Here is a 72,089-nt window from a genome sequence, read left to right as displayed (position 1 = left end):
TGCCTGTCAAAACTCAGATTGGAGCCGACAAATAAAAAAAATAAATAAAAAAAAAAAAACCCCGAAGAAAATAGTTAGTTTTTGTTGGAGCGTTCAAGGAGCAATTTGCTGTGACACTTAAAACTGTCTTTCCATTAGCCAAAGAAATGCCCTTCACTGGAACTTTGAAGATAATTAAACACATAATGGATATCACTGTCATTCTCTGACTTGTTTGCTCATTTGTCTGAGTGTGGCTGCTGCAATTCAGACCCTATTAAAAGGGAATAAATCGCCTGGTTACTAAGTCATTTCACCATCTAGGAAATAGTATGTGTGTGGGTGTGTGCGCGTGTGTGTGTAAGCGTATATCTCGCTATCACGTATTAAGTAGCTCTCTGTATCATGAATAATTGATTCCCTTTCTTCTTCTGCAGTTGCTGTTTGGACAAGTTGCTAAAATGCCCATTTGATTTGACAAGCCTAAACAGAGAGCGAGCCTCTATTATTCATTCTCCGAATTTCTTTTATAAAATCTGTCATCGCAGTTTTGTTGCCGTACCAACATCTGTGCTCCGTGTCCATCAGGATTTACTGTTGCCGGCGTCCCGTGCTCTGTCATCACCTCTCTCGGTTTATGTTTTATGTCTTGCTTCCCGTTTTGTCCCCCTGCCCTCCTGTTTGTGTAGCCTGGCAATCAGTCATTTTCAGTTTCTTCACTTCACTCTGTCTTTTGTCCTCCATCTATAGAATACCGGCGACTGTCAACGTCATTTCTCAGAAGCTAATGGAAGAAATAAATCCTCCGGTCGCTCCACAGGCAAACCGTATTTGCTGTGTCTGTGTCGCGGAGTGAGTAGCGAATGCTTTTGTATATTTTACAAGGGCATTTTTTATGACTCCTCTGCTCATTTGTTTAACATATAACTGACAAGGAGACACTTTGTGCTCAAAGTAATGATCTCAGGGCCAACTTGTAAAACTTTACTACTGCCATTATGTGCACTTAAACAAAGGATGGGGCCACTGCTTGTAGTTTACAGAAGGCGGTTTGATCCGGTTGGGGGAAAAAGCAGCCGGTGAGTCTTCCTAATTGGCTTTCGAAAGCAGAGCCACTATTTGGAAATAATACTTTGCATTCATCGCTCTGTTTAGTCACCGGGCTTAATGCGCTGAGAGAACTCAGATGCAGAGTGGGTTGCTATTAATAAACCTAATTTAGTCCCCCCCCCTCCTCCCCAATATTTGATCATCTGAAAGACGACGTTATAAAAACTGGAAAATTCATGCATGCGCTTGGCTGGAAGGTGAAGTTGGAGCTATTCATATTTGCAGAATAATTATGAACCCGGTTCGTGTCCATATGTAGCAGGGTAAACGTAGCAGCGTCGTTTGAGCGTCTTTAATAAAAACTCATGTCCAGCTTGTTAAACCCATGAATCCTGAAGAAACGGTCCCCTCATATGCAAGTACGGTATGCAATCCTGTGAGAAAGTTTTCTGGTATAAAAAAGTAAAATGAGTTTTGGCATTGGTTTTTCCTTGTGAATTATTGCTAGTAATATATTAGAAATTTAAAGGCGAGTCACTTTTGACAATTCCTTCTTTAATTCATATTTAAAATTAATTTAGTTGAGCTCTAAATATGAAAACGTACCGCCGCCTTTCTTGTGAACTATTCAAACCTTTGCATTTTGCAACGTCCCAATAACATCCCATGCATAAAATAAGATTTTTATGGGACGAATCTCATCAAAAGGCTGTGTTTTTGTTCTACAGTGTGAGCTGGGGACAACCACGCAGATAATATAAGCATTTTTTAGCAAATGAATAATAAAAATAAAGTTTGCGTTTTGTGGAAATGTAATTGTATAAAAGTGACTACATTCAGTTTATCTTAGGAATTATACAAACTGAATTAAGATCGCAAAGAAAGACCTGGGAAACCATCTTTTATCCACAAGTCAAAGTTATCACATGCAAACAATACATTACCAAAGTATTGCTGATTATTACTATTATTATATGTCGGTTTTGCAGTTTGGAATATTTATTTCTATGTACATGGAGCTGAGAAAAGCACAAATCTGGTTTGACTTCCACCAGGTAATGTGATGTTTGCTGTCTCTGTGTCCCACCATTAAATCCATATTAATATCCAGTTCTCTTCTCTGCCCACACCATAACCCCATCCTTCTTTGTTCTTCCTACCAAACGTGTTATCGCAACGATGCAGCCAAACGGCCTTGGGATTTTGTTTTCAAGAATTTGTCACTCCTTCTTTTCATCACTTTCATCTCACCTTCCTCCCTAGCACCCAACCCCCTCTCCTCCCTGCCACATCCCCCTCGCCCCCTCCACTCCCTCCCTGGTTTTGGCCTTCTATGCTTGGACGAACAGCGTGAAGCTGCACTGGCCTCAATGCGGCTCACTGATTATTGTAATTCATACACTTTAATTAGCTGCACAAACCATTAGCCACAATTAGAATATTACAGAACGTTTTGTGGCAGGAGCCAGCCCCGAGATTGGCTTTATCTCCTGAAGGAGAGAGGATGAAAATGGAGAGAGAGAGAGAGAGAGAGAGAGAGAGAGAGAGAGAGAGAGAGTGGCAAGAGGGCAAACTGGATTTAGATTTTAGTGTTTGTGTGTGTTTACATCAGCGTCATTTTCATCCAGTGAGATTTCAAAATAGTGAAACTAGATGTTTTTTTTTTCTCTCTAAATGTCCAACACAGTTAGAATGACCAAAGCTATTTGCATTTGCTAACTGCCTGATTGTTTGCTGTAATTTTAACTCATTCCTCCTGACAGAAATGCTGAGTCATGTTTAAAGAGAAAATGTGGGATTGGGTCATAGGACCGCATCGTCCAAGCACAACAAACGATTCCCATTGGGGAAGTAGAGAACATTTTTGATATCAATTGATAGACAATAAGTTGGACAAAACCTTTGCTGATTCAGATGCGCTAGGACAAGTCCCACAGATCTCTGTGTGAGCAAGACGGCCCTTAAGGTAATAGCAGATGTGACTCATTGGATCGTCATTGGATTCTGACAATGTCGAGTTGTATGGCTGGGACTTTGAAACTGTTACGGCACACCTGACATACCAACTTGATCTCGCAGTAAAGACGGCAAAATGTGTGCATCACCGACATGAGGGCTGACAATACATGGCTGGATGGACCGTAGAGATGAGAAGAAAATACTGTTCAATGATTTTTTATTTTTTTATGAAGCCTATTATGTTGGGGCGACAATGCGCAGGTGATTATGCAGCGGTGTTGATGTATATATCGCAGTGTTAATAATGTTGCAGCCATTTCTTAAGGCTACACTTGAATTCAGACGTAAATTGGATGTGCAAATGCTTTATTTTCCAATCACTCTCTTTATAAATCTGGATCATCATTCCAACTAATCATTTTTTGCGATTGTACAATTGTTCATTCCATATTGCATGCTTCCTTTATGCATTAACATCACATACTTAGGTATATGCCATGCTACGATGGCTGTAAATAATACCACAAGGGTCGGACTGATGGCCATTAGATACAGCGCAGCTAATAAGCTCTGTCATGTGAGAGGCAGCAGCATGGCTCAGTGCCACCTCATTGGCTCTGTGCTGTACGTCTTAAAAAGGGCAGAAATCCTCAGGGATAAAATAACAATACTAATCGGATTTAAAGCAGCACTCCACTTCATTAAAAGTAGATCATGTAAACAAGACGATTGATCTGTAAAAGTGTAACTGCATGGCATTTTTCACTTTCTTTCATTACATTGAGAAAAATAAATAAATAAAGACTTTTTTGTTCTAAAACCTTAAAAGAATGCTCCTTTCACATTGGGTTTTTCATCATTTCAACTGTTGGGTAAGTTACTTTTAAAATGTAATTAGTTATAGTTTGTTTTTTGTTTTTTTAAATCTGTGTTAGTTTTGGGTCTCCTCTTAATGAAGGAGACCCAAAACTTAAAATAGATTATTCAAATATTTAATATATTTATGATTAAAGCTACATTATGTAACTTTTACAAAAAAAAAAAAATCTGTTTTTTACACAAAGCTGTCACTATGTCGTAACGGTGTGAGACATATAACCTGAAAAAAATCAAACCCCTCCTGTTGCCTTCTGCAGAAATGCACCAATTCTGGTCAGAAACAACCGCTGGGAAGAGTTTGAGGAGATTGATTTGTTTCACAGATATCTGTCTCATACTATACTGTCACGGCAGAGAGACAGTTTAAACAAACATGTAAGTAAGAAACTGATTTTTTAATTTTTTTTATAAAAGTTACGTTCTGCAGCTTTAAATAGATGGAATTAAAACAGGAAACACTACACTGATCTAAACTATTCAAATGCCACTTTCTACATACGTATTTGTAGATCAGTGAAACCCAATAGAGGTTTTAAAACCCTTGACATTTTTTGCACATCAAGAGGTTGAAATTGGCTATCAAATGAGTGTAAAATGAAATTATACTCGTCAAGCAATGTAGTGGAAACGAGATAAGTCGAGATATAACTTCAGACCCCTGTGGTTGCACAGATATTGTCTTCCACACAAACGTAAACAGCTGAAGCGGCTTCAATGTAATGCAAAGAATTACATGAATTGCACAACAAAACAGATAAAATGTAAATAAGAAATGTAAAATCAAAGACTATCTTTAGCCACTAACAACTTATCTAAATGCACAAACTAACTAGCCCTCTCACAGTAGAGGGCTAGCTGTGCTTTATTTCCCTCTTCTCATAATTAAATATGAAGCCATATTTGCCACATCAACCTTTAGCTCCATTCATCCAACCAAGCAATTAAAACAATGATCGTATTTAGGATATGTTACAAAATTGGCCTGTTTGAGCTTTATATCGCATTATAATACCATTCCCTCCTCAAAAAAAAAAAAAAAAAAAAAAAAAAAAAAATCTAGATTGTTGATTTGATTCATTCAAGCATACTTGAGAATGAATCTCTAGTGGCAGCCAATCAGAAAGCTGTCCAAACCCAAGACTGTTTGTACCGTCTGCTTTACAAACAAAGCTGATGTTAGCACCTGCTAGCATCAGCGTTGTCATTTAAACTTCTCGATAACTTTCTCCTTGACCCGATTACAGTGTCCTTGACCTTCAACTTTTCATTCGTGTTTCAATGTTTACTCAACAGTGTATATGGCAGAGATACACTTTTTGGGCATTTTCTGAACCAGTCTATCATTTCCTTCAACACACCCCGCACTTTTATTCAGCTAATTAACAGCCGTCATGGTGCTGTTTGTTCACAAATACATTTCTAACCAACCTAAGAGGCCTTTATGCTAGTTTCTGCCCAAGTCCCTCCTGCAAATGAGATCTGGATCTCCATGGGGTTTTACTAAATAAAGGAAAGAAAGGAACATTTCTGATTTCCGAGATGACATTTCTCACAAGTGGACTCTTGATTTCTGCATATTTTGAAGGTAACAGGCTCCACTGGACTTTATTCAGGGGTGCCGGGGGAAAATAAAAAAATTTAGTATGCAGGGTTTTTTTTTTAATTATTATTAGTAAAAACTTTTTTCCTTCCACTTCATAAATATGGGTTATCTGTCCCATGAATTCCAAATGAAAGACTTTGAAGTTTGGGGTTTTAATGTGACAAAATGTGGAAAAAGTGGGCATGAATACTTTTTGCAAGGCGCTGTAGCTCATCGATGATTCTCGCTGATTAATGTTCACCTACAAACCCCCGTCACTGATGCATGCAGCACACATGTTCAGACACATGGGTTAAACATAATTTTAGCAGCAAGGAGCATCCCCACAGCAGGTGTTTCAGGACCTTTGTGGAGACTTTGTACGTGTTTGTCCAGCCTTTGGCACAGTGTCTTCCCCTATCAAAACTGTTGGGTTTTCTATGAGCCGTCAGCAAAAGTGACTCCATCTCGCCCCGTTCTCACATGGCTACATTGCAATTGTCTGCTCCAGTGAAGCCTTTTGCCATGTGGGAAAGGTCTGCTCTTTTCATGGACACACACATGCACACGCACTTACACACATACTTCTGCATCTGGTTGATTCACTTTGGAGCCTACAGACCTCCAACTGCACGATTTATCTTAGCCAGCAAGTCAGAGCATTCAGAGTTGCTGTAAAATCATTTCAGCTTTTCCAGTCAAGAATCTTTTTGTTATTTTTTTTCCCCCCAGAAGACATCAGCATTTTAAGCTTCGTGAATGTTGTTTTTTTTTCTTTTCCTTTTTTGAGATGACAGATTTTTAGAAACAGTTTTAAAGCTATGAAGATGATGTAACATTTAGATTAAATGCTAAATTATTTTCATGCAGTTGAGAATTGTGATAAAAACAACTTTTGTGGACATCCCAATATCCTGTACATGATTTATCTTCACAATATTAAAATGCAGCAATTAGATTTATTGTATTGGTGTCAGCAGAATAGTTTCAGTTTCACCACCTCTTCACTTCAGTTATTTAAGAAAATATTTGCATTGATCAAATTCAACTGTTCAACTTTTTTTGATTGCTTCAAAAAGTCTGTGTTGAACAATATTAAAACTTTAACCTAAGGCACGTCTTCATACATGCAGAAAAATCTACATGTGGAAACTTCAGTGTGGACTTTTATATTTCACCTCACAACTTGAAATTACTACACCACTAGAGATCAGCACAAAAACTGGGGCATCCTGGCTCCATAATATCACTATAGTCTGCAGCTTGGGAACATTACAGTTTTCCAAAACCTGCTAAGATGGAGTAAAAAAGGTGGATCCAACAAAACATTTTTGTTAGCATTGTTCAGTAGTATTAAAGTAGGTAGCTGACTCTGTTTACCTTATTTTCCGCACTATAAGGCGCACCGCATTATAAGGCGCATAGAATAGACGCTACAGTAGAGGCTGGAGTTACGTTATGCATCCACTAGATGGAGCTGCACTAAAGTGAATGTCAACAAAACAGACTCCAGTTGGCGAGGAGAGCCTTCCACGACTGGGCCGGGGCGTGGCCGGACGATGGTCACCTTTCTCCGTTCGCGCACAGCATGTTGGTGGAGAACGTGGTGCTAAATGACCTGCAGACGACCTGATTCTAGATGGTCGGTAGGTAGATAGGTCAATCAAACTTTATTAATAGATTACAAACCAGTGTTCTGACAACTATCCCAGGATGCACTGCACGCTTCTTCTTCTACGGGCGAAAATGAAGTCGGCGGCTGCTTACCGTAGTTGTTAGACCTGTTGTGGCTCAATATTGGTCCATATGTAAGGCGCACCGGATTATAAGATGCACTGTCAGCTTTTGAGGAAATTGAAGGTTTTTAGGTGCGCCTTATAGTGCGGAACATATGGTAATTGCTGTTTTGAAACCTCTCTAGTCAAATGGACATAAAAGTTGAATGATGAATAAACAGACTACAGTGAACATCCTCCTGCCTGCTGCGTTCAAATGTTCCTTCACTAACACTCCAGACCAGGTCAAAGCCACAGCAAATATGTCTAACAATTAACTAAGAAAACAGCTGGTGAGTGGAATCAGATGATTTTTAGCTGATTAGCCCTGACTGGTCTGATTGGAAACTCCAAAATCCAATTCTTTTCAGACCAGTGAAGGTGTTATGCCTAGCCTTTTCAAAATCTCACGTTTAATGTAAGGGTTTAAATTCTTTAGGGAATGCACAGCAAGACTGCTGTTTCAGTGATATTAATCATGCTAACTGCCAATATACGACACTAAAAATGGTTTAACTCCATGATTATTTTGTCTTTGTTTTGAAAGCTTTCCAATAGCATTTGCAGGTCAAAGCTCTGCAAAATAAAACATGGAAATCAGTCGAAAGAAATTCTGATTTGCAAACAAAGTAAATCTGTAAATCCAATTCTGAATAAAGTCTGGACTGATGGGATAAAAACACAAACAAACACGTTTAAATAATTACGGTGCAGCTTTGCAAATTTAGGTATATGTGAGCATAATGAAGACTGCCAGGCAGCAAGAAAGTGCTTCTGATATCGTCCTTTGTACAGAGTATGAATATGCATCAGCGGGCAGTAGTGTGAGATGTCTGAACCCTCAGATGTGTGGCGGTTTGAGGTCAATTTACAGCAGTAGCCCATGAGAAGTTGCAGCAGCCGACAGGTTACAAAGTTCCTTCTCATCAACTTTCCAGCCAAAAAAATTATGCAAAGGACATTTAAAATGGGTGCTTTGCCTTCACCCTGACTATTTATTGTCAGGCTAATTTGAATACCAGAGCTGTATTGCTAAGTTGTGGGTCAAGTTGTAAAAGTGCACTTGAATGGTTTAAATTATTTTCTGAATTTGCTTGGTAACATTTGTTTTCTGACTATTTTTTACTTGCTGAGGCTTTTTATCCATGGATCCTTCACGGCAACAGCCACTGCTTTAACCACCCACCTGGTTTTGTGGCACATTTGATCACAACATTTCTCTGCACCTCCACATTGCCTTGACAGTTCCCCCGTCTTTGAGTTGATATTTTGCTCTGTGCAGCCGGTGAAGCCGCCTAGGGGAGTTTGTGGGGACCTACGTGAAGGCTGTGTACTGCTTCACTGCTTCTTAAACATAATTCGGCCTCCGGTCTTGAGCAAAAACAGTGGTCACTCTAACAACTGCAACACCTCCTCTGGTCTTTGCTGCCCGATGGGCTCAACAAGGCAGGCCGGAGCCTGGGATTGAGCTGCAGAAGGAGCTGGTTATTTCTGGTACGTGTCTAAGAGTCAGAACTGTCATATATGTGTTATTATTTGTGAGATTTAAACTAAGTTGAAATCTTTGCGTCACCTTGAAGTCTCCATCAGCAGACATTAGGGAAATTTCATAGATTGAGCTTCGGTTTTCAACACAATGGTGGGCTTGCCACACATTATCTATGCGGTCGTGTGAAGGGCAGATGCTACTGAAGGGGAGATAATTGGTGGCAAACTGTCTGAAATGTATAATTAGAAAGGACAAGACACTCCCCCTCTTTTCTTTTCTTCCCAGCGTCTTTCCCTTTTCGGTGGGTGATCTGAGTGCCCAAGTGAGCTTTGATCTGGGCTAAGGTTTTCTGAACCCTGTTAGATTGGATCGATTTGCTCCAACACGCATCACTCTTTTGGTTTCTTATCTGGCACAGCGCTGCTGTTTGCAATACATCGGATAGCGTGCAAAGCCGCGGGAGGTGTTGCTCGTCTTAATTCGTGCCTGCAGCTTTTCCGTCTCATGACTCTTTCAAAGGTGTGATGTCTTTGTAGTCTCTGGACTGCGTCATGAGTGATCTTCACTTAGCGTCATTATTATTCCAGAGGCTCACCAGGACATATGTGTTCTGACAAGACGCTCCTTGACTTGTCTGCTTTGCGTTTGTAGCTTTATTCTTTCCACGGTTTCGGGCCACAGCAAATGCAGAACTTCATTCAGTTCACTTGAACGCTAACAATCGTTTATTGGTAATTAAAAATGTCGTCTTGCTCATTGCTTCTCAGTTTTAAACGTGGTGGTGAGTTTGATGTTGGCAGATGTGGGTTTTTTTTGGGGGGTTTTATCAGCTGGGCTCACAAGGGTTTGATGTGAGAGCCTAATGTCATCGGCTGCACCTCCTGTGCCACGCCACATTACCATCTCAGCCTCTCCTCAGTCCAATAACCTGCTGCTTGACTGTAATAAAGGAGGGTTAGGAGAAGTGGAGGTCATTTTGCCTATTACTGGTGGTTACAACAACACATAAGGGACCAGAATAAGGAGACACAAATCCCGCAGTAACCGAGTTTGTTGTAAAATCTTATAGGAATCACTTGGGGCTCACGGCTCCTCGACAGAACGACTGTTTGTGCTGCAATAACCCTGTCACACTGCTGCGTCTCTGTTTTGCATTTTAATTATGTTGGAGAATAATGCTGTAAGAAACGGACGTCTTTGGCCATCCGAAATGTCTGTCTCATTCGCGCCAAAGCTCTCACACACTTTGTATTCTGTGCAACTGTAACCTAAACACGGCTGCGAAGATCGAATAAAATCACAGCGTCATACGCCATGCAGACGATTCGTTCACCTCAAGATGCCGGGTGCTTAAAACTAAAACTAAAATGTATCTTTTGTCTAATTAATGCCACTTGGGGGCACCCATAGAGCATTGAATTCCTAGGCAGCCAGATGATTCTTTAAGATAAAACTAAATAAAATGCGAGATGGCATCATCGCAGCAAAAGTAAAGTTCTCGGTTCAGAGACAGCAGAACAGTTTCAATCTCAAGCATATCAACACAGAATAACATGACAAACTAAGTGAGGAGAACTTGAGGCTGCAAAGACTCCAGGAATCCACAGAACCTGATTATGAAGTGAGAAAAGTTACCCTGGATCTGACTCTCAGCTGAAAATAAAACCATTTCTCTGAATTTGATAGGCGTGCTATCATGTTTGATTATTGTAAAGGTTTTCAAAGTGTAAAAAAATATATATATTTTTTTAAAGGAATGCTACTCCTATTAGCTTTAAGCAAGTGTGACTGAAATGTTGCATACGTGAACTGGTAATAACATTACTTAATGTCATGAAACGTTTGCAGACACTCACCTCAGAGTGCTGATTGCTTGAAGCGGTTCCAACAGGAGTCAGACATATTTTCTGATTAATAGTATTGAAAATAAATTTTTGACCACTTAGAGCCCTCACTCATTTTGCACTGAACCTTCATCCAAAGACCATCAGGTGTATATTAGTACCTTAACACATAGCCAGACAAAAACAGCATACAAATCTCTTCTCTTCTCTTCTGTCATCAGGGTTCAGTTACAGTTTCAGACATAAATCTAAAAAAGGGTGTGACAGTATATTTTTTTACTTTTTATTAGTGTACCAATCAAAAATCGTAGTGATGCTGATTATGAGCAAAGGCTTTACATTTGAGTTCAGTTTATTAAAAATACCTTTCTAGGAATAACCAATGGTTCCAATAAATCTCCAGGTCAATCTTTTTGGATCCTTCACTGTTTCTGGGGGAGCTTTTAGATTTAAATATTAAACTTAATGTCTTGAAGGTAAGTGTCACAGTAATATTTTTGTTACAGTTGTCTTTATTTGTGCATCTCTTGAAAATGCTAACCGAGTCCTAAGCGATTTTTCATTCTTCATCAGCATCAATGAAACGCCGCCTCTCTAAACTGTTAGTTGTACAGTAAGCCGACAGTTTCGGCCCATACATTTATTATGAGCCTCTGAAAAAAGGAACTATTTCACCACCCTCCCCTGCCTCGCTCCCCTCTCTCCATCTGTTCCTGGGATGAGGCAGGGTAAGGAGCCAGGGAGGCCTGCGAGCTGGAACAAGTCTATCTGCAGCAGCAGGCCTGGCCTCGGCAGCCACAGAGGGACTCAAACTGAATGCAAGAGCCCACTTTTCGTCCGTCCAGATGCAGATGACTTCGCTTTTCCTCTGCCTCTCCACCGCACAATAATACCCTTTTGTAGCACAAGGGCAGAATCCAAGCTTTGTCCAGTCAACCTTAATTTATGGCACACATATTTTCCAGACGCACATATTGTTGCGCGAGCTACAAAGGCATAAGCTTTCAAAGAGGTGGAGAGGAAGTGCTGGCAGGAAGATTCTAGCAGTTTCTTTGTTTGAGAAATGGTATAAATCATTCACCAGAACATGCAATTCCCAGATTCAACAGTGCATTGATTTTCAGAACTTCAAAGATGTGACGGGAGTCGGAGGTGATTTCCTCACCCCGCCACCCCCCAAACCACCATCGTCTTATTACATTTCTATAACGCTGTATTTTACCCGAGGGGCCACTGCTGATCATGTTTTGTGTGGCCGTAGGTGTTATGGTGACCTTGATTTATTGAACCTTGTAGAACATAACATTTGATGCAGATTTATGGAGGTTTATTTGAAAGGCTGGGCTGATGATTCCTTATTTCAAAACATGTTTTCATGTCAAACCAGGTATTTACATACACTGTCTTAGAGAAGAATCTTACTTTTTACTGTCTGATATTAAATCAGACACGCTTTCATATTTTCAATGAGTAAGGATTACAAAAATGAATTGAGAAGTTTATTTTTTTAGATACTTTTTTAAAAAACTTTATTGGAAAATCACATAAAATCAGGAAAAACACCCCGAACAGAAGTACGGACCTTGACATGGAACAATTTTCAGATGCTTTAAGATGCCACATTCATCTGTTCCAACAATTGTAACTAAATATGAAAATCCTGGGATTTTTCAGGCATCGTAATGTTTAAGTAGGAGGTGATTACCAACAGATGTGTTTTGGTGTTGAATGTTTGTTTCAGACCCACAACAAAAGTGAAATACCTTGTAAATACTTTTGTCGGAAATCCTTACAGGGTTGGCTAAAAACATCAGTCAACAAGTAAAGGTGCAAAGGGGAATTTCAAAATGGACAGTAAGCCTGAGATCGTTAAAGGCTACCAAAAATGTTTGAATCAGTTGATAATTTAGAGGCACTTCTGCTTATTATTCTACTTTCTATCACCAAAGAATGCAAAACATCCCTTAAAAATTCACTCTCTCATTGTTTTAGCATTTAGAAAATAGGAATAATTTTGATTACGTGACATAAATCGGGAACATTTAGTATCAATTGATGTCGGTGAGAAAAAAAAAAAACTTATCTGGATTTTAATAGTATACTTAAACATCTCAACATAACATTTATGTTATGTTGAGACATGTTATGTCTCAACATAACATAAAAGTTATGTTGAGATAAAAGATTAGAGACTTTTGGCCCAGTAGAATATTGTCTCGCTTCTAAATAATTAAGTTTGACTTCCTACGTAACAAATCAAATATAAAAACAAAACAATAATAAAAGCTGCGCAATAAACAGGAGGGCTCAGTCACAATCTGTTCTGATGAGGCTCGTTTGTCAGAATAAAAGCACATTTAAAAAATAAAAAACTTTTGAACATGTATTATGCATATTCTTCATGAAGCCCACATTTCTGTGTTAAAATGATTTTTTTTTTTCATTGCTATGTTCCAATATTCCGATTGTGAATGTTTGCAATAAGTGTAAGAAGGAAATTATTATAATTAACAGGAATAAAGGCTTGAAAACATCAGTCGCTGTGTAACTAGCACATATAATGTGATAACTTAATGAATTAGATGAGTGAAATAAATGAACATTTCCATAATTTTCTAATTAATTGAATGTGTCTGTACATATTGTTCTGTTTTCTGATTGTTTATTCACCCACAAGATGCCAGGATGTTGATCCCTCTCCCTCAGCTTTTTGCAGTCATGATCCCCATACAACTACATTACATTCAGTAATTACACTAACCTGTATTCAGTACCACTTCTCTCTCAGTATTCATACCCTTCTGGGTCGGTCCATCTTTGCTGGATTCAAATCCTGAGGAAACAGAAACACACCTGTTAGACAACAATACTTAATGTTCATTATGACTCAAACAATGTGGTTTCATTTATTTTTTCCTACTTAAGTTGCATTAGCTATTGTTAATGCAACTTAACAATAGTTAAGTAGCGTTTTTTCTGGGCTCCTCCGATGAGATTTTTGTAAGTTTTCTCCTCCATTACTCAGTAAATCCAGTAAGTTTGCCTTCATTGTGGCTGCAATCAGGTTCTGCTACTTTACACTCTAGCTAATGCATAGCAAAAATATTGAAAAACAGTTTTACAACCATGTATCCATCCATTTTCCATACCAGCTTAATCAACGAAGCATTGATTTGGCGTTTGGCGTTCTGCTTGGCTGTGTTTGAATTAGAGAAAGCGTCTTTCATCCTATAGATTTTAAAACTGACTCTTAATACCGTACCATATGTAATTTGATTGCCAGCTAATCCAAGTTGCTATGGATTTATGAACATGGACAAAAAAAGGGTGGCATGAGTTCCACAACTTGGACGTGGTACATCCACCAGCGCCTCACACAGCCGTCACTACAAAATTTATGTATGCTTTCTTCAACTGCAGGCCTCGAGGGCCCAGTGTCCTGCAACTTTTAGATGTGTCTCTTCTTCGACACACCTGAGTCACATAATCAGGTCATTAGCAGGACTCGGAGGCACACAGAGCTGGTAATCCAGCTTTGTGATTCAGGTGTGTGGGCCCAGGAAGGGACACATCCAATAGTTGCAGGACACTGGCCCTAGAGGTATGGATTTGAAGATCTCGTCAACTCAAGAAGGACAGGTGATCATTAATTATTGGAAAACGTACTTCATCTTTATGTGCGACCACAGGGAATTATAAGCAGCACATACTGTGTTCTTCACGGACTTGCAGCTTAAATGTTTTACAAAATGTGCTTAGTTTCTTCATATTTCAGCCCACTTGCAGTGTTTCTTTAGAAACGTGCACATTATGACAATTTGCAGTCATCATAGCAATACCAAAATTTGAATTCAAATGGACTGCTTGGGTGTAATATTTGGTCAGCTATTATATTCCAAGTTACATGCATGCAAATTGCGTGTTGCAATATACTATATCTGGTCTTTAACCACCCTGAATGGCCACACTTCATAAGTATTTTTAGAGGCTGAGAAACAAAAGCACTTAGAGTGATGTAACACTGTAACGAAGGGTCCAAAGAAAAGAGTCGGGGAAATTTAGGTTTATTGTAGTTGATTGAGCAACAACATTGCAGTTCAACATTTTCGAAATATGTTGCAAACTGAACACCAACATATAGATGGCCGGATAGAAAACAGTGCAGCAGCAGACTTACTGATAAAAGAAGGTTCAGAGGCAAAAAAATATATATATCTACTTACCTGTAGCTTGCAAAAACGTACAATGGTAGTATAAAGGGTGCTGACTACTTTGACCCTTAAGCTTTAATACAATTTAAACAGCCAAAGCACTTAAAGATTTACAAGAAGGACTTTTCATTTCAGAAACCCTCCGTGACACAGTCCCCAAGGTTAGACACATTCCCAGATTTATGTACGAAAGCAGAATGTCATACGGGTTGTTTTTATAAAGGGCAGAGAAGACTAACAAGGTTTACAAGGAGAATTTGGTCTGACAGCCGGAGCACAGACACAGTATTCAACATTAAACACTACCCAAGAGCAGTGCATTAAGTACGTGGGTTGGTTGCGCTGGTGCGTCTCGGCGCAACTCACCGAGTTTCACTTTCAATCACATATTGGCCTTTTGCTGGAAACTTAAAAATCAATGTTAGCCTTCAAACCAAAGTGCATACATTAAATGATTCATGTTGGATCAAATAGCTCTGTCAGAGAGAGCTGTGAAAATATGCTTTTAGCTGAGCAGCAAAAAAAAAAAGAAAAAAAAAAAGAAAACATATTGGCTTACCGTGCCTGTGGAGACCGTTATTCTGAAAGTCACTTGGGGAAAGTTACTTTTCTCTGGCAGACAGCTTCATCCAGATAACCATCTGGAATAGGCTAATACATACTGATGCATACTCAACATAATCCAATTTCACCAAATAACAGTATGAAGTTCCAATAAATTATGTTTGTGGCCACAGGTGTATGTAATTCCGATATTCCTTTGAAACAACTTTGCCAAACTTGGAACCGAAGTCCTTGTCTCACTGTTTCGACTCATTAGTTTGACGAGATAACTGCAGAAACACTTTCCAGACTGGAATTTGAAGAGACAAATAACATGTGAATAACGCCATGAGTTATTATGTCACCTCCATAGTGATCTAATGGCTACCTAGCATTAATAAAGGGAGGGAATTATACTGGAGCAGATGGTGAGGGTACATCAGTGGTTCAGGAGCTATTTATTAAATGCATTATCAATTATTTTCAACATGATGGGCTCAGCTGGCCTCCTTCTGGATCTACTGCACCAAAGAGTTCTCTAACCTCCAGCGTCATTAGGCAAGTCTGAACACAAACCATCACCGACCTGCTGTCAGGATATCAAGGAGGCTATGTGTTGCACTTAAGGTTTTAGCTTTTTTTTTTTTTTTTGTTACGAAAAAAGCCTTTCCAGGAGCAGTTGCCAGGTGACAACCAGGCATCCGTGTATTAAAAAGCTGATTTCCTAGCTGTGATGTTACAGTGTGGGGCTGAGAGATGTGGCCCATTGCACTGGAAGAAGCTAATGTGCTATAAAATGCTCTGAGCACACAGTATCATGGACTCTGAAGCACAAGTTAATAGTAACACATTTCTCAGCTGGCACATATCTGAGCATGACTTCAAAAAGAGAAAAACAAACAAAAGCACCTTCCCACACCCAGCAGCAGCTCACGTTTTGCTGCTCTCACGTGGATTGATGTCGTGGATATCAGTCGGGTTGAAGGTCACAATATTTTCATCTGAGGAGCTTTTTGTTAAACCCATAGTCCTTGATTAGCAAACATGGAAATGCCTCAGCAAATCAGAAAGATGACGTGATTTTGTTGCTTCCTCAGACGATGTCATTTAAATGTCGCATGTTTTGCTTACGGTTACTGTGTCGTCACACGATAACCAGGTGGTGGGATCGTGCTAGTTTTGGGAATCCTGTTTTACAGCTGCAACAGAGAAAATGTTCAGAAGAAATGGGATGATAGGAGAATCTAAACAAAGACAATTATTTGGAAAAAAATTAGAAACATGCAAAGAAATGGTTCAGATCAACTAAACACTACAACACACACGCTCTGATCAAAACAATCCAACGTGTTAAATATTCCCGGTTTGAGCAGACTAGATCCCTCTCAACACACCACACACAGCAGGAATATCTCATCATGCGACTCTCCGAAGAGCCATCACAATAAGTGGGGCGTCCGAAGGGGAAGATCAGGTCAGAAATCTGCATAATTTTAGAACCAGGCTTAAGTTGATAGAATAGGTTTGATTCTCTTTTGTTTATGTTATGTCTTTCTTTCTTTTTTTTTTTATTTCCTATCGTTTTGTCCTGAGAGTCTTCTGCATATTTAATATAAACAGAAGCAGGTTGTGCATCCTCCATTACTGTCTCCTGTGAAACAACATATCCACGTAGCAGAGGTCTCACCTTGAGAATTGTTTTTAAATTCAAGGACTGGTTTCAGCCATAAAACCGTCAACATTATTAAACCTATTTTAGGAGGGCTGAAGCCCCCCTGGAGTGTTCCTAAGCACCAACATAATACTAGTAATTATATACGGAGATACATTTTTTCATTCAAGAAATCATTAAAGATAAATACATTCCATTAAGAACCAAGATTAAGATTTAAGAAAAGTTATTTATACATTTAAATAATTGTTTTTTTTTTATTTATTAAATTGATATTTTGTTTCTTTCCACTGCAGCTCTTAATGGTCAGGTGGGAATAATATCTCATGCCGCAAGTCCCACGAAATTTCTGGTATGTCCTGAATGGTTCTTATGTATAAAATGTGCAAAACCTACAGTTAAGGGTGTTTGTACCAGTATTTTTCAACCAAATGTACAACATTATTTTAAAAGAATGGGGGAAAGCAGCATTGTGAGTGATGTTGGGAGTCTGTATGATTTAGGGTAAGTAAAGGTTTACATGTTGAGAAATTGTTTTTTATTTTTCTCTCTGAACACTTAATATAAATGATATAGGCCAAGTCACATACACAATTTGCAAAAACACCAATTCAACTTGCTTGTTTCTTCAAGAGAAAGCAAAACAACATCAAATTAATATTCTGCACCAAAGTCATTTATTGAAAGTATTTAACACTTATTTCTGTACATGCATATGGCTAAGTATAATAATATCCTTACATAAAACAATGTATTTTTTAACATTTTAGTTATGAATTCAGCACTGCTTGGTGTTGGTCTGCTACCCAAGTAGCTGTTAAAACTCATTTAAGTTCCTGGCTTTACATGAACTAGATTTAAACCACTTCAACGTTTAGTTGAACAGATTCTCTTTTTGCAAGACGTTGCGGTGAACAGATACTTCTGTTATTATACATTCAAGACTGTAGAGATATCCATGCATTGTGGATGTACCACTCTGCGATAAAACTTTAAAACGTAGCTATTCTGGATTTTGAAATAAATCAGCACGCTTCTTCCCTGAACAACAACATCAGAGTTTGGGGACGGTTTCGCTTGCAATTGTGGGACAAAAACAACAGTTATGGAGCAAAAAGGCTGGACTGACAAATGATCAAATAGGGTGATGAATACTGAACACATCTTCTCAGTGATTCCTCCTCCATCCCTCTCTGTCTTCCCTCTCACTCTCTCTTGTTCCCCTCTCCCAGTCATGGCCTGAACTGGAGTTGAACCGAGTCTCCTGGGCTCTTTAGTTGGACAGATCGTTAGTTGCATGACCCATCAGGAAAGACGAAAAGAAGCTAAGGGTTAGCGTGGAGAAAACAAGCAATAAAGGGAGCAACGGCAAGGAGGGGTGGGTGGAGATGTGCCATGCAGTCAGTAGTGCACAGTGTTGGTGGTACTGCATGCCAATTTACTTACCCAGGCACAGAGCAAGCTGTGACCCCCCTGATGCATGCAGACTTCAGCGTAATAAAATTCTCTCAACTCCCTCTGTGTCTCACCTCATTTCTTTCCTGCCCTGCACTTCTTCCAACTCATAAATAAATAGCTGATTGTTTGGGATCGCCAAAGCCTTCACAGCCTTTGTGCATATACACCTGCTTCCACACAGCTTGGTGTAATCATGATCAGATTACTCAAATAGCACAATTATTAGGATTCTTAAGCTAGCATGACACTGAGAGATACCGAATTGATAAATTTGCTACACAGGCATCTTGCAGTCAATCAGATCTGCCTTTAATTTGTACTTCGGCAGGAATACAGCAAAGTGTCTGGCAAAGAGACCGCAGCGTCCACTTAAACTAGAAGGTACCAAACAAGTCCTTGGAGCATAACGGCTTGTGTTGCCTGATGATCTTTTTTTCAGAGACGCTTTTCCAAGCTCCTCAGAGAAAGCTGTATGTCCTCACTGCTGCTGTAATGAGCATGAAAAAGCAAACGTCAAATTAAAAAAAGTCTTTGTGTGTGTGTGTACTTGTTTTGTTGTCCTATTTAGAGCCATTTCTGGCATATTTGGGGCGATGAGGGGGCCAAAGCCCCGTCTTAACACGGCGGACCCACTTCTTTAGGATGAGAAGTTTTAAACTTTAGCTGTGAAATAGGTTTTGGTTAAGATTAGGGTTAGGAATAGACTAGAGGTAGGGGAAATGTCTGGGTTAGGAATGAATGCAGTTACTAAAATGAGTGAAAGATGATACAAAGTTGTAATATGGGTAGAAATACAAACCTGTGCGCGCGCGCGTGTCTGTCAGTCGATGGACCTCTTCAACCAATATTGCTCTCTGTGCTCTCTGCTCTCTCTCTGCTTACAGGGAGAGAGTTGCTGGTTTCAGGGAAAAGAAAACTGTCACCAGACCAACCAAAAACTGACCAGGTTCTAAACTTACATACAAAGTTGCATAAATGTAACTTTATATTGTGCTGATAAATTCAGAAAAACCTCAAGTGCCTTTTTGCATTAATAAACTGAAAGGAACACTTTAAGTAAAACGTAACATCGGATTATCTTATTTTTGCTCTGATTGTACCAGCAAGCGTTTTATGCACCCCTGAATGGCTGGAGGCCCAACAACTCTTTGTCATTTTCTCTAACATTTTATTGAAAGAACTTCAAAACATTAGAAAGGTATGACCAATGGTTTCACCAGCAACATTTTGAAACCATTGAATACCTGAAGACTGGAAACAATCTCAACTAATTTCTCTGTTTTGAAAACTATGGCTCTTGCTGCTTGGAAACAGGTTTGAGGACATTTGAAGCCGACTAAGACAGAGTGGAACCTCAACATATGAGCCAATCAACATCTGAGTATTTTTGAAATACCAGGCGTCGTTCTGTCAATATTTTTGTCTGAAATAGGAGCAGAAACCTGAGTTACGAGTCGAGCTTCTGGATGCCACAGGGGCAGCATCAACTGATGCCGTCTCTTGTTGATCCACACAGAGAAAAGGATGATGTTTATTGAACAGAACCAGGAATTCCAATTGGTGACAGTAAAAACCTTAAGAGAATAATAATTAAAAAAAAAAAACCTAAAAGAAGAAGAAGAAGAAATGTGGGTTGGAGATGTTTTACAAGACTGGAACGGATTAAACTTATTTTAGATATTTTAAATGGAGAAAATTAATTTGAAACTTGAGCAGATTGGCTTGTGAACTTGGTCACGGAACGAATTAAGCTCATGTCTCGAGGTTCCACTGTATTAAACAGGTGTCTCAGGGCTGACCTCTGTTCTATCTTTAAAACGGCCATCGTCGGTAGTGCTCTGTTTTAGATGGATAATGAAAAGAGATTTATGTGTTAAGGTGGAACTGTAGCAGTCACATCGTAAGTGGGCACTCTGAAAATTTCTGAAACAAAAAGTTTCATTGATTTAATTAATAGTGAGGCCAGTGTGACAGACAGGGATCATGTTTCTAACTTCTTTGTAATTTCTCCTCAAGTCAGACTTTCTTTCCCTGCATCATCACAGGTGGCAGAGTCAACGCCGTGTTATTATGTCTACTGTAATTTACAAAGAAAACTTAGTAAAGTGCAGACGTACATCCTCCTCAGTGTCAAGCAACTTCTTTCAATTTAATTGACCAGTTTAAAAACAGAACTGTAATTTTCTTCCAGCTGCGCCCACTTATGACTAAATCTATACACTGCATTACTGACGGCTTTCTTGCACAAGTGAAAAGTAGCGTTCTGATAATTATCAAACTGGAAAAAGACTGCACTGGCATTAGAGCTGTACTCCTGTGTGTAGACATAGAAAGCATTTTGTCATGGTGTTTAATCAGTATTTTTGGTTAATTTTCTATTGCAGATTTGTCTTCTAATCTAATTGAAAATAATAAAAAAATAAAATAAAAAGAAATATGAGCTAGTTATGTAATATCACCATCTTTTTGTCCCCTCTGGAATATAGAGAATTACTTTTTACCTTTTCCAGAGTAAATAAGTGCAGGTTAATGTTAATATTTTCTGATCCCGTTGCTCTTTCCTCTGCCCTTTAGAGGCACAGATCTGGGAAAGGAACCAGCCAACAGAGCGTCATGGTGAATGTTCCAGGAAATGGCTGTGGGCGATGCTTTTCCTCTGATGTGACAGTTCTAGGCTTCAATCTGGGAAAGCCTACTGTTGCCTTTCTTACCATATTAAGTGGAAAGTCATGTTGCTCCTACACTGAGAACTTGAAGTCACGAAGGCATTTTGATGCCTGGTGTGCACCAGTATTCCTCCAAACTGCGTCAAGTGAAACTCTGAAAGATACTTCCGTTACACTGATGCGTGTTATTTAAAGATGGGTTTTGAGATATGTGGTGAAACTGTGTCAAAATTTGTGCACACACTAACTAAAGTTGTCTTTAAATTATTGAAATTGCTGCAGAAAAAATATTTAGCTAGTTGTCATGTGCATGTTCCAGAACACGATTCTTCTGATTTGACAGTGTGGTAAAAAGCTTCATTCCTTCTTTAGCCCAGTTTGTATTTATTTCAACTGGGGCAGTTGTAAAAGAATATTTTAGTAATCGATTATTTTTACGATGAATCGAGTAACCAGAGAATTTCTCCGCTTGCTTCCTTCCGCCTTCTCTGTACAGTAACTCTGCTACCTCTTTCTGACTTCCTTGCATAGTGCCATTTTTTGCCCTACCCCTTTCCCTGGCAGAGCGCTTGGGGAACACAGTCCTCCTCTGTCAGCCCCCCACACCACCATCTTCTGCTTCACAGGTAATTAAATGGATTTCCTGTCTTGTAGTCGGTGAAAGAACATGACCCTGCACTCTGCCAGAGCGTGTCCAAAGGCACTCCAGGGCCGGCTCCCTGCACCATCTGCATCTCAGTGTCCAAGCAGAGCACTGGCCCTAAACAAACACACTCCACCCTGGGGACTGCCAAGCCACGGGCTCTCCAACTAAACACACTCCACAGATACAGTGAGCAGTAATGAACTTGGGGGAAATTGAGCTGTAAGCACCAATACCTAAACTACAGCACAAGAGTGGTGTTTGAAAGAAATAACTGCAGGTTTTGTCCAGGCGACAACAGACAAACAAGACGCATATTTAGGCTTAAAACTAAATGAAGCAGTGTTTGCAAAACCATGTTGGACGGTCGGACATCACCAACATAATTCGATGTTGTGAGACGAAAAACTTAAAGCTGTTAGACGTGTTGATCGACACGATTCTCCTCTAATCTTGCAAGTATGTAGCAATCAAAAAAAAATCTTGAATACCGCAAGGCTATCCAGTGTGACAGATATTGCATATGCAATGAAAAAAACTGTTTGTGTAGAGTGTATAAATAATTTCCCACTAGATACCCAATGGGTGTTAAAGCTTTGGCCTCCCAGATGGTCAAACCAATCCACCAAGTTAAAGGTGGAGATTATGTGGAGGAGCTGGAGATCTGCCTTGGTTTTTCTCCTGTACCTGTCACTGCCAAGATCCAATCCATCCATCTTGATGGCTGGATAGAGAAATATACTAATATGTTTCTTCATGACATGCATTTTCTGTCAGGACCTGTGCAACCGGTAAGTACAAGTCCTGATATAAAATATGCACAAAGTGTTGATTGTGCATGTTTCAATATAGAATATAACTTGATTTTGAAATATCTCGTTTTATTTTTTGATCCCTCAGAAAAAGCAAGAGACTGCTATCAAAGCTGGTGGCTCCCAGGGGCAGCATCTTATTGTCTTGCCTCACGCTGTGAAGTACTCATCCCATTAGTAGGGCCTGAGTTCACTTCCAACATGGGACCAAAGATTATCAGCATGAGCAGATATTTTTCTTTACTCTGCTCTACTTCAAGCATCTTTGAGATAACACTTCAAAGTTATGTCATTAGAATTACCCCTGACAGTCTACTTATATGCATGGGAATGTAGGTGTGTTTTGGAGTCTGTCGAAATGAATGCAGTCATTGAAAAAGCACGACGTGTGTTATGTCGTGTTAAATCACCCCAGGCCACTAGGTGGAGCTGCCGACAAGGAGTAAATGAGAAACGGTAAAAAGAGTGAGAATAATGACGACGTTGAAGAATACGTTTAAGGTACTGTGCGCCTTCGTTTAGTTCGTGTTTCATGTAGTTACGTTAAATTAATGTACCGAGTTATTCAAGAATGTTCCTTATTTTTCGTGGGGTTTTTTTCTTTCTTCCTGCTGAATTAGCATGGCTGCTAACGTCCATCCGCCGCCCTTGTTTTTACCGTGACCAGGAGAACCTGCTCCTTCAACACCTGGATGTCCAATAATTACTTGCTGGTGATTAATACAACAGGGAAAGTTTGGTCTGACGCACAAGAGCCGAAGGACAACGAACTTTCTATGGGCTCTTTGCACCTCAGCTTCCGCGTTCGGGGAAAAGCGGCTCGATTGTTTCCGATCCAATACAAATATCATTTTACACTAGGGCTTGGCCAAAGTTTGTACATCGATCCGAAGCCCCAACAAGTCAGCTGGAGAAAGGTTTTAGATGTTCGCCTCCTTATACATTCACTGATACAAAGGTGAGTTTTACTTAAACTTTGTGGCTAACATTAACGTTAGCTTATGCTAGTAGGCAATATTGTCGGACATTGTTCTTGTAAAATGTGCTATTTTAGTATCTAAACAATCTAACGGACAATGTTTTTACCTAATTTTCAGGTATATTATGTGTGTTTATTGTCGTTAGTGTCACAGACTAATGGGGAGGTTACGGTTCGGACTTTTTACTTCCGAAGCCTGACGGAGCTCAACAAGCCTCATAGCTTAACAGTAGCGCAGCTCTGGTGTCAGAGATCTGGTTCCGCTGACCGTTCAGGTTAAAAGTTGCTGCTTTTAGAAAATATGACCGTGTCTTTTAAGGTCTCTGTGTTATTTCATTTTATTACCTTTGCATGTTTCTTGTGAAGAGCTCAGATAGGACGGTGTTACAGCAGTATGTACAGGCGGATCAGTTGCTCGGCTGTCTGGCTCTGGTCTGCTCTCTGGTTCCCATAAACTCTTTCAGGCTGAATATAGAAGTGATTCCATGGAAATAACTCAGGGAGGCTCCTTTATTTACCATCCGTATCCCCAGTAGTTTTAGGCTGATCCAGAGTGAAGTGAAGGCTGCAAACTTTGTGTTGTGCAGCGTTAGCTTTAACTGGTAGTGGCAAATATTTACAAGCAAAACTTAAAAGCCCATTATATTAGGAAGACCACAACGTTCATAGTATTGCATTTTTTGCATCTGAAATACGACTTAGTCTTTTCTACCAGTCATGGTAACTCAAAGCGGAAACAAGTGAGCCGCATTAGCTCCTGGAGATGTGACGTCAACGCCGTAGGTGCAAAGAGCCCGTTCCTTAAACACAGGTGACACGTTTTCTTCTGCTCTTGCTGTTCTGGAAAAACACTGTTCACACCATTACAATGTCTACTAGTAAATAGCACTGAAAGTTTATTTCTACTCCAGTTAAAACAGAAATGTATCACATAGTTCTTTCTTGTAAAACTAATAAAACAAAATTTTTCCTCATGTTTAGAGAATCCCAAAGACTGGGTTTTCCTTCGCTATACAAGTGAAGTTGAATTAGTTGGGCATCAAGTTTGTCAATAATACATTCATTCTTATGAGTTCTTCAATTAAATTATATGTCAGTTCTCCATGTAACATCTAGCAAATGACTCCATCACAGTACTGCAAAGTGTCATGACAATGACGTCAAATAAAAACTTCCAGAAATCAAAGGTGGCTTTATTTTGTGAAGCTAAAACTTAACTATCTTGTGGAGTAATAACTATAGTAATGATACATTTTGGAAGTATGTAGGTGCCATTCATGACACTTCAGGAAACTTCGCAACATTACAAAACAGTACAAGGAACATGTGTGTTAAGTTTACAGACAGTGCAAGGTGGAGTCATTGGTGTGTACCTTCATGCTGATGAGAAACACCTGTTACCTGTTAAACATCATCTACGTCCAGCTCCAGCCACACCTCATTAGTTCACTAGCTTACTTATTATCAGTGGTAAACTATTTAAATAAAGTCGAGTTTAATTTTGTGTAACATTTGCAAGATCGACACATTTTTCTCTCTCAAGAAAAGATGATCTCTCCACCTCAAGTTTGTCCAAAGAATCAAGAATTCTTTCCTGCAGTCTGTGTCAAACAGACTGGTAATTATTAAACTACAAGTGACTGTTGTGATAGATGTTCGTCTTCCATCAGGTTTGGGTTTGTATTAGTTGTAAGCAACAATGCTCAAAATAATTTTTATTTACACATATACCAAAATGCATTAATATTTTCATGTTGTTTTAACTCCTTAAGATGCCTTTGCATGTGTTTTGATCAGGAAGGTTCAGATGAACTTCAGAAAGTCCCAACAATACTGGAAAGTGTGTACTCCCTTTACCTGATGAACTTATTGAATCAAAGCACTAAAGCCAGGCTTTGAAGCACCTTGCTTGTTTGCGATCAGTGGGTTTCACTGTCCGTACTGTCAGCAGGTGAAATACAAAAAAAAAGAAACGTCCAACATCTGAACAGTTCACTGATCAAAGTGTCAGCTTGCAGTAACCACCCCAAGAGACTGGACGTGGACTTTGCTATTTCCCTGGCCTAATGACCCTGCTATTAACAGGCAATTGAGATGAACCAATAGAAATCAGAGCTCGTGCTCAGAATTCATTAGCTGCAAGAGCGTGACGAGTCACAAGAAGCACAGTAATGCGAAGCAGGGTAGCACTGCTTGGCGTTTTTTTTTTTTTTTTTTGCCCCCCCAACCCCTTCACCATGTCTGGTGAACATAAATCAGACAACGAGATGGTGTCATCGAGACAGAGCACCCCTGGAGTCTTTGTACTAGTCAGAAAAAGAGTATGCAAATGAAGACCTTGACCCAAATCAAATTCCAGAGCCCGTTCGTTAATTGCAAATTACAGACCTCGGCACCCCAATCAACGGCCTTTTAAGGAAATGATTTCAGACTCATTTTGGCAATCCTCAGAAAAATATGAAAGGGCAAGAATAAAATGCAAATGTCCTAGTTATGTGTAGCATACATCAATGTAAATGGAGCCTCTTTTGGAAGATCCAGTTTGTCTGTGCAACAAGTAGAATGAACGAAATTTATTTTTGACAAATCATGATCTTTTTCCAACTTCCCACGATGCTTCTGAGACAAGAGTGAGCTAATCTAAAGGGAAGGTTGCGAAGCTGAAAAAGCTATTGGAAAAGATGGATTATCTTACCTGGGATGGGGGTCGGTCTCTGCATAAAGCAAAGAAGGTGAAACTTCTAGGTGCCTGGTTCAAGAGTGACAATAAGATGTTAGAGATGCACAGATGGCTTTTGGTCTCGTCTTTAGCAATGTGGGCATTGCTTTGCTTGGCTGCACTGAAGAAAGAGCAGAACCAATAAGTACATCTATTGGTCTATGTTCTGACCATTGGCTGCGGTCAACAGATACGACTCATGACAGAAGAACCACATCCCAAGTGCAAGCAGCTGAAACAAGCTTCCCTGGAGAGCCACTCCTGCTCCACATTAATGGAATTGGCTGAGGCGATTCAGAAAGCTGATCAAAATGCCCCTTTGGAGATTTTCTAGCTAAGTCCCAATGGGAGTATTTACCTTTCCCTTCTGACCTGGGGATGCCTTTGGATCCCCTAGAATGATCTACAGAGTGAGCCTGGGAAGAAGCATATCTGCGTTTCCCTCCTGGACCTGGATAAGAGGAAGACAATGACGAAGAACATAAGTGGAAGTGTTCTCGGCTGTGTTTCCAACCAGCTGAAATCTTCTGACCCGTCGTCCTCCTTCGCAGTAAGTCCCCGACGTTTTGTGTAGGCAGTCATGTTATTGGATGAAGAGAGACAATATCATGGCAATCCTCCGTTAGATTTAATATATCATGACAAACTAGGAGACATCACTTTGTTAAATGCAAATCACTGCTGTGTTTCTCCATGTCTCCATCAGTGTTTTGTCAACTGCCCTGCAGGCCCAAAGACAGCAAATCACTCCCAATTCCTCTTTTCCTTTCTTGTTTATTTTTTACACCTCAGCTGTTTTCTAACAAGCAGCAAATAAGGGAATACAATATACACAATTTACACAGTAAATGTAAATGTAAGAAGAGGCAATTTGCTTCTTTTAATTTGGGATGTGGGACTTCAGTGATTGTGGCAGGTATTTTCCTTGTATTATTCTGTATCTATTACCTGTTAGCTTGGTTTAGATCCTCTTAGGTAACAATTAGGACAAAGAGTATTGTGTTGCAAAGCATTCAACCAGTTTTTAGCTGTAATAAACCTCTGAAGCAGTGATACAGAAACAATAAAATGCATCAGTTTCCTTCTGGTTTTCACTGTGCACTACTGGATCCCTCCCAATGATCAGCAGCAATTATAGCCATTAGAATTACGCTTATTTTTGTGACACAATAGGGAATGCCATAGTCTTAACGTAATCTACCGAAACGTATAAGTTGAAGACGTAAGCAGTTCTTTATTGAAGTTCAGAAAGACAAGAAAAATTTTTTTTAATGTAAAATACAATTTCAACAGTCAATTTTAAATACAACATAATCACATAGCAGATAAAAAGGAACACAGTAAGTAAATTTGCCATCTTTATTTATTTATGTATATATATTTGCCACAAGAGACTAAACACAAATCCCTCAATAATATTTTAAAATCGATCTTAATCATATTCACAACTTACAACTACATAAGGAACAATGAAAAAAGTCCTACTTTAAACCAGTTCTAAATACTTTATAAGAAAAAAAAAATTGTCATACACTTTTGAGTTAACAGGACATTGATATATTACTTGTGAAATATATTCTTAATTTTATATATGTGGCCATGAAAAGAAGAAGATTTATTTTGTAATTATTGAGCAAGGAGCAGGTTTTTATAAGGTTTTTCTTTGTCCTGCTCCCTTTCACTCATGTAGATGAGAAGACAATGTTTTTGTACGCTGGTGTTGAAATGTGTTTTGTTGAGTGAATAAACTTATTGATTGATTGATTAATGGAAAGCAGAGGAAGCTATGTGTTCATACAATGAGCATGGAGAATACAACTTCAATCCCATAACTTTAAAAATAACTATTCATTAAAAAATTTAATTCACACATTTATAATGCAACATAGACAGTGAGGTACAATACATTTTTAACTCTTACACTAAATACCTCAATGAAATGGATTTAAATTTGTTTTTGTGTTGTGATACTATTGTGACAAAATTTACAAAACCTTTGCAAGGCATTGTAATCGTTCCCTATTTCCTTTGGCCACCAAACTTTTTTCTATCATCCTCCTGAGCAGAGACCTCACACAAACAGGTTGATTCTGACGCACACACATACACGCACGCACGCACGCACACACACACACACACGCACACACACATCCACTTCTCCACAAATGCTTTTACTTCCCTGTGAACAAATGCCCAACACACACACCAACACATACATTGCTGAAAACCAGGCAGTTGGAAGCTGTGAATGAAGCGATATTGTAACCTCAACCTATGCGGCACTTCCCCACTGTGGGTTCAGCCAATGAATTATCCCCTCCAATAAATCCTGTTTGGAGGATAATCCCTTTCCCATCTTCCGGACAGACACTTTCTGTAATGAAATGGCCCCGGGTCCTTCCCTGTAACCCAGTCCCATACCGGCCCTCTAACTCTGTCTGTCTCAGGGGGGAAAGAAGGGCTTACAGTGTGGCTTCAACCCCACTCAACCCCTGCTCAGCTTCAATGGCTTTGTCACCACCCACCTGCCCCCACAGCTAACCCAGCTTCGTGTCGCTCCTTCCTCCCTTCGTTCCCAATGCAACTTCATTTCCCGCAGAATCCCGAGTACAGTAGAGGCTTTACCTCTACTGCACATCTCTCCTGGTTCAGCAGCTCATCCCTCTAATTCATCCAAGAATTGCTTTCTCCCTCCATTTTTTCCCCCATCCTGTTCTGCCAAAAGAAAAAAAAACTGAATCAAAAACAAGTCTCCTCTTCTTGTCTGATGACGTGAGTGAAGGCAAACCTCAGCAAAAAGTCTTCTGCTGCTGTAATGAGATGTCTCGCTGTGTCATATACTTCGTCTCTATTTCCTAGTAGCCCAGTTTTACTTGTGGATGGCGTGCTCTTGATCAGCAGGGGGTAGCTGTAGTTGGCAGCGTGCAGCAGGGGGAAGGCAGACTAAGCCAGGGCGGAAGATGGAGGTGTAAATGACACTGGTGGAGAGCGGAGAGGAAACTCTCCAGGGCCCGAGACGGATGCAGGATGTGGGGCAGAACTTGTGGGGGAAACTAAGCCAGGGTTTTACTCGGTAATTGGGTTGGGGTGAGCGGCTGGCAAGCTGAGAAAGAAAAGATTTGTAAACAACGCTGCCCACTAGAGCATGGAAGCACTAGTGGAAGTGGTCTTTGTGTAAATTTTTACAGGGTTTATGTCAAACTAGATCACTGAGAAACTGGAACGTCAAAATTGAATGACATGTCTGACAAACATTCTGCAAAATACCTTTTTAATATGACATCCCCGGGCTGCATTTTCATTAAGAAAACCACAAGTGTGTCATGTTTTTTAGTTTATCTGTCCGAGACTCGAGCAAAGAGAACAACGCTACAACAATAACCAGCTGCACCATGATTTCTGGACTACTGAGTTCACCTGAATAGAAGTCATACCCACTAACCCAATCATTTAACTTTTATTAACAAATGTTAACTTCTGATTAAATATGTTTCAGCAATATACACATATATGTACCATAAATGCTTTTTCTGACCAGCACATGTAACGCAGCTGCTTAAAAAGAAAAGAAAATATTGCTATCTTCATCTTCCTCCTCTGCACTACCAAAACCAAAGTCGTCTTTTTCAGTATCGGAACTGAACAGCCTCACACACACTTCCCGAGTCACTTTTGTTGCTGCTCTCAATGTCACTGTTGTTTTGCTCTGGAGTGTGTGCCATCCTTTTCTTCCAGCCTTTCGAAACCTGTTTAAAAAAAACCCCCAAATATTACCCGCATTGCAGTATTCAAAATGTGTGAAGTAGCACCTTATCGTCCAGACGTTATGATGTATGGTTGATTTATTTATTTTTGTTGACAGAGGATATAATGACTTATAATTTACTTGTCCCACAGAGTTTTCTGAGAAGAACTGAAGGAAGTGAAGCTGTTCTACAAGTCCTGGCCCACAGACAAACGGAGTGAGGTATGAGAAAATAAAGTTCTCTAAAAAATAATGATCTCTAAAGCACATGTGCCATATTTCCTGCTGTAGCTGAGCTTGGCTGGGTGCAACATGGTGCCAGAGTTTACTTGGAGATTTTTCCCAATATATCCTTTGGTGGGTGTGTGAGGGGAGGAGGGCAGATGTCCAGGTGTGTGACAGTCCAGGAAAATGATGGAAGGAGCAGTGAGGCAGACGGGAGAAGCTTGGTTTTCTTTTGATGTATCTAAAAAACCTGCCACCATCTAACACGTAACACTGCTTTTGAACCAGTGAAGTGGTTTTTCAAGATGGTTAAGCAAAAGGAAAACACTAAACATGAATAGCAGAAGAATTGCACAAATATCAGGGTTGCTATGTGATTCAAAGACATTACTCTCAGCAAGGTGGCAATATAAAGGTAATGCGAGTAGACGCGTGCACAAGTGAAGCAACGATTCAACATGGCATGCATGACGCACCACAAAAATGCTGTAAGCTGCGTAAGTTGGTCGAAGAAAGCTATGCAGAAAGAGCTGCACATTGAAGTCTGATAGATGTTAACAGACATCTATCAGACATCTAAATGGATGCAGAAAGAAAAACTACATTCATTTCTATTTGTGTGCAGTTTTTTTTTATGTGCATATGATTATCAAAAGACTTGATAAAACTGCTCATCTTGCTTTGGTACATGCTGTCTTCTTCTCCCACCCACACACCCTCTCTAACTCCATCACCTCACCCCTCTCCAATCTTCCCACCCCGCCTGCCTCGCTCGCCCTCCTCACAGTATCTCCTTCGTGGACACCTGGCTGATATGGACGCTTGGAGGCAGGAAGCTTCCCCTGCTTATTATCATCTCTGTCTGGCAGGCAGGAGCCACACCCACAAGCCTAAGTGTGAGTATGCCCTTTTGATTCCTTTCCTCTGCCTCTGGAACACTGTCTATGCATGTGGAATGAGAAAGGTGTGCATAATAATTAAGGGTAATCTCTGAGAAAGTTATGGAGCCTTGAAAGTTGGCTCGAAAAGGGACAGGGAATTTAAATTCAGATATGTGACAAATCCTAAAATTCAAAATTAATTCAAAGTGTAGTATAACTTACATTCACACATTCTATTCCAAAGTTTTAAACGTCATTGTGGAACATTTCCCTTGTTTGTTTAAAGATATTAGTAAGATAACGTGACTCAGCCTCGTCTGGACTGCTGGTCTCCTCCACTCCTGAGCGGTGCATTTACATTCTCTTGCAAGTCATCTGTTGTCTTTGATCATATCTCTGTGGTTTCTAATTCCACCCTCTGTTTAACCCATGTTTCCTGCTAATCACCAGAATCCACACTGTGCACCAATTGTTTAGGCTTTGATATCTACGCTAAAGCCTAACACCTTTCCGTCCTCCTCCCCTCCTGTTGCTTCAATTACCAAGGAATGTTAATCTTTGAGATGCACGAATGTTTCCAATTAATAGGTGTCATTAGTGAAACGGTCGATCTCTTGTGCAGAGAGACATGATAAATGGGCAGGTGGAAGGGCGCATGCAAGTAAAAGTGAACCCTTGTAGCGTGGCATGTGGATGCACGCCAGAGCATGCTGGGTAACATTATTCTGTGTTTACCAAAGCTTGATGTTTAATGTATTTGGCATCCAGAGATCAGAGGTATGTTTGTCAAAATTGGACACAGATTTAGGGAGAGAATTAAATCTGTAGACAATAGTTTCCTTCACCAAATGTTGCTCATACAAATTTAATTTGAGGTAAAAATACAAACAATACCTTTAACACACAAATAATGGGGAAAAAAAGTCATCTTTTGAACAAAACAGGCATGACTCATTTATCCCCCCCTCACTTTTGTCCATTTTTCATTTTGTGAAAAATATTTACAGGTGTGAAACGGAGCTACTGGACTTTTCATTCTTCACTTGTGTTATTTTTTCTCTGGCTGTTTTACAGTATAATATGAAAACAACTCTCATCAGACTTAATCAAACTTGATCAGTCTATGGCCTTGAACTGACCTGTATGCGCAGATGAAGATGTGGTGAAGATGGCATCTTCACCACCATCTTGTTTTCAGAAGCAAAAAAGTCTGACTACAAGTCAATCTATGATGTTTTTTTCCCCCCTATCATTTTTAAAACACTTCAACTTTCAAATCCCATCAAGCTTGATGCTCGTACTAAGGAAAAATCCTTATTTTGTTTATCTCTTTCATGTTTTTATGTACCGCCATCTGTCAAAATCCCTACTGTTGGGGTGATTACCATTAGCGGAGGATGTCAGCTAATGGCAGACAAGAACTCTTCACATTGAGATCAACTTTGGCAAACTTTCAAACATAATGCTGATGTGTAGACATTTGTAGCAAAGTTGATCGTGCACAAAAAAAGTAGAAACGATGTAGGAGCATCGAACTTCTGAGAGCTTATCTTTTGTTGGACAAATAGCATCCCTGTGTTGACTACATGGTGTGGAAAATAGCAAAATGCAGAAAGTGGACAACACAGCAGACAACTGAGGCCATTGAAAGTCTGGTCAGCCTTTAATTCTGCTCACCAGTGTTTATAATACGATCCTCACCTCCTTCTTCTTTTAGATTATATGAATAGCCTTGCCAAAAGATTGATCAGGTGGTCTTACAAAGACACACACTTGGTGTCCTAAAACAGTAGGAGATAGATCCTTGATGCTCAGGATTAATCTTTGTGTGACTTTCCCGACCCATAACTTACCAGGATTGGCTGTTCTCTTTAAGATCAAAAGCAACACCCGTTTCTTCACAAAAGAGAAGACCATCTGTGCTGAGCTCCACAAAACCATTTTTGCATTGCAAGTCACAACTTCACACCTGTAGCTCCATCAAGTCTTTTTTCCCTCTGTTGGGAAACGCCCACAAATACCTGCTGTCAGAAGATCTACTGCCCAGAACCTATAAAAGACGACCAGAACAAACTTACCACTTAGAGCAGACTTGACTCCTTTGACTGTAATTTTGTTCTCAACTTGCAAGGTTTTACATTTGCTACTTCTCATCCAGAAGAAAGGAATATTTTTTTAACATCGCTAGTCACAAGAGTTTTACTTCAACTTTGTCAGCATGAGGGATGAAATTAATACATTGTATATGCTTTAAAAAGTTCCTAAAACATTGTGTCTAGTCTAAAAAATGCAATCTACATCAGTATTGTGACTTTGTCCCAAAATTGTTTAAGTACTTTTTTTTTTACAAAGTCCCCATCAAGTATCAACTATCCACTGAAACATGAAATGTATGTCATGTAGTCTGTCTGGTGATGTGAGCTAGAAGTTTAATCCTGCACCTTTTTCCTTTAGGCCTACTTTTTGCCACATGTATATTTAACAATTACAGCCTGATCTTAATCCACTGTTAACATTTAATTCAGCATGCAAACAGTTTTAGGTTCCTTTATATCGTTTTGAAAATTGATAAAAGTGCAATATTTATCCCATTAGAAATATAAACAGACGTCCACGCTAATTAACGTAGAACCTGCTACAGTTGATTTTCTGAATGATTCAAACAAAGAGCTTTCTTGTAATGAATTAGTTAACAGCTTTTAATCTCTGTGCACATATTACAACTCCTGCACTAAATACTGCAGTGTGTATGGTTTCTGCAGTGTTTCCCAGAATGGTTTGAATGCATTACCGAAAAAGGTATTCTGCTTCTGACCTCTTGTCTGGCTTCACTTGCTTGTAAACTTTGCTGTCATGTGGGGAAATCACAGAAAACGCATCAGTCTCCCTTCCCTGTCAATATCTTTGTACAGAATCTGTAATATGGACATGGTACCTTAAATAATTACGGCAATGAGTCATTATACAGGTTTGCAAGCAAAGCTCAGGAAACTTGTGTAAACAGCAGACCACCATCAAAAGGGGACAGGAGCTGACCCCATTTAGGGATTATTAATATTATTATGATGATTTAGAAACACCATATCCAATCAGATGTTTGTTGTCAACATACTTTTAAAGTTTCCAAAATCATATAAATGCACAAGCAAATATAATTTCTGTCACAATGAAGTATTAAACTCCCATAGTCTCTGACAGAGACGCATTTTCACAGTATGATAATAAATAGATCACTTTTAGATGTGAAGCCCTGATTAAATAATGTAGTTGTTAAAAAATAATGTATACAAGCTAAAACTCTGAATCAGAACAAATGTTTAAAAAAATACCAAAATTAATTAGTAGTTAATATCATTTAATTATATTGGAATGCACAGTGAAATTGCAGAGCCTCCCTGTTGATTTTCATTCATATTAATGATTTACCAATTATTTATCTATTGATATTTATGCATGAGGAAGATTATTCATGAAAGAAATGTCAGAATTAAATAGAAATCTTTTTTTTCCACTTCCATTTGACATGGGGGATGTTTTGACAGTCCCTATCCCGTCTAGAGATACTTAAAGAAAAGAGCAGACGCCTTATGAATATTGACATTCTGTCAGTCTGGAAAATGAGCAATTTATGACTAATTATTTTGCCCCATCAACTATTGACGTTGGAACTGATGACGCCAAAAAGATTGTCCAATACTCAAGAAGGTCTTTCTGCTCAAAACACGACTATACTTTGTTGCGATTTTTATAAAACAGATGGTTCTCCTCACCCACAGAGGGTGTACTTGCAAAAAACAAAAAACGTTCTATTATGTATGTGTTTCTATCTCAGCACCTTTGTGTTAGGAGGGACCCACGGAATACCCTGAAGCAGCCTCATAAATACACATTTTGATCCAGTTAGGCGTCTCATTGCAGTACGAGATGAGGGCATATTGTAATTAATCTCCGATGTGCTATCTGACTGTTAGATCTTTCCTGGCTAATGTTGTCCTGCTGGTCTGATTGGAGGGGGCATCAGATGTTTAGTTTTGAAATGTGTCATGCATGAAGAAGCCATTAGCATCTAAGACCTGTCGGCTGCCCTCTGGCTCACTGTCGCACTTTGCTGCTACGTCTATGAAATCCTTCCTCTCTGTGTTTTCAATATTGAACAATTGAAAATGGACAGAAGTATACAGATGAATAAATACCTAAATGTTCTCTGTTTTTTGGATGAGAATAAGTATTTTCTAAACTCGAAACAGGCTGAGCATGAGTAAAAACATGTCAGCATCCAGAGATGGAAAAAATGCAGCTTGATCAAGCTTAAATTATGAAATGATACCCAAAATATTTTTCCTGTTGGAGAAAGGGTTTATGTATTTAATGTTCAAATGTTTCAAATTAATACAACTTAAGCCATTAGTTGCTAGTATCACTTTCCTTATTAAACATGTAATCTGATATTATGTACATAGCAATAGTCTCTCATTTTTGTATAAAATCCACATGCCTGTGTATGTGTGCATCAGTGGGAATGTGCTTTTTGTTTTCTAGCCAACAAATGAGTTGACCTCGGTCCTCCAAACCAGGAAAAAACTTCCTAAAGTGTTTATTACCTAAGCGTCACTGCCACCCAGGGTAACTGTGGGCCACATTTGTAGTTTCTTTACTCATCTTTCCGTCACCATAGGCTATTAGCTACATAGAATCCCACAGGGACCCACTGTGGGTGTCCATGTGGTAAAATATGATTCAAGCAGAATGATATCTCACCTTTTTAAAAGAAAATTATTTAACAAGAATTGGGCGAGAAGGCCCAATGAGGATAAAAAAGTGAAGCAATTTTTTTTTTTTTTTTTAGAATCGAAGCTAAGAATAATACCTCTCCATTTTACCATCTACATTAAATTCAGAGCTTTAAAAGGACGCTTCGGGGCAAGACCATAATTTCTGTGTGTGGCGCCCACGGTCTACATCTGTGTAATGGTCTCGACTGGCAACTGGTTGGTGGAAGCCTGCACTGGTGTGTATCTGAGAATAGGAGAGAAATAAAGCAGAAGTAAGAGTGAAAAAGCAAATAAAAACAAAAACAAAGTTTCTTTCCAGCATTCATAAAGTGGCTTTCTAGTCCTCCCATGTCCATGATGTGTTTGTTGCTCCTCTCCGATGTGTGTAGCCTTGGGGGAAGCACAAGACAAGGACGGTGCTGGGGCGTCTGCTGATGCTTTGGCAGGGGAGATACATCTTGTAACACAGCATGGTAAATGACAAAATGATATCTCATCAGAGGGCCCCCCATTTATATATGTGTGTGTGTGTGTGTGAGAGAGAGAGAGAGAGAGAGAGCTGCGTCCCCAGATATCACGATGTGTATTGCTCTCATGGAGGAGTGTTGCAGCCTGCTGTCTGTAGAGTAAACTTTGAAACGGAGTGTCGAGCTCCGCTGGTAAAGTGAAGATATTGCAAGATGTTTGCACCGTGGCGACGAACTGTCACACACTTCAGCGTCTGGATAGGTGCTAAAATGTGTTTTAGAACACATTATCACTGTTTATGCCTCTGTTACTGTAAACTTTTACGTGGCCAACGTGTAAAATCAAACTCATCTAACACCGGATATGACATATTTAATTAAATGAACCAGACAGAAAGCATTACTTTTGCATTGTAACTATAAACTTACCATTTTATTGGGACTTTGGATGGTAAACCAACAAGAGACAAAGTAAAATAAAAATCTGAAAGGTATGTTTCCAACACTGTAATTCACTTCATCTTCAAATTGTTTATATCACGCCAATTTATATGAAGTCGTGCACCTAGGCATGCAGAGTGCTTGTACAAACATTTTCCACACAATTGATTGTTCGAAGGCATTTAGGCAATTTCAACATGGTACCATGATAAACCATTATCATCTTGCAATAAGTCGAAATCTCAAAATTAATATCTTCTTGTTGCAGGGATAGAAGCTGACCAGAGAGAGATATTTTGACCAATTTCTTGTGGGAACAGTTTTTTTTTTCAACATGGATGTGAAAGTTTTGTAAGGAAAGACTTCTGACCTAAACCAAGGAAAAGTTCAGATTGTTATGGGTTCTGTGTTTTCCTCTCTCTTTTATCTGCTTGCACACACATATCACTGCTGCTTACATAACCATATCACATAAGACTGGCGACAGTCACACATAAACGAAATGAAACTGATTACACCACCGTTTAGGGAGGGAACAGAATGAGGAGAAGAATAAAAGCTAAACTCGTGCTGCAGTCTTTGCTTCACTTTGTGTCTCCTCTAATGTGAGCTAAGTGAAGCCCAGCGCTGGACAGTGAATGTCACTCTGTACCTGTTCCATTTGTATGAACATTTGATCATTTTTGGCATTAAGGCCTGTTTTATACTTGACCAAACCTCATTATGTCTCAAGGTAATGACACTGAAGGGTTCTGGTCGGGTCCCGGAACTGGTAGAAACAGACCTGGGTGGTGTATAGAAGGAAAAATGAATAAACTACAACAAGAATATGAGCCAACCTTTTTCGTCCTCCATCACCGTTGGTTCAGAAACGCGCCTTGGAAAACATTGTGAAACATTACGATGCTGCCACCCCCAAAAGAGTCGGAGCTGCACAGGTTGGGTGAAACATCACAACGAACCGCAATACAGTGAAGTCTTTGTCTGTAACATGACAGTGAATGCTTTTTCAAGGCCTTGCATGCGATGTGAGATTCCACACCGACAATCTTTTCCAGCATGTGCCGCTGATCACACCGCCCGCCCAACTGTGAGGGTGGTTTTTGTGAAAAGGCCAAAACCACCTTTTTCTGTGACACCTGAAAGCTCCACAGAGCAGCCAGGGCAAAGGTACTTGTGGGGCGGACAAAGCCCAAATAAAGCTTTTAATGCGCAGGCTATTGATCCCCTCACTGAAATAAACTCAGGAGTATTGGCAGGCCCAGAATCCCACTTTGAAGGGACTCCATAATGAAGCTGGTCAATGCTAAGCTGTCCGCAATCAATCCCCCACATAACAGTTAATTACAAGTGAGGCTGCCATCAAAAAGAAGGAGAGAGAGAAGGAGAGCAGCAGGCTGAAGCCAAAGAAAAGGTAGAGCGGAGGGGTGTGGAATGGACTGTAAGGCAAGAGAGAAATTGAGCGGTTAAGAGCAGGAGATATGAAATTAAAAGCAATGCAAGCTGAAGATGCTTGTATACAAGTGATATTTTTCCTCATATAGACTCCTACTTGTTAGACCTTTCACTTCTGACAGTTTCTGTTTTTAATAACACTAAGATGTGCACAGCAACCTGCTGTATGTTAGCCTGATCCCCTTACCACACATTCAGTCACCTGTTAATGAAGTGAGACAAAAATCCTGCTTGTTGCAAGTTTGCCTATATCTTGGGTCATTTGAGTGATAGATGCACGGCATAGGAGAGACACTGAAGAGTCTTGACATCTTACTGAGCAGAAAAGAGATGCAGCTTGCAAGTTGCAAAAAAACATTTTTTTTAAAGAGTAATGTAGCATAAAACTGTGGAACTGGAGTAAATGAGACTTATTTGATGTATTGCTGAGGATTTAGTGGACTGAAGCGGTTAAATTCTAGCTTTTGGCCTTCATTAAAGCAGGTTTTTTATTGTTGTGCTAGGAAATCTTTTGTATATTGTGCCGTATTAAAAACAAGTGCAATTATGCTGTATGCTCCACTTATGCCAAATGTTAGTGTAATCACCTCATAATGCGTTCCGATCAGACAATGTAAACAGTTGATGTATCCATAAGACCAATTGAGAGCTATCTAGGAAACCAGGGGTCCAAACACTGAGAGATCCTCTAATGGCTGCATGTGTTGTGTGGGTCTCCCAGGCTAATGGATTTACTGGAGATGGCGTCAAGTATTTATTACCATGTGTAATTGAATGCAATGATTATCGTTGTTGTGTAATGTGATTTTAATGTGGCAGCAATGGTTATGTATAAGGCCTAATGACTTTGCCTCCAAGGGGGTATGGTTCCCAATTAAAAAAAATCTAAATAAAAATGGGAGCAAAAATGAATCTGAGATTTTAATTCCCCTTCTCAGTCTTTTCTCTCTCTCTCTCTCTTTTTTTTTCTCCTTATTACAAATAAATCTAATCATTTAATCAGCGCGCCACTCATTTAATCAAAGTGTCTCCTCGGTAACGAGCTTGCCCTTTTCAGTCTTTGTTTACATGGGCGGTCATTAAGTCAAAGACCTGTGCACACTCCAGTGTTTGGAGTTTAAAGGTACAAAACTCACATCAAGCCAACTTCATTGATTATAATTAAATATTTAGCATGAACTGAAATTGTTTTTTTTTTGTTTGTTTTTTTTAATGTGATAGTTCATAACATGTAATTGCAACAACCTTAGTGGTATACATTTCAGTTTGACCTTTTTGGAAGCAATGGAAAATTAAATAATCTTAACATTTTTAATATCCCATTCATAACAGATCACAATCACTATCCGGTCTTGGCTGGATTGCAGCAATCCTGGATAACCTTATTCCAATGTAGAGGAAATCATGAGATGGGACGCATGTGAACGGAGCCTTGTGTCAGGCCTCCATGTTTATTTTGTGCATATTTTAGTCCGTCATCCGGGAGTTTCTTTGCCCAAACATAAAAAGCAGAGCAGTACTCCAAGCTATTGTGGGGGCAGATTGGTACAGTGTGGCTCATGTAAGATAAGTGGAAATAAAAAGAAGAGATGACATATGACCGTATTTAATGGCAGCGTCCAAATACTCGGATTCATATTCTTGTGTTTCTGTATGAGAATGATTACAGCTCCCCCACTCTTGTGTGAAACTTATTTTTGATTTCAGAAAATAACTAAGTGTGTCACAGCCACATAACTTATGAGTCGCATTGAAAGCTTGAGGGCAGTTTGACAAGTTTAGAAATGGACAGAAGTATTGATGCTGTTTTGAGAGGAGTTCTATTTATTCCTAATCAAGTCCTTTAAAAAAAGTTTTTATGTGTAACGTGTAGTCGGTAAGGTGTCTGCACATAACTGAGACATTGGGTGAGAAGCGAATAGAAACATTTATAAAGCAAGACGAAGAAAAATATTTCTCTCATGCAGAATTAATGAGCAATGTTCAGAAGTAAGTGAAAAGAGTCAATATAGACTTTCTGAATTTAACACATTTGCTTCCAAATAATTTTCATAATAATTTGTCGACAAACTTGCTTAACATAAGAAAAAGTTTTGAACAATTGTACTTTCCCGAAAAAAGATAATTCATGCTTTAAACTAAGGCTACAATTGCATCTTTGTACCCTGTTTATCTTTTTGTTCTCTTTTCAGGAGTCTTAATTAATGACTTTGTGTGGGGTTGTTTAATCTTTGGGATTCAAGCTGTGAACACGTACGTTTTCACACAGGGATCCCCGTTTCCAAAAGCTCCATATTGTTACATGTTCCACTGTAACACCCATAACGTGTCTCAGACATTTTTCATTCTAAGTCCCATTGCTAAGTCAGTGGTGAAACGAACACAAAGTAGACCTACTCTTTCATATTCCGACCAACACAGGACCACCACTCCCTCACACGACCACTCGGAGACAGAGGAGCGGCCGGTTCACTTCCACTCCTCCGCTGGTCCATTAAAATAAATTACATCAAGACAGCACAAATGCATCTCACTCCCAGCCTTAAGCGTTTTTGACAGTTGCTAAAGTAGACTAGACAAATCAGTTGTGTCCAGTTCCCCACAGAGGACGCTCATTTAAATACATTCATGCAATGCGAGAGTTTGCGAGAACCTAAACCGCTACCTTGCCGGCTTCTGTGATGTGATCTTCTGTGTTATTAAGCACTTAGTTTATCTTCTACAATCCACTGACTCAATCAAAAAACCCTAATAAAAACCTCACGTTGTTAATCAAACGCCATGCGCAGCCATGGCAGCACTACACAGACTCTTACTCTTTCTGCTCACTGTCACCTGATTCTAAAGCTTTTGTTTTACACACAAGCCCACCCACCTGCACACATGTTTATGCATCACGGAGTTTATGCACGGCACAGAGCTGAGCTTTGCCTGACATTATTAGTTTTGCATTTGGGCCCCCTGCCCAGAGTAACAGTATGGATTTTTGCCTTGGTTTCCTATAATTGGATGAGTTAAATTTCTCCATTCATTACATGTGCATCTGACCTCTGGACCTCGGCAGCTCCAGTGTTTTATTAGCACTCTCATCCCCTGATAATAGGGAAGCCTTTCTCTCGCACACATTCCCCGCTCCCCGACAAATTAACTCTTTGTGTTGAGCGTTCACGTGAAAGACAAAAAAGATATGCAAACACGGAAACAAAGTAATTTATTTAATGCTTTTATGTTCTTGTTATTCAGAGGTAAATATTGAGCTCTGCAGAGTAAACAATCCTGTGAATCATGGAAGTTTTATTGTGTTGCTGCCCTTGTTGTCCTCTGACGATGTCGGTTGTAAGAGTGTCATTCACAGCACGTTGCCTTGTTTTCTCACGGTTGTTTTTGAAACATTACTAAACCAAACATCAGTGGCTTTTATTGGGATGTTCTCTACAACCAACACAAACTCTGTTTTGTTGTTTGAAGGTAGATATGTACCCCAATTTCTGTTTTTTCTGGTGAAGAAAAAAGCATCTCCACAGCATGATGCTGCCTCTCAGTGTCTTCTGAAGGAACTTTTACTATATTTGAGTTAGTGAAACGCGCAGCAATTAAAATTTTCCTTCACTCCGATGTGTCTGTGCAAATGGCAATAAATTCTGTTCTACAGCGAGGCTGAACACACGTTTCAGATTCATATAGTCCGATTTGGCCTTGTGCAACTTCGCTGCGATAATTTTGCTTGAGAGAAGATGAAACACGTGAAGGTGGTCAGATATGATCACCGTGGTTCAGTGGGACGCGTGTGAATTACATCTTGAGGTAACTAATCCGTCCGGCTGCAGCGACAGGCTTTGCATGCCTACTCTGGTCATGTATATTTCATAGGAGCATGTATTTTTAACACCGCATCTATACCATATGTGGATATGATGTATGGGTACTGACAACAGTCCTTGACATTATATGCACAATTACTCTTTGGCCCTGCAGTAAATTCTCAGGTTCAGTGGTAGTAAACAAAAAAAAGAGAAAAAAAAAGAGAGAGGAATGTGTCTAAAGGGGCTCGAGTTTGGCACAAGGTCAAAGCCATTGTGGACTTAATCTGTGACTTTATACAAATAGCCCAGACTGAGAATCCATTTGTCAATGAATAATTTACAAAGATAATGTATGCAGCAACAAATGTCCCCACACAGCAGAGCAAGGCGCCGGAATCAGAAGACAAGAAGGCTTTTTTTCCCCTCCTTCTTCTTCTTCTGAAATCCTGGCTTTCACATTCAGATCTTCCCCATCCCTAAGTGACCAGGTGACACCTTCTTGATCACAACCATCTTTCACAGCCAAGAACTTAAAGCCTCATGTGGCAATTTCAACGACCTTTGGAGACAGTAATGTCGTTAGCAACGGTTCTCTGAGGACCCGATGAACAAGTATCCGTCTGGTTGCAGGCTTTTGGATAAGAGTTTCTGACAGCTGCAGAACAATGCTAATGTCCGCTCTTTTGCTGGAGCTAATGTGTAATCAGCTCAGCACTCGGCTGTTAAAACTTTACTACAGTAATGCATGCAAACATGAATTCCATTTATTCCCCCACCAGGTCCCAACAGGCAGGCTTTAAAGCTGCAAACTGTCTTACATCACAAATTACTCTGCTGGCACCTAATGCATTTTATATCACTCATAATCCTGGTGTTCCACACTAATTAGCCGGACTTGCCAGCGTGCATATTTCTGCCATTATTTGGTAGCATCAAACTGTTTTGTTTTTTTTCTCCTTTTCTTTCTTTCTTTTTTTTCATGAGACAAATGTGCGACCACAAACTCCTCACGGGTGGCTGAGATTGCCCCAAACCTACCCTGAGCTTGCAGTTTTTCCCACAGAGCAGGTGAAGCAATTTGAAGGTTTTGGATCACAAAAGCTGTAAAAGAGTTTTCATAAGTAATTAAATTCCTTTCAAGCTGAACCAAGCTAATCAGAATTTCACAAGCCCTCTGTACTTTTGTCATTAAAGCAACGGTGCCTCTAAGGATTGTTATAAATCCGAATAAAGATAATAAATGGAGCTAAAAGTCTCCCTGCTTGCCAAGAATAAAACCACAGGTAGTGCTGTAAATATGTAATGTCCCCCCTATTGTCTGTAAACAATGTTTTGGATTTCTTCCTGGATACATCATAATTAAAGTTAATCCCACAATGAGAGAAGTATTATAAATTGTGCTGTGCAAAAGTATTTTGCACTGGAAAATGCCACCACAAAACTCTTATTTTACTGGGATACATGACGCGAAACTAGTTTTGCACATTTTATTTTTGACAAAAATAAAAAGTACATTTGTAAAAACACATGAAGGTAGGTAGTTTTGATAAAATTACTCATTAACAAACTGTTAATATGTTAACAAATCGCTGCCTCAGTAATACACAAACAGCAACAAATCTGATTGATAAAACAATATTCTGCACCCTGTTGTTTTGAAGGTTCTTTTTGAGAGGCCCCTTGCAGCCTAGATAGCCACATAAAAAGTTACGGCAGGGTGTATTTGGCCAGGAAGCCTCGAGTTTGACGCCTGTGCCTTAGAGGTTTGCTAGTGAGCATTAGCAGAAAACTCCTGGATAAAGCTGTAGAGGGGTTGAAAGCAGGGTTAGATTATAAAACAATATATCAATACATTCACCTAATGGAGTACTGCTTGATCCATCATCTGGAAATGGAAGGAGCATGGAGCAACTGCAGAGCTACCAAAATATCCACCTAAACCGACAGGCTGGGCAAAGACGACATGGATCAGAGACGCAGAGCGCCGTGGTTAAGCTAGAGGATGGATCAGTGTAATGTCCACACATCTCACTTAGGAGTCTAACATCTGGTCATTGTTTAAAGAAATAACCAGATGTTAGATTTAAGAACTACTGCCTCAGGAGGGGATACATGCATTTAAATGCCACATTTTGAGATTTTTTTCCCCCTTGTAAACAAGGTTTTGAAGACAGTATTTTACTATCCAACTAATTCACCGCGATGTGCTTTGTCTTGATCCATCACCAGAAAACTTAGCAAGACTCATAAGTTTGTTTTTGTAATGTAACAAAACGCGAACATTTTCAGTATATGTGAATACTTTTGAAATGTATTTTACGGTTCATAGTTTATTTTATAGATTCCCTGCGAGAGATTGCTTTCATCTCTCTACAGAGCTTACTGTTTCCTGCCAAAATAAACTTTGAAAATGTGCAGAACATCTAGTTTTCTGCATTCCTCACTGATTCTAATCTGAAATAAGTCACTGCTTCAAGAACAGTATTCCCCTACACAGAAAATAGTTTAAAAAACCCCCAAAACATTTAAAAGACATTGCCTGTGAACTTAAAATGGTACCTGTGAAGCTTTGTAGTTTACTCCAACAGAAACTTTAAAGTCAGTTGCTGTAAATCTTATTAGTTCCAGTGGATTACAGTTGTGTCAAATTGTCATAGCATAAATACATCAACACCTCCATAATATTTTTGGCAAAACAAAACTGAGGAATTTATGCTCAGCTCTTTGAGCTTGTGATTCTGTGCAAGCACGTTTGGGTCAGGTTGGGCTAGAAACAAAGCAGTTCTTACAATAATAATGATGATAGTTTTCTCTTTTCCCACTTTGACCATATGCACTGGATTTGGGTAAAGCACATGAGTACAGTTAAAGCACTTAGTTCATATCTTGGATATATTGGATAGCAAACACATTTTTTGTGAGTATTGCTATTCACAGTGACTTTTTCTGACAACAGATTTCCTAAGCTTTCTTCTTTTTTTTTTACTTTTGAGTTTTGAAGCCTCTAAGAGATCAGGCTGAAATCCTTAAAGATTTTCAAAACGCTCCTTGATCAGACGCTCCTCTGACAACTGAGACGACCAACAACCAAGTATAATTATTGGTTCAATTACACCTTGTTTGACTGACAGAAACAAGAAGCTGAAGGATGTAATGGATCTTCACTGAACAAGAAGAAAAAAAAACATGGCTGATGGATTCACTGTGTGAGAAATCAAGAGCTGAATCAGATGCTGACCTTGGAGATGCAGCAGATGTCAGGATGTCTCGCGAATCCTCATTGGCATTCATCTTATACCACCAACAGCACACACGTGATATGTGATGAGAATGGAAAAAACACAATATCGATAACTGAAATATGCCTCGGTGTGTGTGTGTGTGTGTGTGTGTGTGTGTGTGTGTGTGTTTGAATCTGCTTATTTGAATTAATGGCTGCACATGCTACACTGCAGTAAATACAGAAATACTTTGAACTGTTTTCTGGGAGAGATACCCCTAGTGCAAACAAACAGTCTAAAAGCAAGACCATATTTTCAGCCATAAAAATCTCTAATAAAAGTAATATGATTACCTTGTTTGTGTAAACACTCAAGAAGGGTATGAAAAAAAGTCATTTCAGTTGTTGACAGCTACGGAGATACTTCAACTATGTTTTTCAATTAATTTCATTAAAAAGAAATGTTGCTTTATTGTTACTTTCAAGTTAGTTTACTTAATTTTGTTCAGTTATTAGACTCGACATCAAAACCCAAAACTAATTATGTTATCACAGCCTTGCATATCTAGGATACTGACATGCAACTTGCATCTCAGTCGCTCCAGTGTCACCTTTTCATGAAAATATGCCCAAATCTTTATTTTTGGACAGTTAAAAAAAATTTACACTAAATATCAAACTTTGACATGTGTAAGCAGTATTATTTGTTCATTTGTTTAAAGTAAATTATTTTAATTAATTCTAATACTGGCAAGAAAAACCGATGGAGAAAAGTCAAATAAGGCAGGTTTTGATCATATTTACATGCTCTGGTTATAGTAGCCTCAGTTAATCATGTTTTGCTATGCAGGCTCTCCGTCTGCACAGTGGAAGATTCCCTCACCTCTGCATGCCGGGTGCTTGCACATTGATGTCACAGCAAAAAGAAACGGAGTGTGTCCATAGAGGCTGCTGGATGTTTTCCAACTTTCATTCTAAGATGAATGCATAAATAGGGAGATGTCAACACATGTACTTCATAGGCATAACTTGACTTACTGTTTTCCAACAATTATTATTTTTATTTAAGGTTCAATCAGCTTCTCAAATATGCTAATTTAAATGGCAGCGTATAGTAGGAAATGTATATTGTATTTACTTTTTTCTTTTAAAATGCTTGGACTAATTGTGTGTCTGGGTAATAGTGTTTTTTTTACGATTGTGAATAGGACAGTAACTTTACTGAAAGAAGTTTGCAACTTCTTGATTCGTTTTCTACTTTCTCATTCTGCCACAGTCTGACGAATAAGTGAAGGGCAGCTAAGGGCAGAGACCCCTTGTAGGCAACAGCTTACATTTGAGAGAAACTACCCAGTTTCTTTGACAGATCTGAATTTACCTCATGACATATGTGACTCAGAAACAGACCAGAATTGGAACCTAAATGTCTTGACATTTAATTGCCACTTGTAGGTCACTGGCAATCCAAAAATCCTGCAGTAGATCAGCTCATCAGAGCGCTGACAGATTCCCAGCTTCTCTCCCCTCACCAGCTTGTCTCTCTTTCTCCTGGCACCTGATGTCGGTGCGAGGTTGCTGTGCAGGCAGTGATGACCTGGTCAATAATCAGTAATAAAGATGGTGTGCTGAGCATGATTGTAGAATGATTGGTCTGTCGATAGTGTATCGAGCCGACACACCGAGAGCCAGACAGATGCACATTTTGGAAGCAACTGAAAGGCAGCACAGCATGGGCTAAAATATGGTAGCTGTATTAGGACAATAACAACACCAAAGCACTCAAGGGTTGAGCTTATAGACCAGGGGTCTGTACACATTACATTTAGACTATTGGCACAAAAAGCAAAAAGCAGTTGTAGAATAATGGATTTGTGTTTTTGCTACCTTAAGTGCTGGGGAATACACATGTTTATCTTGTGGTTGGTTTGATAGAGAGTGCTGGGAATAATCAATTAACTATTTAGAAATATTTAGTCTGTTTTGATTACAAATGTATCATTCAGCCACTTTCAATACATGATGAAGACATGCTGTGTAAATACAAACTGCAGTTTTCAATTGTTATCAAACATTTGCTATAACTGGATGTGAATCCTTTACATCACTGGAGACATTTTTGGTAAAACGTTCTTTTTATTAAAGGTATTGTAATCCAACTGTATTGGGTATTATTTTTATTAAAGACTTTTTTAAAGACTTGACACAACTTCTCGGTTCGATATAAGTTCCAGACTTTAACTAGGACTATATTGAAACAGAAGGCAAATATGACCCAAAACGATTTTTAACTTTTTTTTTTATCCCACATACTTGACATCCTGTCGGTCGTTGCCTGAAGATGTGTCATTCTCATGTCTGATCCATATTCGACTTCTTTATGGCACTGAACAAACAATTGTAATCTTTTCACCCCCCATACGCATATTTGATCATTTTAAGAGTCTGCGGTCAGATGGTTTTGTCACGTTTTAGCTGTGTTTTACACCATTGACATGAGACATGCATAGTTCTTCACCAGAAGAAGCCAGATGTGATCAATTTGGATGAAAACAATGGCAGAAGTCGAAGGTGTGCCATGACATCCTAAAATTACAAAATGAGTTTGTCAGTGAAACAAATCACAGAAGTTGCAGTCAATGCTCCACTAAAGGCCTACTGCTGCTAGCTGTACTTGCTCCTTATTTGCTTCCTTCTTGTTCTTGTGCTCTTTTTTTCAGCACAGTCTGCATTTTTGGGATTGGTCTGAGTTTCAGCTTATATGTCATGTCCTGTTGAAACACTGACACTATCTGAACCTCTCACCTCAACACATTTGTTTTCATTGATCATTCTCTAGCGAGCGGATCCTCACTCTCTGGTTTTTCTTGTTCTTCTTCCTCTTTGCAATTGCAGATTCAACAGGCCGACATTTTACATGCGCACAAATCGTGTGAACAGTCGGATTGCATCCGAGTATCAGATTGTACAGTGTGCATGATTTGTGAGCTGTGGATCACTGAAACCTGCAACCTAATTGTACAGTTTGAGCTGGAGCTGAATAGAACGACAGCAAATATTGTCCAGTGTTTGCCCAGTATTGTGTGTATCAGGACAATATGTCTAACTTTAAAATATATGTTAAAAAATAGGCCACCAGAATTTTGTAAACTAAAGTCTTTTTCCATGAATAAGAGCTAGACAAGTGTCACTTTGGTTCAGCTCAGACAGTCAGCAGGACAACTTTAATGGCAATCAAACCAAGAACACAGACACCTCATCCTGACAGCAAATTACTATTCAGCTGCCAATAAACTGAGTCACCCTGCCGTCTGGGTTTTACACGTCACTGAGAACGAGAGATGTACATGAACATTAATTCAAACTAATCTTACCTATCCAGTTAAAGCCTTTATAGAAACATAAGCCGTAGAATCAATTTAAATAATTAAAAACGGCTGTTTCCATCATAAGAGTAAATGTAACTTTGTACATGCTCTCATTTCATTGGCAGGCTTCACAAAAGTTAACGTTTTCACATTTGACCACTGTTATCTCCAATCAGCATTCAATCCACATCTAAAACTGACTAACCAAACAGTTAAATATTATATGTTTATCATCAGCTAAGATTTTAAACCACTCGCAAAATCGAACACCAGTGCAATGATTTTATATCATTGCAGAAAATAATTTTTGGTCTTTTTGTGTTCTTATGTGTGAACTACTCTGATAAAATATATAAATATAGGAACATTGCCTGTTTCTATAAAGTGTTGTCATCTTGCATCATCTGACAACATGTTGAAACATTTTTTTGTCTGAAATATCTTCAGAGAAATAAGGCAATAGAAATAGAAATTGTTTTGAAGCAGGTCTTGGGTTTAGTGTGTTACCATGACGTGATCATTAGTCAAGCTTGAACAGAACCACCCCAGTGACACTGAAAACTCATTATTAACATAGCCAAACTTTTCTTTTCTTGCCAGAATAGCAGAAACAAAATAAATTTCAAAAAGTTTTTCAATCACTTAAAAACAAGAATGAGCTAAAGAACTGGGAAGGAACTGAAGGGCAGGTAATAAATGTGCTGTGAGGGTTTGAACCGATGACAATCCACAGGAAGCGAGACTAACCCACTGCATTTCAGATTAGTTTAAAACATGGACTCACCTTATTCCCACCTTAAATTGCTACTCATGGTTTTAAAATGTGTTTCCTGTGTTTAAACCTCAGATTGAAATATCTTACCAGTGTATTAGTCTGATAAAGAAATAATTTGAGCTCAGCCATTCCATTGTAAAATAGTCTACAAGTGGACGACATTCAAAACTCTGACTTCATTTCCTAATCTGGCCTTGCAAGTAAGTTCATCCTAAAAGCAGATTGTGTGATGCTAAAAACAGTCTCTAAAAGCCCTAAAATGCAATCATGGGCTGCTGGGACGACGGGAAAGTGTTTGTCTGTACAAATGGAGGCTGCACATCTTTCTTTGGAGAGAATAATACAGGAATCATTTGCTCTCAGCAAAAATATGGAGATCAGAGTAAAAATGTTCAGACATTGAAGAAGGCAAGGAGCCAGGAATCTGGAATAAATTTACTTGGACAGATGTCTAAAACTGAATTATCCGGACATCAAAACGGGAGACATGGCATCAACCAAATACAGCCATCCAAAAAGATCCAAAAAGACCCTGACATGAGTGAATCATGGAGGTAGATGTGTCATGCTTTGGTGGGTGACCATCGTTGAATCCAGCATTCTTTTTTTTATTTATTATCAGTGGGTACATGAGGAAAAGGTGAGACTATCTGTTAAAGATGAAAGCTGACGCAGAACAATACGACAGTGACCAAAACATAGCAATAAATCCACCAAGAACTGACTGAGAATTAGGAAAAGAAAAGTTTTGCTCTGAATCAAATCTTGATTTTTACTGCAATGCTGTGAGATGACCCTTAAGCACGCTTATCTCTCCATCACATGGGGAACCTTTGAATTGATTAGTCAATTACACCGTCTTTGAATACAAGATTGGCTTTCTTTAAGTGGCACTATGTATCTAAAATCTTATAACCGGTCTTTTTTTCAGGTGTCTATCACATAAAGAAGTCTGCATTAAAAGATTATTTCACAGCATTACCAGATCACCAAATCAAGCTGCTCAATTCAAATGAGAGAGACAAAGCTCGGAGGAATGCGGTCGCTGTCGTTAATGGTACTTAGATGAGCCACAGGGTTGCAAATTTTCCCCACTGCACTTCATATTCCCCAGAGGAAATTGAACATTGTCATGGATGGATTAGCTCTGTAATGGTGAGACACATAGCTTGAGCAGGGGAGACCAGCTAAAAAACGTTGGGCAAATGAAGGAGGGGAAAAGGTATGAAATTCATTTCATACCTCCTCAGGCACACTCACTTCAGGAGTGCCTTCCTTCCCACAATGCTAAGCCAATACATAGGCAACTTTTGAAACGTTTGTAGATTGCATAATGCAGCCTTTAAAATTCATAAAATGGTTTTCATTTTCTGATAAGAACTAAATCTCTTTCCACTCATTAGCTTCAAAATATGTAAGCACATAATTCTCGTTATTGCCAAACATAACTCCTGCAGTTTTTCTGAAAGTCTGCCAGGCTTAATGATCAGACTCACAGAATGGGAAGTGCATTAGTTGTAGTCAGACATGGTCTGATGTTGTTCTTCAAAAAGTTGTTAAAATACATTAAAGTTTGTACTAATGTATTCTCATGTCATGTCCTAAAGTATGAGCTGACAGGCTCAGGCTTATGCAGATGAAACTTTGAAATAAAGCAGATTTAAAATACCACATTTATTTTGAAGTCACATATGTCACTGTCTGTATGCTGCAGTTCTTGACCCAATAGATAAACTATTTCCTTGAGGAAGTGCCGTTTATTTCATAAAGAAAAAGACAAAGCATGTAATGTGCAGATGATTTATGGCTCCAGTAAAAGCTGTTTCCAGGACAGTACTTCAGCTTCTCGAAACCCATTATTTGCTTTATGTTCCATATTGACAGTGCCATAATAGAAAATCATGAAAACAGGATCATTTGAGATGCACAGATGTGCCATGGATAATTCACTACAGTATACTTGCATACTTGCTTTAGTCTAGCAGGGAATCAAATGTATTTACTGCGAAAATGCTAACATAACATATAGCCACAGATTGCAACAGCATAACCGTAGGTCCTTTCCCGTACATATAATCAGTTTTTTTTCTGGCACTAGTGGCCTTTTTCCCTTATTTTTGAACGTAGGTAGATGGTAAGGTGGCAGAGAAAGTAAGGGAAGACATGCAGCGCGGATACCGAGGTCAGGAATCAAACCTGGGCCAACCTCAGGTTTGATTTCTGTGTTATGCTTTCGTCTTTTTGCTTAGGTTTTCTATGTTTGGCTTTAGTTTGACTCTTGGTCAGTTACATCAAGATATAAGTTTATTTTTCAAAACTGGGGGTGGACTGGGGCTGAACCGGTTAAAACCTCTGCCATAGAGAAGTGGCAATAGAAGTATCTAAGACATGAAGTCCAATAGTCTCTTTCTTGTGTTGAGCTACTTTCGAACCAGTGACAGTGTCAGAAGTTAAGGTGCTCCTTAACTATGTCAGAAGCTCCTTCTGTGGTCTGTGGATCACTGACCACTGAACTGTTGGTCAGTGGTCCAAAGCCTTGTTTTCACATAAAAGTGAATTTGAGCTTTGAGGATCTATTGACGACAGTCATCAACAGCAAATTCACTGTTGATGATAAAACCCTACAAAGACAAGACGGTCCACCCAATCTAAGAAGCAGGACAAGGGGAGGAATAGTTAGTGTGGCACCTGAGAAACAAATATACTTTCAATGCTATTCTAATTTGTTGCACGTTTAACATTCTGAATGAATTACAACACAAATTATAGCGAGCAAAGCTTAAAATACAAAAAAATAAAACCATTTGGATGGGGCTTTTTTTCCTCCTTCTTGGCTCCGATAAGTGTTTTCAGTACACATATCTGTATTCCCTTGCATTGTCAATCTAATGATTGATGTGTGTTTTAGTGTATTCGGGACAAACATAACGAAAATGGCAAACCTAAAAAGTACGAAAAGAAGTTGTTCTACCCCATCCCTCCTGTCTTGCTTCTATCTAATTCATTTACTGCAGTGTCTGGTTTTCTGGCAGAGTGGTCAGAGATAATGTTAATCTTGGTCAGCAGCAGTGGGAAGCCGTGCAGTTCCACACAACACAACGGATTGGGATGATAACACAAATATAGTCAGAGGCAGACATGGGGTACTTATCTCCACGCTGAAAAAGTTTTTGGGGCTGACCATGCGTGACAGAAAAATTCTTGACTTTCTCCAATAAGTTGGCGTTCTTGAAGCAGAACAAACACGAGAGCACTGTCAGTTCATCCTTTAACCATTGTGTCAACCGGCGTTGGGTCCTAAATGAAGGAAACGGGATGACGAGGGAATAACAGTTGGCAGGTAATGGTTGCCGCTGAGTTACAGAGCAGGAAATTCACTAACCTTTTTCTCATTTTCAGTACAGGGATCATTCAAGTTTCTAATTGACAACTCATCAGACTCCCCGCTATTATGACTTCATTATATCTGCAGAGATAAAAATTAATGAGAAGCAGAGACACTAGATGGATATGCCAAACTTAGAATTCATTTACATTAAAGAGGGAAACTCTCTATTGGCCGGGAGCATATCTGTAATGACTTTAATCTGCGAAAACTTCTAATTTAATGCCATAGTTCATTCATTGTTATTATTCTTTATGACCTTATGTATTTATGACTTTGAGCTCCTGTCACCAAATTCTGCTTGATAAGCCCTCATTACATGTGTTTATTCCTGATGTTTACTTTCCTGAAGTCATTTCCTGACCAACTTTCAATGATGCATCCCCCATTTCTTCTCCTGTGGCTTCTCCTTCTCCTCTGACAAGGATAGGTTTCATTACTGTAGTCAATCTAGGCCCAGTGGACAGCTCCTCTGCAGCACTGTGCACCTCAATATAATCCTTTTAATTAAAGGCCTGCCCCCCACCGCCGCTGCCCTGCTCCCGCCTCTGCCCTTTTCTCACACAGCGCCAGCCTTTTGTTCACCCAGGCACTCACCCACTCGCTTCATGTCAAGCCACGCTCTTGCCATTTCAAAAGAAGAGACGTCACCTTTGTCTCTACCTCTTTCATTTGGCTTTAATCTCTGCTGCAATATTGCGGAAAGTGTTTTGTGTGCTTGCGTGTGTGTGTGTGTGTGTCAGGGTGTCTGTGTGTGGGTGTTCATCCAAGGTAGGTTTCATCAGGGTTAAATCAGTCTTTAAAAGAGCTTGATTGCCTGTGATTGGGTGCTGATAAGAGGGCAAAGGGTGTGGTGGCATTTAGGGTGAACTCGGTGTAGAATTCTCTCTATTGATTTGCTATTGTAAAAGTGCTTTTCACCTGTTATTCTTCTCTGTGGTTCTTTGAGTAGAAAGAATCATTTTCAGTCATGTTGCTCTAACTATGTCACTCAGTGGTTAACTTTGGCTCATCAGACTGGGTTGTCAATGGCACTGCTGAACGGTTCTGCAGAAATATATTAAAAAAAACTATTACATTATTATTTTACTGATTTATTTTAACTTTTACACATATGGCCATGTTGAAGATAAAAACTTTCACATATTTAGTTCAGAATTTATATGATGGACAAAGACAAAATAGGTCATAAGTGGAAAGAAATGCATACACTTCTATTGAAATACATTCAAAGAGAAATGAAATATCTTAACTCTGATACCCCTAAATTCAGTGCAGTTATTACTTTTGTAAGACACTGTCTATGTTTGTGTTTAAACAACAGATTTTCTGCCGGCCTGTATGTCCCAAAACTGAGGACTCAGTCACTGACCACAAACTCTCATGCAGTAAAACAAATATAATGACGCAACGTAATATATTTCTGCTTAGATACTTCTCACCTCAGAAAACACATTAACTTCAGTCAGGCTAGTAAAATATGACCTCAGTGACATAGACCTAAAGGGCTCAATACCCAGGAGTATTTACTATCATGAGTCGTTCTACCCTTTCCACCTCCCTGCATCTGGTTCTCTTTTTCACAGCTATCAAAGAAGCTTTATCATGCCGCCACCACCTCAACCTCTAACAAGCCCAGCTTGGTGCTTCTCTTCTTGCATTCCCTCAGTGACTCTCTGATTGATAAGAAAAACTCCCCTACCCATCCTGCCCTTGACCTGTCTCCATGCACTATTCATCGGCATTTTAAAAGTCACATTGGGCTTGCTTGGATTGTCCGTTGTTTGAAGCAGGGTGGGGATGGGGGGCATTATCAATCTCTCCACTCCCCGGCCCCAAACCCCCAGGGTTTTATGCATGCGAGCCGGTTTGTGAGAGTGAGTGCACCCTGTCCCAAGTAGACAGGGCATTTATTCACTCAACTTTCAAAGTCTGTCGGTGGTCGGCGGCCATAGCAATAACGGCCTCGGTCTGTCTCCCTCCCTCTCTCCTTCCTGCTTTCTGTCCCATCTTTCAGACTGGTGTGTTAGCATGCGCAACAAGCATCCAAGGCTTTGGCCCTTTGACAGGCAGACTGTGGGGAATAAGACGGGCGAGAATGGGGAGAGAAAAAAAAATAGAAAAAGGAGCAAGTCAGAGCAGTGCCCTCAAAGGGTCAAGTCGGCTTCTGGCATTGCCTCATTGAGAATCATGCAGCGTTGAGCTAAATGACCATGCATGGATGAACGGTAAAGGCCGGACTGATAAAGCACAGAGGACGGTGTGACAGAAAAGCAATCTGATGAGTCAACTGCATGGGATCACAAAGAAAACCTGGGAGAAATTCCAAAGGAGGTGTCGGTACATCCTACATGTGTTTTGACCTTCGGTGTGACTTGCAAATAATGTTGGGCTCTCCGGTTTGTGTTGTCTCTCATTGTGTTGCAATCGATTGAGGGAGACGACTGGTTATTCACGAGCACCACCGGAGGTCAAAACAGTTCTTCCTATCTGCCTTCAGTGAGAGACAATTTTATTCTCTCATTAAACTGGACTCAACACTGTCATTCCATTCACATTATTCCCATGACAGCTAATTAATGAATGTTTGACCAAGCTGAGGAATTGCCCCCTACGGTAACCCAGACAAAGGAAATGAAGGCCTTCGACTGAACATTATAGCTAGCACTGGTGTTTTCACACTATCTTCCTGAGCCATAAAGGGTTAACTTCCTATGGCTACATTTTCATTTCCTGTAGTGGGCTGTTCATATTGGTTGGAGGTGTTTATGTGAAAGTCTCCTTCTGTGTTTATTACACCACAAATGACAGATCAGGCTCTCTGACCCCTCTGGCTAGCTTTAAATAAAAGCAGTTTATTCCAAGGCAGCAGCCCCACTGTAGACCGCTGACATGAAAGAGCCTGAATAGTGCTAGGAAAGCAAAAGGCCAGTTAAGGGGAAATTATATTCCTAAACAAGGGTTGACAATAAAAGCATGAGTGGGACAGATAAACAAAAGGTACTGTACCTCCTCTTATTGCTTTTCAACAGAGTGCATGAAAAGGCACAGGGGATTTGGTGGGTTTACTGTGCTATGTTTACTGGCTCCTCTGAATATTTTTTGCCCGCTGTTGGCTTTCCTCTGCTACATCTGACTTCATAATATGGGCTTAACGACGTGCCCCACATTGTTCTGGAAGAACTATTGCCCACACTTTTTCTTAGCATCTTTGTATTTTAGGTAGGTTGTTGTTACAATACTGTGGAAAAATGATCGTCCCCTAGGAGATTTGATGTTTTTACTTTTGTCACACTTAAATATTTCCAATGATCAAATTTATCAAATGTAAATGCAAGAAATATATTTTAAGGAAAAAAGCTTTTCAAACCTACCTGCCGCTTTGTTAAAAAGTATTTGTTGATTATCCTTTTTCTCCAGGTTTTGTGAAAGTCTGAAGAAGTCGAGATACCCATTTAGATAAGTGTTTGGATAACAGTCTGGATAAATGTTGAGTAATAAGATTGAAGGATGTTCATTAATTGTTTAAGAAGTTTTTTTTAATTATCATCACCAGAAGTAGCTATGGGTTTCTTATGTTAGCCCTTTTATTTGTTGTTACTTGGGTTATTATCAATTGATACATTTTTGAGAGTCATTAATTATGCAGTGGTAATTTAATGCAACAGTATTACTTGTCACTGTTACCTCGCAGTAAAAAGCAACAATAAATCCATTTAGGCTCCTGGTGTCATGAGGTCCAACAAGTTCTAACAATGATTTTTGATGTTCCGTTCTGTCACTCAAGAGCATCTATAAGGAGGTGAGTTAATGTTCAGGGAAGTTGTTGGCAAATCTTGAGGAGTAAGGAGATGAAGAGCTAAGCATGGGGTGGAGAAGATGCAGGTCTTTGGTGGAGTGGATTATAGGGGCAGCCAAGGCGAGGGCAAGGAGTCAAGTAACGTCTTGGTAGTACTTTTGAGACTGAAACTTGATGCTTGACATGATAGATCTATTTGTGAGGAGCCTAGATTCTCTTGACCATCAAATTGACAAAGGAATGTTGCTGGAAACGTAGTGCTATCGGGTTGACACACAAGCATTGAATAACTGTCAGGCAATTTCTTAAATCCTTTGGACTTGTTGAGCTTGGGTTCATATGTCACACTGAACCAATTGGAATCAATTGGTAGATGTGAGCGCGTACCAACATTGTAAATCATCTGGTTGCCCAAGATGAACTATATGAAGGGAGAGCCGTCGCAATGAAAATACTGGACTCTTTGCAACATGGCTTCAGATGATCTATTGTTGCTGGATGTTAACCAATTAATGTCCAAATCGTCCCTTTGTTCAAGGATTTAAAAGAGTTGCTTTCTCTTTTTTTCTGTAAATGTATTTGTTTATCTTTTACTTTTTTTTATTTATGTGATGTGCAAACTTCTGGGTGTGCAAAGACTTTTCCAACACTTTTAGCAAATCTTACAATACACAAACACCATAACCAGACTAGCAAAAAAATATATAGTTTAAATAAATAAAAAGTAAACTTTTTGAAGTGATAACACTGAGGCACAGTAGCCTTTAAAGTATTATGAAATGCTGTGTAAAACGATGGACAACATTTGGGAACTCAGATATTTTCTGTCATTACACGCAGGCATTATGTCAGGCGCTAGTAAGCATGCTCTGAGCTGGCCAGAGGTCCATCGGGGGGCGTTGTTATCTCTTCAGAGTTGTTTCACTCTCCATGTTCCTCTCAAAGAGTCAATGTTGCGGCACATCAGAAAGAGCCTTTGCCTCATTAAGCCATTGATATTCTGTGATGCTGGCACCCTGCTGAACACCATATATAGGGACGACGGTGCCAGGAGATGGACACAGTGTGGGTTTTATGGAGAGGCTCTACTAATACTGAGAAAAATACCATTATCATGTGGATATGGTTGGTGTGTAGCAAGTGAATGTGTGTGTCTGTGTATTTGTGATTAGTGTGTTTGACAAAGTGCGGGCGAGTGTGTGTTTGGAAGGCAGACCCGCAGCCCGGGGCAAACCCACTGTTATAAATACAGCATTCTAATGGTGACTTTATGGTGTTGCTGGCGTAAGGCTATGGCCCCCCAGGGACCACTTCCCCATAGCCTTTCTCCTCCCTCATCTCCCTCTCCCTCTTTTCTTTTTCCCCCTAATATATTCTCCCGTTTCCCCACATTGAGAATTTACAACCTGACTGAGTAAGACGGGAGCTGTAAATTCTCTGCCCTCCCCCTGCTAAATTATTTATCTGCATGCTCTGTGACACAAGCAGCAGATGAGAACACTGCTTAAGGAGATAAAAGGTGGAGAAAGTTGGGGCCTAATTGACCATAATGATCAGGTAATGAAGAAATATATCAAGCATGTTAGGGCGGAGTGATTTTACTACATGCAAATGTGGTGACAGCGTGTGCTTAGTAAATAAAAGTAGACTTACGACGTATAGGTGCAGTGAAATTTGCATGTTTGTGATGCACAACAAGACTACTAGATGAGTGCCATCAGTGCTGGAGTTTAGGGTCGGGATGTAGCACTATCAAGATTTTGCATCTTGATCATTCTGTGCAAATTCATTTACAATGACTGTGAATATGATTTTTGTTAAAATGTGTTGAAAGCGTACCAAAAGAATCGCATTGGTCACCGGTTCGAGCCCCCTACCCAGCTGTGTCGTGGACATGACACTTCATCCAGCAGGTGGTCAGAAGGGCCGGTGGTGCGATGTGGCTGCCCTGCTTCTGGCAGACCGCCCCAGGGCAGCAGTGGCTGCAGTCCAGTACCTTGCCATCAACCGTGTGTGAATGGGAACCGTGTCAAAAAAGTGTCCTGAAAAGCAAGATATAAGTCTATGTTTAATGATAGGATTTGGCTTAAAATGGAGACACCATGTCTCAATGAGATTAACTGTGTAAATAAAGCTAAAGTTGGAAACAAATTAAACTGTTTTATTTACTTTTTACTAGGGAAGACTCACTGGAATTTAAAATCTCATTTACAAAAGTTTTAACACTATGGGAAGTTTTAGATTAGTGACTAATTACTTTTTAAGAAATCTTCAAATCTTCATATATCTCAACAATCCATTAATCAAAGAAATGCGTTTTTTGTCCAAAAAGGGATTGTATTTTCTTTCAATAAAAATTTGCATTTGTTGTACATCACAAGATAATTGTAAACAAAGATTTTTACTTTAATGTGTGAAATTTGGCTTCGCAGGGGCTGAAAACACACAAATAGACAATGTGTCTATGGTAGTGCCTTACACAAGTCAGCTGAGCTTTGACAACCTTGATTGACTAGTCAGACTCAAAACAGCAGCAGGTAAACTGCTTTCCTCCCTTAGCCATTTGACAAAACACACAGAGATGACATCTAATCCTGCCTTGAAATGATAATGTTATGCATTATTATTGATTTCTTTGACAACTACAAACCCATGTTACTACAATGGCAGTCCAAGAAATCTGACCAACACCATTTTGAAGAAGACCATAAATATCTGGCTTAACCTTAACTGATGTAGCGTTAGCTGCTAGCCAACTAGCAGACATGCTGAAAGTAAAAGACCATTTCCTTCTAATGAGGCCAAAAACATATTTTGAAAGCCTACCTTGTGCAGATATGAAGTCCAGCGCAAAGCTAAATTTGACATTTGCCGTTCTGTTTGGCTGAAATAGCCCCACTTCATTTTTACTGCACAGCTTCCATCTGTGATGAAGCATTTGCAGTGATGCTTTTGAGAGACAGTCAAATGTTTAATAGTGCCGTAATCAAGTGCAGCTTAATGGTGACGTCCGTTTGAAAACAGTACGGCTAACTATTGGAAATGTCATCATGGAAATCATTAAAATCTGGTAACAGTTTCATCTCTGCGTCAGGGACAACATGGCAGCATCGATAAATCATTTGTTTCATTTTGTATCTCCCGATAAAACTCACACCTAAAACAGAAGGAAAGAACTTTTTAATTAAATCATCCGAGTTTTCAGCAACGCCCTCAATACTGTAAACATCTCTATCTCGCCTTTGTTTTCCCTCTAATGATGCAGCCTCCTCCTGTATATTGCACTGTTCACATGATAAATGGTGATAAGAGCAGGCCATTAATACACTGCACCACAGAAGTCAAAGGGGGACAGAACAGAAAAGTAAATGTGATGTCCCCCTCCCTCCCCCACATGATCCTCCAGATCTAATAAGGCTGCGGCTTCTGTAAGGGCACCCTGATTTCTAACCCTTCAATGCACTTTATTAAGCAATGACATGGCTTGGTTGTGTTGACCCCAAGGTGTCAAACATCCTGTTCTGATGACTTCCACATTTCCCCTCACCAAATGCCTCTGGCTCAGGGCCAGGGGCATCTATAGAGTCAGAGTATGGGACAAGAAAAGCGAGGGCGAGGGCGGTAGGGAGAAGGATATCTGCAACACTAATAGATCGTTATCTTCCCCCTCACCCCCCCCCCCCCCCCCCCCCCACACACAAACACACACACACACTCCCTCCCACCCCCCTACTCAACACTGGCCTGGAAAAACACCAGGAGCACCATGTCTACTGAGATAAATAAAAGAAAGCCTCCGGATCGATCCCCTCCCACCCCTCTGGTTTTCAGGGGGCCTTGCAGTGACCTTTCCACAAGATAAGGTGGTCACAAAGGTCACACCAGCTCCAAGCCCCACCTCCACAAACTTTTCCTCCCAGGCAAGCCATCAGGGAGGGATGAAAACTCAAAATGTGGATTCTTGCACACAAACTTTTCCCACCTGCCTCCAAAGGGTTCCCAGAGAAGAGTGACAGAGTCACAACAGCGGACTGATGCGATGATGACTGTCAGATTGACCTTTTTCGAAATGCATCAGGGGGTCAAAAGATGGGGCGTCCTCCCCCTTGGTTCGATGCAGAGGTACGCAGCGGCACATCGCTGTCTTATTTGCTTCAAGTAAAAGCAAGGGAGCAATCTAAAGAGCAATGGTGCCAGGATCACGTCCCTGTTATTCCTCAGCAGAGAAAGGTTACAGAAACAGTCTATAGGAATTTAGATTCAGTGCCTGCCATCAGCATTGCTCATAACAATCCGCTCTCTCTGGAGGAGGAGGAATTCACATTTATTCTTACGCTGAAGAAGATGTGCTGCCACAGGAAGCCTATTTCAGTTAATGTGTACCATTACCTGGCAAAATGTATATATCTGCTGGCAGTTGTTCCCTTGATAGTCTTTATTGTTCCAAGATGAACAAAGAAAAATCATTTGTTCGAGCAAAGAGTCATCAAAAGCCTCTTCTTCGTTTGTGTCAGTCTCATTCAGTCTTTTAGAAAGCATAACCTTCTTTTGCAGTGTCTACCAAGTGCTCATGCCTTTCGAACTTTGTCACGTTTTGATACTTTGCAACCTCCGATTTTAATGTATATTATTCATATTTTATATTAAATAGTGCAACGAAGAGCCTACTACCTACCTACATGGTTTTTAATCATAAAAGCCCTAACAGGTGTGTCATAAATAGGGAATTACCAATCCAAAAGGTAATGTGGCTTAACCTTAAGTCTTATGTTTTGGTGTGTGTCTTTGTTGCTCATTGTAGCTCTCTTTTTTTTTGTCGGCGTACTCAAGCTCAGTCAGACTTTATGGAGTGTGTAGGTGAACATAAATTTTAGATTCACAGATTCCCAATCGGATTTAGGTTTGGACTTTGAGTCTTTCTACCACATGAAAACACTTTAAACCACCGTGTTTCCGTGCAGGTATGGCATGAAATTTTTTCCACAAATACCATTTTAGGTATTGACCAAAATGTTCCAAGAGATGTTTGCTGGGTTTTCATAAATAATTATGCCACTTATTCCCAGATTGCAGTGTAAAGCTAACATTTATTATGATTGTGAGGTGTAGATCTCTGGGCATCTTGGCTGCATCTGTAATTAACGCTCTCCTTAACCAGCCTACCATATAAGGGAAACGACCAAAATGGCCAGTCCCTGCCCCGAAAAAAATCTAAATTATAAAGTCATGCATACGCACACCAGCAAGCAATTTTCCTTTATAAATCGCAGCTGTAGATCAAAGTTTGTTCACACGGTTCTGCCTCAGGTTCTGCCCTTTACATGCCCACGTTCAACCATAAATGGTTGATGCAAAGCACCTCATGAATTTCAGTGTGCATTTGAATGAGCCAGCTGATCATGTTATTTCATGATTAACAATGGCAACTTAAGAGAAAAGAGAGAAAAGACACAATTTTGCTGAGGCAGGAAGTGATGAGAGGGTGATGGAGAGTTGGAAACGTATAATTTTGGTCACCACAGCGAAATAAAGTTCACGCAAACTTAGGCCCCCGTTTTGGTCCTGGTTGTGCTATATTCTTTCCAAGATAACAAATTGAACTCTGAAATGTTCAACTTGAGGTGCTGTTTTATAGCCTAACCCTTCTTACTCAGAGATTTTGATCTTTGGACTTTATTTAGAGTTGTCATGGGGAAACAAGGAAAACACAAATGCAAGCCATTTTTTGCCTGTTTTGTATACCACTTCATATCTAGACACCGATTTTTCTCAGTTTGCCAAATAAAAATCCCAATGACGGAAACTGAAAATTGTGGTTGAAATGTGACAAAATGTCAAGAGGTCCAAAAGGTGTGAAAATGTGTAAGGCACTGTGAAAAAGGGAAGAAGATTTAAAGTTATCTGATCAGGTTGAATGACTTAGAGCAAAGATTACCACCGAGTGGGCAGTAACACTGTACATGAGTGTCAAACAATAGTTTGGCTCACACTGTTAAGAACATTTGCTTTCTCCTTGCATTGACTTTGCAGAAGTTAATAGATTAAATTCAAAACCCTCCTTCACCAAATAACTTGTTGTTTATTTTATTCTTCTCTAACTCTAACCCTGATTTACGCTCGTATAATACACACTACATCTGTTTATTTTTTTCACTTATCCAACTTTGTATCGCATGCTTTGATGCTTTGATGGTACAGGCACCAGCTCATAACCTTGATGCAAGTAAATAAAGACATAAGCAAGAGTCCAGATTAGGTCTTGGGTAAAGGTGCTGCATGAAGTCGGGCGCAGGTGATGGAGATAATAACCTTTTTTTTCCCCCTTCTGGACGGTAGAGGACACCTTTAATTCCCTCCATGTTTGTCTGAGAAGAGAATATCCCTCAATGCTTTATCTTTGCATCATCTCTCGCTCGGACACATCTTAGAGATGGAGGAGGAGCAGCTAGCGATTACACGCCAGTTCATATCCAATCCCCGACTGCAGCTGCAGATACTAAAAATGGGGAACAAAAAAAAAAGAAGCTTGTGTTTCACATTTCAATGCACAACTTCACGGTGCATAATGAAAGGTATTGCTCTCTTACCCCAGCTTTGGTCTCTGCACGCCCATGTTGCCAGTGACCAGAGCTAAACACTTAGTGTAATTGAAGAAGGCAATGTGCAGAAATCAAGACGGATTGGTGCTGCAAACGGGGGCCACCTCCCTGGAGCCTCAGTCTATTAACACTGTCACTCTGCTCATCAGCCCTGCACCTGCCCGCTCCCCATCCTGGTTGGCTTTAATCATGCTTCCTAATAAAAGCCAGTACATCACAAAGCCCACTGTACCTCACACAGTGTAGCAGCTGTTGGTAACATGCTAGGCTCATGCACAGTTTCCAAAAAGATGCAGAGGAACTATCACCATAACTTATGGTTAATTCGATCAGTTTCCTGACTTTGGACCAACAGGATCTCTAAGGTAGAGATCTCACTACCTGGCTGTGAGAGAAAAATAGATTGCCCATGTGCATGTTTAGAGTGATTGCCTGCAATAAAGATGAATTGCTCCTCTGTTTTTATGACTTGGCGTCGGTGTGTTGTCACAGCAAATATAGCAGAGCTGGTAAACAGAGACAGGTGCATTTGTTTACCACTAATGGGAGCCAGTAAAGCTACAACGCTAATGTCCTCTTGAGAAGCAGACTCTAGGCACATGCTTTGTGGTTGTCAGTAGGGGTTTGTAATCGGACAAAGCACTTACGGTCATTAATATGCGTCTTTGAAGCCTAAGAATGTTCTGGAGTTCAGTAGGTCTACGCCAGGTTTCTTTTTACCTGGCATAAAAAGAAATCTAAGTACACTATGTTGTGTAATTTTCAGAGCAACTTCTTTTTATTTGAAGATTATTTCCTTAAAACTGAAACCAGATATTTGCAAAGAGTGCAGATATTTTTTGGTTTCTTTTTTTCCTTTCTGTCTGGACATAAATCAGGTTAAACTCTTTACTAAATGTATTTATATTTGGTAAATGTCAAAATAATGACAGAATTCTTTGGAGTTTTTTTTTTTTTTAATCTTCAGGGACAGAACTTATATTTACTCACTATTTGACACAGCTGCCATATGACTTGGGTCAAAAAGTTTGGATGTTGTTGGAACTTTGCTCCAAACTGGTTTACCTGAATCAGGTTGAGAAGGTCACCTTGCACCGTTTCAGCAATGCTTAAACATTTTCCATGGGATTGAAGTCAGGAGATTCTGATATATATACCCAAAGGTTTGACTGTGTTGTCTTTGATCCACTTTGTAGTTAATTCAGGTTTATGTGTATCCTCATTGGCTGTTTGGAAGGCTAATTTATACTTAAGCTTTAACTTCCTGGCTGTCTTTAGATGTTGAATCAACATTTCATTATTTTCCAGTTTGTCTCTCTTGTACTGCCACACAATAATCACCTCATGCTTGAAAGTTGGGATGGCATTCTCTGGCTTAAAAGCTTCTATTTCCTCAATGCAACTTATAGCCAAACGCTTGAATTTTTATTAGATCTCAAGACATGTAATCAGTAATGCCTTTGTGTTTGAATGAACTGAAAAACTTTAAACTGTCTTTTTATGCAGCTTTTGGAACTTCAGCTAATATCTTTGTCTCTTGCTTTTGTTCTTAGGTTAATACACACATTTTGCACCAAAACACGTTCATCTTTGAGACACATCCTCTCTTTTCCTGAAATGTATGCTGTTATGGATTACTTAAACAGAATGTTGCACCTTCCTTGTCTGGAACCTGGACCCAAGGACGAACCGGACATACGTAGGTCCAGAGTTCTCCCCCTAATATCTTATAAATAGAAATAGAAGCAATAATTATTGTCAAAATGTTATGAAATTCAGGTGTAACACCAGTAAGCTGCAGTCGAGGCATGTTGGCTCACACAAAGAAAAAGTCATTTTGTTGAGGACAAAATTACAACACAAAGTACTGTGCAGTTATCAGAATAACATATTCCAATTAAAGAAATGTATAACTGAAGTTGGATGTAGGTGGTTTCTTTTTTTTATTTTGCAAAAATGTGCATGCATATTTGAGTATTAGAAGACAACATACTCTTTACAACTTGTAAAAACTGGTCAAATAACAGGAATGTGCAAATAACCTCAGAAATGTAATTTAAAATGAGCAAAATTGTGGAAATCTTGGACGAGTTTTTTAAAGGTTTCCTTGATATCACACAGAATTAAATTAAATGTGATCCATACAGCATGTTTGAACAGGTAGCTCACAAAGTTCTGTACAAGATGACAGTAAACATAGACAGTTGAGGAAAAGCATTATTTTAAAAAAGAAATATTTTAATTGCCTCTTAAAAACACTCAATAGACTCAGAAGTTCTCAAACTCAAAGGAACATAGTTCCAGAATCTATAAAATGTTTACAAAGTTATGCACTAAGTAATTGTTTGGTCTTTCTCAAATTGATCATAGGCACACTAATTTTAATGTAAGAAAACATCTGCATCTGAAGATAGGCATAAGAAATATCCAAAACATTTTCTCTCACATTGTTTTGGTAGTTTGTAAATATAGTTTCATTCTAATTATTATAAATCATTACAAGTTGCCTAAAACATATTTATTGATGACAGTGAGGTTGTAAAGAGTTTGTGTATTTTCAGAATATCTGGATGTAACTGTGTGAACGCTCCTGTACTTCACATAACCACTCGTCAGTACATTATGTGGAAGCATTTTTAAGGTAGTAAATCTTTTCCAGCCTGTCATTATGGTGTCAATGACCTCATTCAGACCTGATAATAAATGTGCAGGTGGTCATTCTGGACACCATCACTGTGTTAGCAAGATTTGAAGGGTGAGAGATGGTACTCGTGCTTTCCTTGTTTCTCCTGATTGACAGCTGCAACTTGCAGCAGGTTTTCCCTGCTTTTCTCACAATATGCTGCCTTGCCCTGTTCCACATATTTAAAACTTCTGCAGCAGCACCTTCTCTGGACATTCACATATTTATAGCTCTCTGTTTTGCCAGCTTTGGGTACCAGATCTAACCAAATTGCTTTTGAATGCTGTTTAGCTTTGACTTGTTTTTTTTTTTCAGATATATCTGGGAAAATAAATTCTGATTTGGAAGCTATTGCAAATAGATAATTATGTCAATGCGCTTTGGACAAAAATACAAACCAACTATTAATAACAGTATGCAGACGGAGCTACTTTTATTAGCTCCATGCGTTAACTAGTAACACATGGTTTCTCGTTGTTGTCCAAACTTTGAAGAATCATCTAACTAAATGAGGTAAACCAGATTAGAAAACAGCTCTAAGTTCAAAACAATCTAAAGGAAGTTCCTAGTAGTTGCATAATCTTAAGTGCCTGCAGTTGTGTGCATACCTAAAGTGGTTAAAGTTTCTTGCCGTTAGATGTCTGGGAAGAAATATCATGAGTCTTATAAAACTCTTTGAGAAGTTTGAGAACTGCAGTGACAAAGCAGAGAAAAGACAAAGCACAGCAAACCTTAACTTGAAAGGTAAAGTGCTGTAAAAAAAAAAAAAAAAAAAAAAACTGAACATGCAGAGCAATAAGAGATTTTATTATATCACATGCAAATTATGGACAATTAATTTCCTTAGGAGAAATAGATTCCAACAGATGCAAGCAGCTTTTATTCTTAGAAAAAGCAAACAAAAAAAATCCCCCCATTAATTGCTTTGTTAGCAACATTTTTCTCACTTCATAGACTTCTTGGAGCAGTTGAGTAATAACCATTAGTGTTTCATTTATGTTATTGTAAGATGGGCCAATCAACGACCTCCCCAAGACATGAAGATAAAATATCCAAAATCTGCACTTTGTAGCATGATGCAATTTAGCTTTCTATTTCAGAGGCAATTCACTGTCTCAGGTCAAACTCAGTATAACTCCAGCAGTGGCTGAGAAATATGTTTGACCTACTTTTCTTTTACTAATAGTTAAATAAATTGGTAGTCATAGTGAGAATCAGCTATTCCTCTAGTCAACAGATAAGTATACGCTAAGAAGTATTTAAATAAATTTAGATATTAAGTGTGTGCTAATTGATGCTTCCATATTGAGTCAATTATTGTGTAAAAAGTGCTAATTATTAACAGTGAGTGGGTTTCCCACAGAAATGATCTTTGTACCCATCACTGCACGACCTGTCCCAGAAGCACAATCTATACCATTGACTCATTAGCGCATGTGCTAAATGAAATACTTACAGGAGGCTTTTTTTCTTTTTGAATTCCATTGTAATAGTAGTAATATTGTAATAACGCTACTGTTTCCAAATCAGGATAATGTTACTTATTCAAATCACTCTTTGTTACCATTTTTGTCATTTTACATTGTAAGGAGTAATACCACGCAGCGACACAAACCTAAACAATGGAGAGAGGAGAGGTGCACATTTCTTATTTGCTTGCTAAGTTTACAATGTTGACTGTTCATTTCCACTCTTTACCAACCTACTTGTAGACTCTTTGTAGTTAAGTTTTCAGATCAATTGTGAATAAAACAACAGCCCATCCGTAGCCTCAAGAACAAGTTCTATGCAATAGAAAATGAGCTAATGAGTAATAATCTTAAGAACTAATTTGAAACAAAAGTGTATCTAAAAGGATATGATTCTCTCTTGAATAGCACGCTACGTTTCCCAGACGCTTTTCTATCTAAGGCTCAAATGCTGCCAAACGTTTTATATAAAGTGGAGAACCCATAGTTAAAGAAAAGCACAAAAGTCATTTTATGTCCACAGGGTGCTGCCATACAACTGACAGTTAATATATTTTTCTCATGACAGTGCTGGATTCTCATGAGATTTGCAAGATCTTGTCAGTCAGTCAGCATCCTGTTCTGGCAGTCACTGGCCTCATTTCAGGGAGAAGACAGTGAGAAACCAATGGCAGCTTCTAAACAGGGATCAGCATACATGCTGTCACAGCAAAACAGAGTTGGATTTTATTTCTTTATTAAATGAACTGCAAAAATGATGCTACGGTATCTTCTAGCTGGATAATATGTTTCCTCATCATAATGTCCCTGTTCCCAAAATGTCTGATCAATTCGGGCCTCTATTGATTGGCGTGAACAGTTCTTTTTGTGGTGGACCCATGATACAACATACAACTTCCATTGTTTATAAAGACAAATTAATTCACATATAAGGTCAGACGTGTCTTAAATTTATACATGACCAACTTTTGGACACTTGCCTCTCACTACATTATGATAAAACCACACTTCTTGAAGACATAAAAAGTGCTGACATAATTTTGGTGAAATATTCAACTACTGTTTGTCTCAGAAATGGCAAAGTGGATTAAAATTCAATAAACAGATATTTTTTCATTGAGGCTAAGGCCAAATTAATTATTGGCTTGATTTATAGTTTCCATAGCAAGTCTGGATTTGTGTTTAGGATTATGATCTTGTTGGAACAATCAGTAGTTCATCTTAGGTGTTGCTGAAGAATATGGAGGTAATCCTCTCTCGTCATTATTCCATTTGCCTAGTTAAGATGTACCCTGGCAGTAAAACAAACCGCCTACATGATGCTGCCACCACCATGTTTTACAGTTGTTACAGTGTTTATACATTTTAAAGCCTCTCTAAATCCCAACCTGTTCACATAATCCCCGTTTTTAAAAATCAGTGAAGTTGTGCAATATTTCAGTGCGTCACTAAAAGCACAAATTATATTGACATTAAAAGTGGTTTTAATAAGAATTATATGCAAAATGGCCACCTTACAGTTTGCTTTAACACCAAATTACTATTACGACTGAACATTCCTCCGCTTTTACTTGGAACAAAGAGTGAAAGTCTTGGGTGTTTTCTTTCCTGCCAAACAGAAAACGTGTATGAACACACTTTGAGAGAGACGTTTCACTTTATAGTGACCCCACTAAAAGCAAAAGTTTACAGTTATTTGTGTGTTGTCAGGGGGAATGAGTTGTCAGTGCCCGGGGTCGACAGCGAGCCAAGTGCCTGAACACAGGCCTCTGCTGCTTTGATGGATGTAGGGAGAATACAGTGAAGTGATGGTGGAGAGAATCTCTACATTTCCAACTCACAGCTCCTCCATAATGGAAAGTGCTTTCAGAGAAAGTGACGCCAGACCAGGAAGTTAGACTTGGGTCTCAGGGGCAAAACAATAAGAAAACACACACACACACACACACACACACACATGAGCAAACAAAAGAAAACGCTATGAACTGAAGCAGGATGAGCTGCCAGTGAAGTGGGTTGGTCATGGTTCAACCCAAATCCTCAGATGCTGCACAGGCCAAAAGAAGAGAGCAGCGGGATAGTGGAGGAGGCTGGAAAAAAATGGAAATCAATATTTCCACAACATGGCTGCTCTCACCACTGTCAATGACAGCAGGCATCATAAAAAGATATGGGAGCAGAGAAGGGGGAAGAAATGAAAGAGATAAGAAGAGAACAGTAAAGTAAATGACATCTGAAGCTATTTCCTCCAGGGCCCTGGCTGGTGTCGAGCCTGGAGGACTCCGCGGAGTTATGGGCAGAGTTAAATTTCTATTAGCTCTGAGGGGAAATTTAAGTCCGCTGTCTCCAGAGGAGGACTCGAGTGCAGACACAAAGTGCCCCCATTGTCATGTGACAGATGACAACAGCATGACCCTAAAATGAGTCAGGAGGTTCACCACTAAATAGTTATGTCAGTGAAAATGGTTTAAAGTAGGAAGGAGACATTTAGGATCATGATGTGTTAATTTACAGCAGTGAGCTTGCAGAGCTTTAGAGCGGGCCGTTCGTGGACACAGGCCGGCGTGGATATCATCTGCTGATGGAAAATGTAGTTCCGATGGACAACCAACACCTGATAGCAGGATTTGTGATGATTGTGTTGGCCGTAATAATGACTGTAATTATTCTCCCGGTTTTAGAGCTTATGGCTTTGCAGCTTGCGGTTTGGAACGTTCTCATTTCACGGCTGTAAATGCGGCGCGCCTCTCCAAAAACACGGGTCAAATACATTTCTCATCCGTTTTGCACAGCGCTCTCCCACTTAAGTCAAACCAAAGGTTTCCTCAGTTAGGATCATCTGAAGGAAGGGGAAATATTTTTTTACACCAACTTTAAAAATTTATCACAGGCATCTATACTTTGCCAGTGTTTCACGTTTACTGTAATCTGGATGTCGTGTTTTTCTCACAGTAAAGGGGCACATGCAGCAATAGAGGGAAACTATTTATGGAGAATTTATTGTTGTTGACGGTGTGTACCCCCTGCATCTTCTCCCCACCTCTCCCCCACCACCGCTGCTTTGCCCAAAGGCATTCCCGAAAAAGATAAAAAAGACTCTGCATAAGAAGCCTAAAAAAGTTGCATGCTGTATAATGCTGTTTGATGCTTAAAAATAAGCACGTATAGCTGAGTTAATAGACTGTGTATGTGTTATTAATTAAAGCAAAATCTAAATACTTACATGTATGTATGCAGCTTACCTAAACTGATTGTATTTACTGATGTCTATAGGGCCCTAATAAATGCATTTGATATATTTTTTCTTATTTAATGTACAGAAGTCCATATGTTAAGAAGCACATGCACCAACATTTACAGAAGATCAATTTATTTAGTTTTATATTGGTTGCAGACGCACCCTGTGAAGGTAAAACCCCAACTCTTACAAATTTTGAAAATTTTGAAACTTCCACCAAAGTGGGCAGATTGTAGGGTGTAAGTGAGGCTATGATCTCTCTTGTCAACTTATTTATTTTGTCACCATATTTATCAACTTTTCAGATTCTTCTAGCAACTTAAAAAAACAAACAAAAAAACAGTAGGGCAACTCTTTTTCTGTGTTATTGGGGACTTTTATGGTGACAACGCTCTGCAGCCCTGGTGCCTGCAATGAGCCCAAGCAGTGCAGGTTGTACAACGGCAACCAATAAGCAGATTCAAATGCCTATGAACTGTTTGACCAAAGGAGGTCAATAACGGGATGGTTTTAGGTAAAATATTGCGTAATTAAACAAATTTACACAAAAATGTTAGATTTTGCACGGAAACATAAAGATGGGACGCTAAGAAACCTATTTAGACAGTTTATTAGCAAAGGGTTAGTTACACTTTAACAGTCACTCATTTTTCACAGTGATTCCCAGATTTGGCTTCATAACAACACTCCATTTTTCTATTAAACATTTCAGTCACTTTGTTAAATTGAAAGAGGAAAGTTTTGTTTTAGTGCCTTTCTTCTTCCAACAGAATCACTTGTTGCAGATGTCTCAAAAGAACTTTGAAGAAAATCTCGTCTCTTTGTGGTCTCAAATGTTTAAGCTCCACAACACAGCAAGATGTTCCTGGAGCTAAGATATCAGTAGCCTTTTCATCCCGTGCAAAGTAAAGCCTACTTTGATTTATGTAATTGGGACGGTAATGCAAATTGCCCTTATGCAAGAGCATGCAATATATTATAGACTGCTACATCTGTCAGATTTCCATGTACAAATACTATGTATGGGACCAGAAATAAGAACAAAAATAACATCAAGTAATAGGGAAATGCAATCAAAGTATCCATTAATCATTCATGAAACTATAAAAGAACAATTAAAGCATTTAAAATTAAAAGTAGAGGTCAGAACCAAAGGATTTATTGCTTTAAGGAGAACAATATGTCAAGTTTGGGTCTGAAAAGAGCCCACTTTAAAAACAATAGGCAACATAAAACTCTTAAAATAATAAGCACATTTAAGATAAAAAAAAAACAAAACAAAAAAAACTAACTTCTTAAGGATGAGCCACATAAGCTTGTAGTAGAGCTCAGTAACTAATAATCAAGCTGATTTCAACTGATGGACAGTTCAGTTGAGTTTAATAAATTAGTTAATGGTCCTTGTTCAACACCTAAAAACTCTGAACTACATTCGTTGCTCTTAAAGTGGATTGAGTGAAATTCTGACAGAAAATTGCCCAAATGTTTGTTGTTGTCTTGTAATAGC

At 39.3% G+C, this 72,089-nt stretch overlaps 1 long non-coding RNA gene across 1 annotated transcript; it reads left to right on the top strand.

Moving 5' to 3' along the window:
• The first annotated feature begins 30,997 nt into the window (after positions 1 to 30,997).
• On the top strand, positions 30,998 to 45,218 carry LOC107836478 (uncharacterized). Its single transcript, XR_001662384.1, has 2 exons — positions 30,998 to 31,126; positions 45,181 to 45,218. It is a non-coding gene; the product is annotated as an uncharacterized LOC107836478 (long non-coding RNA).
• The last annotated feature ends 26,871 nt before the right edge of the window (positions 45,219 to 72,089 follow it).

The sequence above is a fragment of the Poecilia formosa genome, unplaced genomic scaffold, assembly GCF_000485575.1.
Source record: "Poecilia formosa unplaced genomic scaffold, Poecilia_formosa-5.1.2 Scaffold62, whole genome shotgun sequence".
Classification (NCBI taxonomy): Eukaryota; Metazoa; Chordata; class Actinopteri; order Cyprinodontiformes; family Poeciliidae; genus Poecilia; species Poecilia formosa.
Note: the sequence above shows the minus strand (reverse complement) of the source record. Positions and strands in the feature narration are given on the sequence as shown.